Source organism: Cupressus sempervirens, chromosome 11, assembly GCF_028749045.1.
Source record: "Cupressus sempervirens isolate cs-2001-9-10 chromosome 11, ASM2874904v1, whole genome shotgun sequence".
Lineage (NCBI taxonomy): Eukaryota > Viridiplantae > Streptophyta > Pinopsida > Cupressales > Cupressaceae > Cupressus > Cupressus sempervirens.
The window spans coordinates 351113286-351185374 of NC_143128.1; the positions used below are offsets into that span (position 1 = coordinate 351113286).

The 72089-nt window shown below is 33.4% G+C and overlaps 1 pseudogene; it reads right to left on the minus strand.

The window, feature by feature from the left end:
• Window positions 1-4731: 4731 nt before the first annotated feature.
• Window positions 4732-37634, minus strand: LOC149529525 (T-complex protein 1 subunit delta pseudogene; annotated as a pseudogene).
• Window positions 37635-72089: the final 34455 nt, after the last annotated feature.

Below are 72089 nucleotides of genomic sequence, written 5' to 3' on the forward strand. Positions count from 1 at the left end.
ATTTCTAATCAAATATCTTCCAATACCTTCTAAGGTGATAAAATTACATATGCAGATATTTGTATGTTTGTATGTATGCATGTGTGTGTGTGTGTGTGTGTGTGTGTGTGTGTGTGTGTGTGTGTGTGTATGTATATATAGAGAGAGATCTTGTAGATTGTGGAGATCAATGGAGATCTAGTATTTTGTTGTCATGCCCTTGTGATTCTTGTATATGTATGTATGTATGTATGTATGTATATAAAAAGAGAGGTCAAGCCATTGGAGAGCATTTGCATTGTGAGCATAAAATTTGGAATGATTTATGTCATGTTTTTTTTTTAATATCTAAAATCAAATTCACATTGTGTTGTAACTCTGGCATAGATGTGTGAACTGGTTCCAAATAATAAAACAATGGCATTACCTCTAAACTATGCAAAGCATGTTGAAATGGTTCCAAATGATAAAACAATGACATTACCTCTAATCCAAATAATAAACCAATAAAAATCACTCAACCCGTGCTAAGTGACAAGTCATGTACATCTTTTTCAAGTTTGATATTTCTCTTTTTCCTAACTCGCAATCCAAGAATAATTTTTCAAAACACATACTGACTAAATGAAGATTAAGCCAAAAAATTGTAAGAATGATTGTGCCAAAAGAACTAAAAAATAATAATTTTGCAGGATAATCATTTTTTTATGATAATCATCTTTTTACGTTCTTTTTGGTACAGTTGTTCTTACATTTTATGATTTTTGGTGAGAACAAAATTCCAAACTAATCATGTAGGTGATCCAAAATTAAATCATAATTGGTTGAGGCATGTTTAAATACCTTATTTCATATGTTATTGAATGTTTCTTGAATGTTCAGGGTAGTAACTCCTTACACTCAACTCTTCACTGAAGTTATTTTTATTGCCACAATGGCATTAACTCTAAACCATGCAAAGGATGTTGAAGTGGTTCCCAACCTTGAAACACTTTTATAACTTAAGAAATGGAAAATAAAATTAAGATGCAATACATGAAAAAATGCACAACTTGCAATCTTTATATATATAAAGAGATCTTCTTTAAGTTGCTTATTACATATTAGCACAACAAAAAAATTATTCTAGCTACATAGATATTCCAAAATCCAAAGAATAAAACAACAAAACTCATTCAACCCATGCTAAGTGACAAGAGATAACCTAGTTCAATTGGTGTTGATGTTGATTAGCTCGATTGATTACAAATTCCTATAGAATTGTCATCAAATCAGGTATAATAAAATGAACAATTAGTTGTTCTCAACTAGCATTAACTTGATTGGTCTATTTAGACCCATTGATTATTGTCACAAGATTTTAAACATAACTATATAAGGAGTGAGTTAGCACATATATATGTTAACCTTACATTAATTGTAAACTACAACACAAAGGTTGCACTAGGGTATTATACGATTGTAATTATAGAAAACTCCCTGATTCGCCCAAGTGGATGTATGATGGAAAAGAGTTTTATTAGGTGAGTAGAGCTCACCAGTTGTTATAGGGATACAACTACATCAAAATAATTAGAAACCAGAACTACATATTGGTTAGAGTGAGTAGTTCAAGGGTCTTGATCCCGTGTATATAGGTATGTAGGCAACTTGGTAGGTGGAGTATGCATCTAGTATGAAAATGCCTTGGACATAGTTAGGTAGCACTTAACCATGTATGTATGTAACTATTCTCTACTTAACAGTGCCATCCACATTGAGGTGGGGTGGGGGGGGTAGTTGATCTTGCACCTTCGACAATACTTCTTTTCCATTTTTTGCACTCTCTGAATCAAAGGTATAGAACTTTATGACTTGTAACTATAATTTTCAAATAGTATAAACCACACTAGTTTCTTATAATTCTATGGTCCTCTTTGTAAGTTTATAACTTTGAAGTTTAAAAATTAATTGCATTTATGTACATCTTTTTCAAGTTTGATATTCTCTTTTTCCTAACTCAGTCCAAGAATAATTTTTCAAAATACACAGTGACTAGTTGGAGATTGAGCCAAAAAATTGTAAGAACGATTGCGCCAAAAGAGCTAAAAAAATTATTATGCATGACAATCATCTTTTTATGTTCTTTTTGGCATAGTTCTTACATTTTATGATTTTTGGTGAGAAAAAAATTCCAAACTAATTAGGTAGGTGATCCAAAGTTAAATCATAATTGGTTGAGGCATGTTTAAATACCTTATTTCACATGTTATGAAATGTTTCTTGAATGTTTAGGGTAGTAACTCCTTACACTCAACTCTTCATTGAATTTATTCTCACTACCACAATGACATTGCCTTTAAATCATGCAAAGGATGTTGAAGTGGTTCCCAACCTTGAAACATTCTTATAACTTAAGAAATGGCAAAGAAAATGTAGATGCAATACATGACAAAATGCACAACTTGTAGTCTTCATATAGAGAGAGAGAGAGATTTTTTTTAAGTTGCTTATTACATATTAACACAATAGAAAAATTATTCCAGCTGCATACATATTCCATAATCCAAATAATAAAATAATAAAACTCACTCAACACATGCTAAGTGACAAGCCATAACCTAATTCAATTGGTGTAGTTGTTGAATAGTTGGGTTGATTACAAATTCTTGTAGAACTATCATCATATTATGTACAAGAAAATAAATAATCAGTTGTTCCCGTTAGACCCATTGATTATTGCCACAAGATTTTAAAAATAACTATATAAGGAGTGAGTTAGGACATATATAGGCTAACCTTACATTAATTGTAAACTACAACACAAAGGTTGCACTAGGGTATTATAGGATTGTAATTATAGAAAACCATCTGATTCACCCCAGTCAGTATATGATGGCAAAGAGATGTATTAGGTGAGTAAAGCTCACCAATGGTTATAGGAATATAGCTACATCAAAATAATTAGAAACTAGAACTACATATTTGTTAGAGTGAGTAGTTCAAGGGTCTTGATCTTGTGTATAAGGGTATGTAGGCATCCTGGTAGGCAAAGTATGCCTCTAGTGTGCAGATGCCTTGGACATAGTTAGGTAGCCTTAGACATAGTTAGGCAGCACTTAACCATGTATGTATTAGTTAGGTGATCCAAAATTAAATCATAATTGGTTGATGCATGTTTAAAAACCTTATTTCACATGTTATTGAATGTTATGTGTTTATGTTCTATTGTTAAAGAATGGTAAAGGATGAATGTTCTGGGATATTGTACCAAGTCTTAAGCCTAAAATAGATAAATCATGGTTTGAAATGCAAACTTGGGTGCTCAACTTAAAGAATTAGCACACCAAGTGAAAGATCTTGTGTGATGAAGGATTGTATGATTTTCTACTTATTTCACTACATAGCAATGCATTGCAGGTTCACATTCATTCTTAAGTAGATATTTGTGAGCATTAGGTGTGTGGAGGCTCCATGCAAAAACATGTTTTCCAACCCCACTGCTCTTCCTCCATATCCTGCACAAATAAAAAATGATGCCTCCAAAATTATAACCATATGATAAATGGGAATAACACATGTCTGAACCATAACCTAGTTAAATTGGTCTAGTTGATGATTAGTTGGGTTGATTAAAAATTCATGTAGAACTATCATCAGATTAGGTAAAATAAAATGAACAATCAACTGTTCCCAACTAGCAGCATCAAATATAATTTTCCAAGGCAATAAAATTGCATATGCAGATGCATCACTTGATGGACTGATTATATAAAGGATGCATCATTGGAATATTGGAATAAGATAGAATGCAATAAAAGGAATGAAGTTGCAAAGCTAACCCCCATGCAAGAAGAGGTTCAAGATGACAAGAAGATGGTAATGGGTCAATACAAGACCACAAACTGTATAGAATTGGAGTCTCTTAATGCAGAGGCAATGACTTATTCATGGACAATAAACACAATTGAAGTGTAGAAAAATGAAGTGAAAACAATATGGTTAAAGTTGTTGAATTGGATGAAGCCATCATTTTTGGCAATTGGTATGTTGAATGGTCAAAGTATTGTATGTATGTTTTGAGTCATGATAGGTTGGTGAAATAGTTATTTCAATTCATGTAACTAGCACTTGCACCAAGGTAGGGTGCAAGGGTATAGCTGATAGATTTGGTTAGGTTTGAAAATTTGACTCTACCATGAAGTCCTATTTGATTGATGACTTGAATCATTGAATGTTCACAAGATGAAAGTATGTTACAAGTAGGGAAATCTAAAATTTTTTAACCCAGCCACATTTAAAAGATAATACATAAATGAACAGTACAGATTATACACATGATAAGAATAAGTTTAGCAAATCAAGACCAACAATGTTGTCAAAATAATAAATTTAAATTATTAAAGACATCCATTTTTAGCCTTATGGCTCAAAATACACTATCTAAGTAACAGTTGTGAAATAAGTTTAATAAAATAAAAACCAATAGTATTGTATACATCTCTTGTGCTCACAACCAATGTCAAATAATTTCAAACTTGGTAGTAGCTTCTCCAAAACAACATCTTCTAAAATAAAGTTTTACTTGTACCAATAAAAGTAAAAGTGGAACCTCAATTAAAGGTCCAATAGTTGTAGCTAGGGCTTCCTCAAAATCTATACCAAAACTTGCAACAACAACAATTGTTTCTGGTTCAAAGTTGTTACTTCATGCAATGAAAGATTGTGTGATAGACTGGGGATATGGGATTTTCTGAAAAATGCATATAAGTTTCAGATAGCCCAGTCCATGTTAATGTCACTAGTCAAAACCTCTTCAACCAAATCAACATGCCCTAGCTTCTCCTTCCTAAAGTGTTCAATATTAGCAATGGGTAAACTATTTAGCATCTTGGTAATGAACTCGATTTCATCCCTTTCCACATCCTTGACCACCAGAGTCTTTTCCTTTGACAATTAATGTGGTGAAAGATCAGTGATGAATATTCTTCTGGATCAATAGCTCATTTCATCTAGTGGCTTTGATCTTCTTTATCATACACATAATATAATTCCTCTCCTCCTTCAAAATCCTATCCATCATTGCATAATCAGAGACCACAACATTTTTCTCAATGTCCATCTTGGAAGGAAAAATCAAGAATTGTATTATACCAATCTTTTTATTCACAATCTTGGTGGAGCCTCCATTCATATGGCTTTCCTTCTTATCAAACACCAAACCCTTAACCATCTCTATATCATTAATAGTCCTGCCCAATTTTTGTAAAACTTTGATGTCCCTTAAATCCACAATGTTAGGCTTCACAAGGTCGACAACATTCAGGATGACGTCAGCAAAAAGCGAGGCAAATAAGGTAGAATATTGGCTAACAATTTTATTGTTCAAAGAAGTGCTCACACTTTTCACCAAAGAGTCATGGTCCATCAATTCGACCTCAACAACCTTCTTAGAGGCCTTGTGAAAGGCCTTTGACATAATGGTAGGATGAACACCCTTAGACAAAAAATTCATGCATTGTTTAAGAATATCATTGGTGATGACAACAACTATTTTCATGCCTTCACCAACAATAATATCCTGAGATTTCAAAAGCTCTACAAGCATTTTACCAGCTAGATGAGTTACCTCCATTTTGTTAAGAATGGTGGCATTGTTGTTGGTGATGATCACATCACCCGACGAGGTGTAGAGCATCTTGTCCATGCCCTTGGGACCTAGTGAGGTTTGAACTACATCTACAATAGCCTTCACTATGATGATGTTGGCATGGCAGATGACATCCCTGTGCTTGGAGTCAACATATTTTCTATCTTGGTAGTCAGTGCTATGTGCGAGTGTTGCACTGGGGTTTCCATTTTCAATTTCTTCCAAAACTTCTTTGTGTTGTCTGCTTCACCTCTCAAAATCCTAACAGTAAATCAACAGATTGAATACCCTCTAATTAAACAATGAGATTTTTTTTTTTTTGAAAACTCTAATTTTTGTCAAAATTTTGATGTAGTTTTTCATTGATGGTATAACTAACTCATCGAATCATCTCTGGTTGGCATTGATAGTTCAACAGGGTTTGTCATCAATGGTATAACATACTAATTGAATCATCTCTGGCTGGCATCAATAATTCAACATTTTAAATTAGTTGTCTAGTGCCGACAAGTGACATAGATGGGGATGATTTTTGATGGATTTTCTTCTCAATACATTGTCAACTGTGGAATGCATCAAACATTTGACACAATTCTAGTGAAGTTGACTTTTGATGTTGAACAATCAAAATTTTGACCAAAACTTCAAAAATTAACCCCAAATTTACTAGTGTATGCCCAATTTAACATACACATTGAAGAAATGCAAATGAAGCTAAATAAAAATGTGTTTTTTTCCTTTAACCTACCAAATGAAGCTTGTCTCCATTTTCCTATTAGTTTTGAGTATGTTGATTAGTGAGATCTCATATTTGAACGAACTCCTTCAGAATGTTTCAAAATATTGGAGATTATGAAATCAAATGGAAGACTCAGATGGAAAAACCAAGAATGTTCAATATATAATATGGATGACATGGAAAAATATAATTATTTATATGCTAATTCCAATGACACACTAATGGGTTCTAAACTGATATCTATATTACTTATTTTCAATATTAAATACTAAAGATTTCTATATTGCTTAAAAGTGCTAAAATTCTCAAGATTGCTCTGAATTCTAACTACCCAAAATTAGAGGAATGAGGCTCCTTTTATAGGTTTTTGGGGACCTTTATCCTAGGTGGCACAATCCAACAATGGACAAAAGAAGGAGAGATGAAGAGTTGAAAATGACTTAATTGAAGGAGTTGAGAGTAATGGAGAAATGTTTGGAATATGATAGTCCATTAATAGGGTTGATGTTCCTCTCACATTGACAATGAGGAGTTTGATTTGGAAGGGAGAGATGTGTATCACGTGTCTTACAAAGACCCTTGAGAATAAGGTGTTGAGACACAATCCTCATGGATAATCTTTGTATAGTACCCCAAGAGTCACCCTTGGCCATGTAAGGTGGCTCAACCAACCACTAGATCATAGGATAGGTGACAAAAAATTGGTCACATGAATGTAAGTATGTATAGGATAAAGTCACTTGAGAACAAGTATCCCTAGTACTAATTCATGCAAGGAAACATACTCATTTTTTACCCCTTAAGAATAAGACTTGTGGGTGATGATAAATAGGACTATTTAATATTTAAATTAGATTAATTATTAGAGAAAACATGATGTGTCACATGAATTGGAGAAGTAATGTGGACTAGGAGACTCAGTCACAATATGATTGTGTAATTAAGTAATTAATAAATCACTTAATAAAGCTAATTGAGAAACTTAGGATAAGATGAATGGACAAGGTGAATTAACTAAATAGAAAAAATAATTTATGTAGCCAATAGAGAAAATGACCATTAATTAAATAATAAATATTTAATTAATTTACTAAACCAATTTTAAGTGTATACAATAAGGCTAATTGTATGGAAGATTATTCTTGATTAGACTCTTAACAAGGAAAAATAAAATTATATCTATTAGAATAATGTTATTGGTTAAGAGGAAATGAGTGGGTTAGTGAAAGATACAGTGAATGTCTTAAATTGTTAATGTAGAATTACTAAATAAGGGTGTATCTTAGGGTCATCTATATCAAAGTTTTAAAATAAAATTAATGGAACTTATTACATATTAATGAATACTTAGTTATACGTTGAGTTGTTGCTTCCAGTATTGATTTTAGGAAATCATGAGAAGATATTTGTTGAGAAATTTCATTATTGCATCCATTATATATAATGCTACTTATGCATTCAACTATATTACTTTGTGAATCAATAAGATAATGTCAAGTTAATAGTGCATTTCTATTTGGAGATTTTGCATTCTATTAAAATAAATGTTGCATCTTGCTTTGAGTAGAATAATTTTTCCTCTTAGCTTCCCTATTGGGATGTTACATAAATGTTATCAATATGAGTGCCAATGTGAGTAGACAATAGTGTTGAGAGTATTTAATGCTTGATCAAGAAATGATAGAAGCTTTAAGCTCCTAATATTGTGGATCTGGACAATGCACGATATCAATAAGAAGGGACCTTATACTCACACAAGGGAAAATTTAATGTTGAATTGGTCAAGAGTGAGCCTGAAGATCTCAAAAATTTGATTCAGAATCTTGATCTTCTAGAGGAAGAGGTAGTCAATGCCCTAAAAAATCTCTAGTAGTTCCCCTTGTTTGTTCTATATGCTTCATTTATGTCTACTAGTATTTTTGGTGTTTTGTCTATATTGTGTGTTAGGTTGTTGTTTGTTGATAGTTGGTCAACTTTTATCTACAGTTATGATGTTTACAAGATTTTATAAGTTGAAACAAAAACCTCTTATATACTATGTAGGTTTTTAAATTCATACTAAAATATATTCAACCTTATTTACAATTCTAGCATATTTTGAGAATATTTTAAATTAACTTTTTAGATAAAAATAATATAGCATCTTATAGCATCATACATTACATATTAATATTAAAGGGAAAAAATTTATGGTTATTAATAATATTTATCAATAACTGAAATTTTATAAATTTTGAAAATTCTCTTAACTCGTATAAAAATATAAACTATTCTAAAAATTTCTATTAAATTTGTAAAAAAAATTAAAACTATTATATCTCATTTTAAAAAATATTTAATATATCTATAAGAATTTGATAAAATTATCCCCATGCATACTTTAATAATTATAGAATTTAGTCAAACAAAAAAGAAAAGAAAGAAGATAGACATATAGGTAATAAGATTCAAGAAAACCCACCCTTTACAAGGAGGACCTCTAAAGCACATAATAACAACAGAAGGAAAATTAGCACATGCATAGTTGATATGTAGAACATTGTATGAACTATTTTATTTGTTTGTTTAAAAAAAACAAATTAATAGAATGAACATTCCTATATCCTTTACTCTTCACTAAAGAAAACTAATATTCCTCCAAAAAAAAAAAAAACTACAAATTCAATAATATTTATCTTTAAAATAAATCTATTAATTTAATATTTGAGTTAAGATCCATCACCATTTAGAATTCATATTAAAAACTCTCTTACAGGAGTTTAAATATCTAAAGCCGCATTGCTTTAGCGGGAAACACATTCTCAAAGAAAAATTTAAAATTTGCCGCACTTTTCAATGTTTTATTTTTACAACAGAATTAGAGATATGAAGCCGAGAAAAATGAACGATAAAAATAGGAAAGGGGAAAGAAAATTTGCAAACTCCACCGTTAATTAGAAACCTTGACTGCGTAAAATCTGTAGTCAATAAATCTAAATAGAAAAATCACAGAGCAGTGAACAAAACTACATTCTGTCGAAAAAAAGCTGATTGTTAATTAGAAATCTAGACTCCGTGAAAATCTGCATTGAACAGAATCTACGCAACACGCAATTTCTTTAAAAAATTGAGAAGTTGATTGCTAAGTAGAAATCTTGACTGTGAAAAAATCTATATCGAACAAATCTTTTGTCTTACTCTGATTCAAAGTGCCTTTTTGGACCATTCTAACTTTTGTCATTTCTAATTCCAGAATCAGTCCTCGAACCTCTTGTAAATGTTTTCTCGCCTATGTAGAGGCATTACAATAGTTTAATTTTTTGATGATTTTCAAGCCCGTGTAGACGTACTATTAAAATAATCTTAACTTTAAAAATAGAGACTTCAATGAATCATAAGAACATAATTCATCAAGCAAAAATCCTCAATTTACAAAAACTTTCCCGTAATTCAATTGCTTGGTCGGCATGAATTTAGCATTTATTCTAATGGTAAAAGAAAAGTTGACAAATTTTCAGACTCTAATCTCTTATAAATGTTTTCCAAGCCTGCGTAGAGAGGTAATTCAATTGTTTGAGCTTTGAAGTGATGATTTGATGGAATCAAAACCTATGAGAAGGCTTTCAAGCAAAGTTGAAAAAAAGAATCCCGTTGTTGAAATGAGTGGAATGACAATGGTGCCCCATTACTAGTGGTCGACAGCCAATTCATCCATCTGAGCTCAGGAAAAATTCAAACCCTCAACTCAGGTTACTCCTCCTCATCATATAAAGGGTAGATGCTCTTCCTTAGGGTTTGTATCTATAGATGCTAGTAAGAAGAGTCCTTTGTTGGGGTCTAGTTTCAAGTCCTCTCTTGACAAAATTGCCCTGAAAATTGATGTTTTGAAGCCCTCAAGAGCCCCTAGTTTTTCCAAACCCCAAACCCCAAACAGTTCTTTGTTGGGGTCTAGAACAAGCAAGAGAAATCTAGTGCTAATTAATGGCTTGGAGCGCTCTAGGTTTATTGAGAAAATTGCCCTGAAGATTGATGGTTTGAAGCCCTCTAGGGTTTTCGGGTTGTTGAAACCCAAAACTCCAAAGAGTGATTTGTGTAGTAAGGTGTTGAATGTGGCTCATCATGTGGATGCCCCTTCTACGAGAGCTCAGAACAACATGTTCCACCAGTGCTTCAAAGAGGGCATTGTGTTGAAACAGGGCATGGTGTTTGCGAAGCGAAGTCATCCCTTAAAGCTGATGCCAAACAAAAAGATGGGTGCATCTCAGCAGCCTCTATTTCTGATGTCAATGCTCATGATCTCATAGAGCAATCTGTTAGCTACCAAGACATGCATAATCAAAAAAGCCAGGATACCAAACAACACTATGTTTCAGCAAGTGCAGGGGCTGAAATGGCTTCCAAAGTCTATATTGGTGGCAATACAAGACAATTTTTTGGCCATGGAGATTATCAAGTTTCTAATGGAAAATGAGGAAATAAAATTACTGAGCTTGATAGCAACAAGTCTGATGAGTCTTATTCTTCTTGCTCTGGATATGGTAGCAGCAATATAGAGATCGACAGTCAATAAAAATCCAACCAGGGATCTGTCTATCTTTTTGATAATCCAAATTCAAAAATTGAGAAGGTTGATTTGAGGCATTGGATAAATGAGGAAAGAAGAGCAGCACATGAGTGGATGCTAGATTATGCTCTCACAAACATAGTCCAAAAACTGTCTCCTTTCAGGCAAAGGAAGGTAAAACTACTTGTAGAGGCTTTTGAGAGTGTCACACTGCCCTCCAAGCATGAAAGTAGTGAACTGCCACAAGCTTCAAGAGCTTTTCCTCTCTCAACACATATTCAAACATGTAACTAAGAGGTTTTCTATCATGTAAACTATTTTTAACAAGTTGATAGTATTGAACATTCAGTACCCACAAGGCTGATACATCTATGATGTACTTTATGATGTTAATAAACTTATTTCAATTCATTGATATGTTTATTGTTTTGAGTTGATATTTCCAAGTGGAGCAAATAATCATTTTTCTAAATTAAGTTGAATTGGTCTAGTTTTCAACAGTACAATTTTTTGGTTTAAAAAAAAACCCCTTAGAAGAGACAAATTCCTATAAACTTTGTAATGCATAGTGAATTGATTATAAATTTATCAATATTAAGTAATTGTTTGTGTCCAGTATGTAATTAGTGTAAATTGAGGATGTTATCTGTAACTCCTCAATTGTCTAGTGTTACTCTATTTTGAAAAACTAATAAAGACAAACATGTATCATGAAATTGGAGTCAAAGCCTCCCTATATAGAAACTATTATACTTTAATAGGTTTTTGTTCTATTTATTGTATAATATTTTCATAGTTTATTGATATTATTTAAAAAATCAAATGACGTTGTATAGTCTCAGAAGTTGACACTAAAAATTATGTTTAATGATATATTTTTACTCCATTATTTTTTATATTTTTACTTCATTAATTTTCATGTACATTTCTCCGAGGAGAAGATCTATGCATCTCGATAAGTAGAAGCATTTTAGAACTGGTAAATGTGTGTGACAAATTTAGGTGAAAGGCAGTTGAAACATCTCTGATTCTTCTGAACTGTGAACATAAACAAAAGTTCCTTTTAACCTTTAGATGGAAAACAAGATTGATAAGTTTTTCAGAATTTGAAAATAAAGATGGTAAGACTCTCTTACGTGTCAACCATTTAAAGAACAAGTTTAGAGCCACTCAAGGCATGCATACGATGGAATATTTTCGTGAAAGACCTATCAGTAGAGAAATAGATTAACAATTAGGACGGTCACAAAAATAAATAATTTAATTTTAATAAAATGTTTATAAGAGTAATAAATATAAGTCAAAGAGGAATGCCATAAAATGACATTTGTGAAGATAGTTGGAAAATTAGTCAGTCGTATAAAAACAATCATTCATTTAATTTAAATCAGATTACTTTATTGATGTTCACTTATATAATATTTGACATTGTTGGAATACAAATAATATTTAAGCTCTTTTAGTGACTTCATTAGGGAGAATCTTTGGGTATTGTCATGGAAGTCAAATTTTAAGAGTTGAAATGAGCTGTGGGATGACTAACCAATACATTTGTAAGCTTCCAATTTAAAATGGGGAAAATGGAACTAGATATAACCCCACCTTAAAGACAAGCATATAAGACCATCATTTTAAAGACAAATAGATAAGACCATCAATTTGAGTATTATCATTGTCAACAATTGTATTTACTAATTTCAAAAGGTTTTTAGACAACTTGATAGGATGATAGGGTTGATCTCATTGATATTGAGTGAGAGAATAAAAAATTGTTACAATGTTAAAGATATGGAGCCTTTGAATATGGAATGGTCATGTTTAATAGATGGAAGAATGAGAAGTCATGATAGCACTATGGTAAACCATAAGGTTTTATCCTTCCTATGTCTTCCATTTTATGCTTTCTTGTTTCATTGACAATTGCACATTTTTGTTTGCTCTTAGTCCTAGTGTTATTTTTCACATTAAGAGGTAGAGATCTTTTAACTACTCTATGTTTTATAATGTAAACCTTAGAGGCTCCATTTTTAAAAAAATTTAAAAATTACCTATTATAAAAAATCTTGGACCTATCAATATTTGATAGTCTAAAATGCTATGTTTAGAATAGTGAAGCAAAATTATTTTTTTATCATTACTCTTTATATTCTTCGAGAAAGGTCTAAAAGTCTCACAACCTCAATCTATATTTAAGTTTTTTTTTCATGATTGTCTTGTTTTGTTGACTCTAGTTCCCTTAGCCAAATTATGTCTATTTTCTTTCATCTTCGCTATTCATATAATATTCTTCAAATAAGTTATTGATTCATGTGTAAGTTTCTTTTAAGTTCATTAGTTCTTAAAAAAGAGTTTGGGAAATGAAAATTAACTACTATAAAATATTGTAATATAGCCATAACTGATAATAACTTATAACAATGCAATTAAATACTTCTTGTTTGTCAAATTTTTACAAGATTTAGAAATATATTATAAGAAAATATTGCAATAATAATACACACAACTTTAAATCTATTATTTCGTAGGGTGAACTAATCTTTAGGATTTTTAACATCAATTAATTGAGTAAAGTGCATAATTTTCTTAGATAAAATAGTTAAATTGTACATGATGGTAGTATTTTGAATGAATTTACCAAGATACAATCATTTAAACACACAAGTTTACAAGGCATGCTAAATCATATACTCTTGTATGTGTAAAGGCCAATATATAATGACATTGATCTAAAAAGGAAAATTTATTGTATATAGGAAATTCAATTGGATAATTTATGATGACCCTTTACCTCTACCTACATGCCACTTTGAACATATAGCTTAAGGGAAGACTAATACAATTTTTAAAAAATAAAATAAAAATAAATTAAATATGGAGACTCATTAGTACCTAAGGTCATTAACATACATAGGCTGCATTACAAGTAGAGGCCTAAGTAACATACATAAAAATTTAAAGAAATATTGTAAACATAAACAATTCAAAGCAACTCAATAAAAGAGGTTTTAAATTAAAAAATAACCCTAAAAAAAAAAAAAAACACTAGAAGATTGGAAAATATTCTTAAAGAAATAAATAAAACTTTTATAATGCTTATCCCCAAAAGATCTAAAATTGAAAAGTTCAATGCCTTTAGACTCATAGCACTATGCAACACCATATGCAAAATTATGACTAAAGCTATGGCTAATAGAATGAAAATTTTGCTAACAAAAATAATTTTAGAAGAACAAATAAGGTTTGTTGCTAAGAAATCAATTTTTTATGGTATTATAATTATTCTTGAACTAATTCATTCCATACTTAAAACTAAGGATCCAACAATGCTAATTAAACTAGATATACAAAAATCATATGATAAGGTGGATTGGTGATTTCTATGTAAATCTTAGAAGCTTTTGGCTTCTCAAGAAGATGGATAAACTTTATATTCAATTTCATATCCACACCTAAAATACTTATCCTAGTCAACAACTTACCATAAGGGTTCTTTGACATATCTAGGGGATTAAGATAGGAAGATCCCATCTCACCCTTCCTTTTTCTCATCATGATGGAGACCTATGAGAGAAACATTAATCATTTTCAAGGAGAAAACACGATTTTAGGTGTTAAAGTCACAGACAGGGTTCAAAATATCACTCACCAACAATTTGCAAATGATACAATTTTGTATGCCAAAGCCTCTAAAGAGGAAGCACTCAACCACAAAGATATCCTAAATTTATATATGAAATCATCTAGACAATAGGTAAATGTCAAAAAATCTGAAATATTTTTCATTAATACAAAACCAAATTACAAAATAGATATTTGCATGCAATATGTTGGGTTTCAAAAAAGGTGCATTCCCTTTCAAATATCTTGGTATTCATATTGATAAAGATAATAGATCATCTAAATGTTGGAAATATAAGAGGAGTAACTAAGAGGGGAGGGGTGAATCAGTCACCACTAAAATAAATCCAAAATCCCTTAGATTTCAACATAGAATACAAACTTCATTGGAAATATTGATGCTCGATAAACACATGGGCACTCGGTCTACACTAATAAATATTGTAACTTGGCAAATGCTTAACATGCAAATCTTTAAGATATTATTTGTGACTAACCTTACTTAACTTGGTTGCATACACATAAAATAAATAGCATGAACACAAGTGACACCAAGATTTAATGTGGAAACCCAATTTGGGAAAATCCACCAATTGCAACTAGTTACTGATTTTAATTTTTCTGAAGTGAGCCCTATTAGGAGCCAACCTTGTTAAAGGTTAAAACACAATATTAGGTGTTAACCTATTAGAGGATTTAATCACCCTATTAGGAGTGGCCTTGTTAGAGGTTTTTAGACACTTCAATATAGAAATGCCACCTTGTTAGAGGTTTTTAGACACTTCAATCTAGAAATGCCACCTTGTTAGAGGATTTAAAAATAGTTGTTAAGCCAACTCTATTAAGAGATTTAGATCACTGTTGGAATGGTTAAATAGTAACAATGAGATGACCTTATTTCTGATGCAATTAAATTGCTGATCATAGATCTCAATTATGGCTTGTATGCTTGATCCGTTCTTATCAAATGTATCTTTGCAACTCCACAAGGATATTCTACTTATCCTTCTAATTCACTTCCTTGAAGCATCTTTTTATATTTTCATTCACTTGCACACATTCAATCCTCAGCTTAACCTTATATTTATATCATACACATTGTCAATTCAACTTGAATACAACTTAGAATAATTAATATTCATCTCCTCAGTTAGCTAGAACCAACAAAAAAATCTATTGAACTCAATATGCCAAAAGAAGAAAATCCTTCATTAGTCAACCCTACTTGATAGAAACTAACTTAGAAACAATTTTCTTGTTTTAACCAAGTGAACTTGGTTAACACTACATCTTCATAAAGTTCCTTTGGTAGTCAAGTGAGCTTGGTTAACACTAGTTCCATCCAACTTTTCCTTCATTAACTGAGTGAGCTCAGTTAATAGTCAACTTCTAGGAATTCTCTTTGTCGCTCGAGTGAACTCGGTAGATACTATCTTCTAAACTTGGCAAACTCTAGAATGGTCAGTAGATACAGGAGTCTTCATCACTCGAGTGAGCTTGGCATACATTGATTGGCAAAGATATGACATTTTGTGTAACATCAAAGACAATACACAATCAACCAATCATTTTCAAAACTAAATGTTGGGAATCCCTTGAAAATAAATTTGATAAAAATATAGACAACTAGAAAGGTAAATGACTAACTAATTTTGGTCACTGCACCATGATAAAATTGGTCCTTTCTATGTTACCATCTTATCAAATGTCATGTCTCCACCTCACATCCAAAGCCAAACCAGTGATTGAGGAAAAGATGAGGAATATTTCTTGGCAAGGTGTCTCAAACAACAACAAAAATTGTATTGATTAGTTGAGACAAAATTTTAAAACCAATGAACAAAGGAGGGTTAGGATTAAAAACCTAGAGTAGAAAAATAAATCCATGGGAACTAAGCTTATTTGGAGAACATACCATAACCCTAACAATAAAAGGGCTAAAATTATTTATCACAAGTAATTAGACCCAATAGATATAATTAACTTATTCAAAACTATTAACCCCCTAAAGGCTCTAAATCATGAAACTTCATGATGGATTATAGAGATATAATAATTGAAAAACTATCTTGGGATATCAGAGTAGGTAATGAATATCTTTTTTAGGACAACTTGTGGGGTTGTTACCCTGCAATCACTAACTCTTTTTCTCCCAATATATGAAATATGTTGATAAACCTATGGGGGGACAAACTTGAAAATTATATTGAATTTCCAAAAAATGATCTTATCCTATCTTGGAAATAGAAATCCTTTGAGGGCACTCCTCTCTCTCTAGATTTGAAATACCGGAATTGACTATTGTTCTCTCCTCTAGGAAAATTAACCTAAAATCTTTTGATGATACCCTTAAATGGTTGGGATCAAAGTCAAGATGATATAAGGTCAAGGAAGGTTATCAATTATTAACTAACAAACAACATTGGGAAAAAATAGACCTTCAATTACACTTATATTGGATCAAATTTTGTCTTCCCAAAATTGCATAGGCAACACTTCAAAAATGCATCCTAACAACATATTGGTTTAAGGGAATTGGCTTTGAAGGACCTTCTCGGTGTACTCTTTGTAAAGCATAGGAAGAATTAGTAGATCACATCCTTCTAGAATGTCCTTTCACCCAAAAATGTTGGCAATGGTTAATTAGAAACTACAATCCAAATTTCCTCTTCGTAACAATACTTTAGACATCTTTAAAAGATGGTTTTCCTTGTTTACAAATAACACATTTTATTTCATTTATGAGATTGCTCCCTCAATCCTAATTTGGAAAATTTGGAAAGGTATAAATTGACAAATATTCGAAGAGAATAAAATGAACTCTACCAGTCTCTACAATAAGATATAAGCTAGTATTGTAGAAGTTAATAAAAATAAGCTAAAAATAGATTCCATTCTTTCACAATGGGATTCATATATTAGTAAAGAAATGGTATAATCTTAAGGTCCCACAACACTATGGATAGGAACATATCAAAACTATAATTGATAGACAAAAATGTGAATGGGCTCTTCCCCAATAGAACTACTTCAAATCAAACTTTGATGGTGCCTCCCATGGTAACCTAGGAAAAGTGGGTATTGGTGATGTAGGAGCATCCTGGGTGTAAGAGAAATCTTGCATCACCCAAAAATGTTTTTATTTTCAGTCTTTTCTATTTTAATAAGGACTAGTAGATAGGGTGGTTACTATTTATGAGAACTTTCTATTTTTAGTTTCTCATACAAATTGGAATGTTCTCATTTTCTACACGAAGGTTCATTTTAGAGTTATAAGCCTACCATAAAAATCTCATTGCTCAAGCTTAAGTATCAGAGAAGTTATTATAGATTTTTTGTGGAAACATTTGTAGAAAAATCTTCAGGCTAATCGTGGAGGCCTTAGAGTACCAAGATGAGGTCCTAAAACTTGACGGAAGGGCACTAGCATAGTTTTGAACCTGTAGATCAGGAGCTGGCATTTCCAAAAAGTGGTTATAATAGCCAATCAGAGCAACAGTTTGAGAGTTATGACCTTCCAAAGTTGGGTTACCCAAAATATCTAAAATAACTGTCAAAGATGTATTTGGCTGACTCTATATGTATTGTTAGGGTTTTTTGGCCCCAGGTATTAAGTTTCAATGTCTAGAACCTTCCTAGGTAGCATAAAATTGCCCAATTCTGAAAGACTCAAACATTGTCTAGAGCAGCTCTAGGTGTAGTTCGCAACTTAGTCTTGTAGATTATTGTAATGAAGCCACCTAGGTGGGTTATCATATTGTACTTGTGAATTTTGTAATTCTGCATTTGTGGCACAAATAAGAAGTCCATATTTTGTTCTCACATTTACTGGTGTTCCTTTGTTTTTTTTATGAGTTTACGGTTTTAAGGGGAGCACCCTTCATCAAGTGGTATCAAAGCCAGGTTCTTGAGTGTGTGGACAGATCACCAACTATGAGGTATTTTGCACTAGAACTATGGTTTGGGTTTAGCATGTAAACAGATCACCGATTGTGAGGTAGTTTGCAATAGGGTTTCATTGGAAGCACGAAAATGCCTCCACAAAGAGAGTGGCAAAATATTTGTAGGTGTTACACCTGAGGGTTCCATAGCCCTCCAAAGACAAATGCAAGCATTGGAAGAACAAATGTGCAGAGGAATAAATCTTCCCATAATAGATGGAAGTGAGGATGAGGGTGAAGTAGAAGAAAATTCCAAAGCAAAGGCTATTCTAAACCAGAGGAAGAGAGGCTCTTTAGGGCCATCTCCAAGATTGGAAAAAGACCTAAGTTTGAAGTTTCCACATTTTTGGGAAATCTTAATCCAGAGTAGATGATTGATTGGATCAATGAACTAGAGGAGAACTTTGAGTATGAAGATATTGAAGATCCTAATAGGGTCAAGTTTGCGAAGGCAAAACTGAAGGGACATGCAAGGATCTGGTGGCACGAGGTTCAGTTGGAGCGAAATAGAAAAGGAAAGGAAAAAATCACCAGATGGGAATGAATGGTAGCTAAAATGAAGTGGAAATTCATTATTGTGGATTATGAGCTTGATCTATTGAATAAAATTGAAGGGTTGAATCAAGTGAGAAAATATGTTTGAGAGTATACCGAAGAGTTCTACCAAGTTCTCATTAGAACTAGCCATGCAAAAGCTAATAAGGAGAAATTTGTCTGTTATCTTTATGGATTAAGGTCAAGCATTAAGGATGAGCTAATTCTAGTTCAAATGAATAGTATTGAGCAAGTATACCAATTTTCCCTAAAAGTTGAGGAAAAATTGAGCAAGAAATTTGACAACAAGAATAGTGGAAGAGGTCACAGTGGAAGATCTGGTGGATGATCTTATGGAGGTCATAATGATGGTAAAAAAAAGAATGAGGCTGGAAGTAGCAATCAGAACCAAAGGGGAAACAATTCCAATCATTTCCTTGATCAAAATAATAGAGGTTAGAGAGGAAGAGGTATAGGACAAGGATCTTGTAGCTTAGTCTTGTAGATTACTATAATGAAGGGGCCCATGTGGGTTAGCATATTGTACTTGTGAATTTTGTAATTCTACATTTGCAGCACAAATAAGAAGTCCATATTTTGTTCTCACATTTTTTTGTTGTTCCTTTATTTTTTTTATGAGTTTATGGTTTTAAGGGGAGCACCCTTCATCAAGTGGTATTAGAGATAGAGTTCTTCAATGTGTCGACAAATCACTGACAATGGGGCAGTTCACACTAGGACCATGGTTCAGGCTAAGTATGTAGATAGGTCATCGATTGTGAGGTAGTTTGCACTAGGGTTTTAGTAGAAGTGTGAAAATGCCTCCATGAAGAGAGCATGGCAGAAGAGCTATAGGTGTTACACCTGAGGGTTTCCTAACCTCCAAAGAAAAATGAAAGAATTGGAAGAAAAAATGCATGGAGGAATAAATCTTCCTGTAAGAGATGAAAGTGAGGATGAGAACAAAGTAGAAGAAAATGTGAAAGCAGAGGCAGTTCTAAACCTAGAGGAAGAGAGACTCTTTAGGGCCATCTCCAAGATTCAAAAAAGATATAAGTTTGAAGTTCCCACATTTTCAGAAAATCTTAATCTAGAGGAGCTAATCGATTGGTTCAATGAACTAGAGGAGTACTTAAAGTATGAAGATATTGAAGATCTTGATAGGGTCAAGTTTGTGAAGGAAAAACAAAAGAGACATGTGAAGATCTGGTGGCAGGAGGTTTAGTTGGAGCAAAATAGAAAGGGAAAGGACAAAATCACTAGATGGGAATGAATGGTAGCTAAACTAAAGTAGATCTGGAAGAGGAGGCTTCTGTTGGAAATGTTTTCATTGTGAAGAAGAAGGGCATAGAGCCTTTGAATGTACCCAATGCCAAGGAAGGAAAGATTGAAGAATCGAAGGCCAAGCCAAAGTTTCACATGTTGATGAAGATATCAGATCCTCACATTTTGAAGATGCTGAAAGAAGAGAAGTCTTAGTTAATAGAAGAATCCTACTGAGTGGTGAGAATGAACCTAATCAACGAAGGAGCTTGTTTCATACAAGGTGCAAATGTGAATATAAGTGTTGTCATATGATCATTGATGGTGGAAGTATTGACAATCTGGTGTCAGAAATGAATCACCAAGTTGAAACTGAAGAGATGAAAACACCCACATCCATGTCATATTAATTGGAGTGCAAGATGACCATAAGGTAATGGTCAATGAGTAGTGTTCAGTGAAGTTCAAGATTGGAATCTACCAAGATGAGGTACTTTGTGATATCATACCTATGAACATATTTCATATGTTGTTGGGTAGGCTGTGGCAGTTTGAAAAACATGTTGTACACAATGGGCAAGCAAATACCTACACTTTGACCAAGGATGGAGTGAAACATAAGTTGAAGTCATTGAAGGATAAAGAAGAAAAGGTATGTAGCATTGTTAGAATATGTTATGTTGATGGAAAATAGTTTCTCAAAGGTATGAAGCATGAGCATATGTGTTTTTCTATAATTCCAAAAGATAGTAAAGAAGAAGTAGAGGAAGTACCCATAGAAGTTGCAGACATGTTGGGAGAGTTTTTTGATATTGTATTAGATAATGTAGCTAATGGATTGCCCAAAATGAAGAAGATTAGTCACCAGAAGGATTTGGTTCTAGGAGCTAGTTTTCCAAACAAGGTAGCATACAAAATTATACCAACAAAAAGTGAAGAGTTGAATGGACAAGTTCATAAGTTGTTGCAGAAGGGGTTGATTCAAGAGAGTCTGAGTCCATGTGTTGTACCAATAGTATTAGTGCTAAAGAAGAATGGTGAATGGAGGATGTGTATAGATTCTCACACTAGCAATAAGATCACAATCAAGTACAAATTTCTATTGCCAAGGATGGATGATAGTATGGACTAATTGAGTGGATCTGAGTATTTCACAAACATAGATCTAAAGAGTAGGTACCATCAAATTCATATCAGAGAAGGTGATGAGTCAAAGACTACTTGCAAGGCAAAAGAAGAATCGTATGAGTGGCTAGTCATGCCTTTTGGGCTAACCACTGCACCCAACACTTTCATGAGGCTCATGAATGAGGTACTGGAGGAATTTCTAGGTAAGTTTGTCATTGTTTACCTAGATGATATTTGGATCTGTATTAGGACATTGGAGGAGAGTTTGATCCATATTTGCAAGGTGTTTAATAAGTTGAGGGAAGAAAAGTTGTTGATAAACCTGAAGAAGTGCAGTTTTGTAAAGGAGTTGGTGTACTTGGGATTTGTAGTTTTAGTAGAAGGTTTGAAAATGCACCTAGAGAAAGTGAAGGCTATCCTTGAATGGAATACTCCAAGGAGTGTGAAAAAGGTAAGATATTTTCATGGATTGACTAGTTTTTATAAAAAGTCCATAAGAGGTTTTAGCAGTATTTGTGGACCCCTAACTGAAACAATGAGAGGGGATAGGAAATAATTTAAGTGGACTATAGGGGTAGATAAGAGTTTTAATCTATTGAAACAAAAATTTATTGAGCAACCTATTTTAGCACTTCCTGAGTTCAACAAGGTGTTTCAAGTAGATTGTGATGTTAGTGGTACTGTAATACGAGTTGCTATGAGCCAAGAAGGTAGACCTGTTGCTTACTATAGTGAGAAATTGAATGATGCCAAAAGAAAATATTTTTTTTATGATTATGAATTTTATGCTATAGTTCAAGCATTGAAGAAGTGGAGACACTATCTTCTTCATAAGGAGTTTGTTTTGTATGCTGATCATCAAGCTTTGCAATACTTAAATAGTCAAGGAAAATTGAACCAAAGGCATTTAAAGTGGGTTATTTTTTGTAGAGTTATACATTTTTTTTGAAACACTGGAGTGGTAAGTCTAAAAAAGTTGCATATGCTCTTAGTAGAAGACAACTTTTGCTGATAGAAATGCAGATAGAGTTAGTTAGGTTCAAGGAACTTAGTACTTTGTATCTAGATGATTCTAATTTTGGTAAGTGTAGAAGGCTTGTATAGAACTTGTTACACTTGATAGGACAAAGTGGTTGGATTTCATGATCCAAGATAGTATGTTGTTCAAAGGAAGCCAGTTGTGCATTCCCAAAAGTTCAATGAGAGAGAATCTCATCAAGGAGAAGCATAGTGGAGGATTGGCTAGACATTTTGGTAGAGATAAAACCATAGCTTTGGTTGTTGAGAATTATTACTAGCCACAATTGTAGCAAGATGTGAAGAAGTTTGCACAAAGTTGTAGAGTATGTCAGATGGCAAAAGGAGGAAAGTAGAATACAAGGTTGTATCAGCCATTACCTATACTAAAGAAGTCATGGGAGGATCTTAGCATGGATTTTATTCTTGGATTGTTGAGGACACAACGAGGGCATGATTCTATTTTTGTGGCGATTGAAAGGTTTTCAAAGATGGCACATTTTGTTCCTTAGAAGAAGACTAGTGATGTTGTTCATATAGTAGAATTATTTTTTAGAGAAGTGTTGAGACTACATGGTTTACCAAAGAGTATAGTTTTAGATCAAGATACCAAATTTGTTGGGTATTTCTAGCATACATTGTGGAAGAAGTTAAAGATGGATTTGAAGTTTAGTTCATCACATCATCCACATACTGATGGACAGACAGAAGTTGTGAATCACAGTTTAGGAAACTTACTGAGATGTTTGGTTGGAGACAAGCCAAAAGGATAGGATATGATTTTACCATAGGCAGAATTTTTATATAATAATTCTATCAACAAGAGTGCTAGTTAATCACTACTCCATATTTTATATGGGAGTAGTCCCAAAAATGCTTTTGAATTGAGGTAGTTGAATAAAGGAGAGATAAGTAGTGCTAAAGAAGAAGAATTTGTTGAACATTTGAAGAACATCCATGAGAAGGTGAGGAAGCACATTATAAAGATGAATACATAGTATGAGGCTAAGGAAGATGTGAAAAGGAGGTACAAGGAACTTCAAATTGGAGATGAAGTCATGGTTCATTTGAGAAAGTAGCATTTTCCAATGGGTACATATAATAAGTTGAAGATGAAGAAGTTTGGACCATGCAAGATAGTGAAAAGGCATGATTCTGGAAATGCTTATGAAGTGGAGTTTCCTATTGAATTGAATATTTCACTAGTATTTGAGAATTCATATTTGATAGAGTATTATGAAGGAGGTGGTGGAGATGAAGTTACAAAAGCACAATGGAGTATTTCAGCAACTAGTTTAGCTACAAAGGAGATTGAGGAGATATTGGATAGTCATATTGGTAAAAGTACAAGAAATACAACTTATGAGGAATACCTAGTACAATGGAAAGGGAGGCCAATGGAGGATTCATCATGGCTAGCAAGGGAGGAGGTTAACCATCTTGGTTTTCCGCTAAACACTTGAGGCGTGATAGAGTCACTTCTCAAATTACCCTAGGTATTTGATGCAGGAGCATCTTGGGTGTAACAACAATCTTCCATTACCCAAAAATATTTTTATTTTTAGTATTTTTCTATTTTAATAAGGACTAGTAGACAAGGTGGTTACTATTTCTAAGAACTTGCTATTTTTAGCAAGTTTCTCATACAAGCTCAGAGTGTTCTCATTTTCTACATGAAGGCTCATTTTAGAGTTATGAGCCTACCATAAGAAACTCATTGCCCAAACTTAAGTATCAGAGAAGTTATTATACATTTTCGGTGGAAAAATTTGTAGAAAAATATTTAGGCTAACCATTGTAGGCCTTAGATTTCCTAGATGAGGTCTAAAAGCTTGATAAAGGGTACTAACGTAGTTTCAAGCCTGTAGATCAGGAGCTAGTGTTTTTGAAAAGTGGCTATAATAGCCAATTAGAGCAATAGTTTGAGAATTATGACCTTCCAAAATTGGGCTACCTGGAATATCTAAAATAATTGTCAAAGATGTATTTGGCCAACTCTATATGTATTGTTAGGGTTTGTCAGCCCTAGGTATTAAGTTTCAATGTCCAGAACCTTCTCAGGTGGGATAAAATTGCATATTTAAGAAAGGCTCAAACATTGTCTAGAATAACTCTAGGTGTAGTTCGCAGCTTAGTCTTATAGATTATTGTAATGAAGGTGCCCATGTGGGTTAGCATATTGTACTTGTGAATTTTGTAATTCCACATTTGTAGAGTAAATAAGAAGTCTATATTTTGTTCTCACATTTTTTGGTGTTCCTTTTTTTCTATTATGAGTTTATGGTTTTAAGGGGAGCACCCTTCATCAATTGGTTGTATCATCCATTACTAGGATAAAGAAGTTTATGGAAGGTTAACCAAATTTATCGAGTCAACCACAAACAAATTTAAGAATAAGTTTAAATTTCTCAATTTAAACACTAATAATCAATCATTAAAAAGGGGGAAGTCTCGTGATAATAATTTTTTTCAAAAGGAGTTATAGGGAGAAAAAAAAAAGGATCTCCTTCATCAGATGATCACTAGGAATCAAGCTCGGATGCAAAGTTAGTAGTCATTAGAAGGAAGTAAAGAGATATAAACACTAAAACTATTATATAGGGCTATCAATAGTTTTTAATTTCATATAAATAGTAGTATGTAAGAAGTAGTATTAGATCATATGTGTAGCTTTCATTACTTAGCTTTTAAATTTTCAAGTTTCAAATAGCATAAAAATTTACACATATGGACTTACACCATATGTCAATTATGTTTAGTAATATGGTATATCTTGTTTACAAAGTATGAAACACTAATAAATTTATAAGGTAATGGAAATTTGAACATACTTCTTTTGTTGGCAAGCATTATATCCAGTTTAGAGATTAATTGGTTCCACAAATCTACATTAGAATAATATATCTAGGACTAATAAAATTAACTTATAAACATATATTTAACAAAAGATTTAAGTTGTAATTTCTTAGTTGTTGATATTATATAATTTTTATAATGAATAATCATGGAAGACATGCTATTATAGCCCTAATAATCTCCTTTCTAACTAAATAGGGGGATATAGCTATAATAAAGGTTATCCAGCTAAAATAATCAGTTATCTACTATATATATTTAATAGTTTTAATAGATTTTGTATCCTAAATAATATGTTATTTAGCTATAAAAAAGTTTTTTATTTAAATAATAGATTATTAGGATGCAATATTTGTAATAGTTGTAATAAGACAAAGAATAATTTATCATAATTTCAGGTAAAAGTCATCTCATTAAATTAATTTATTTTGATTAAAGTATGTCATTAGTGATTTAAGGAGAGTTTTACATATTTTATAATTTGCTAACAACTTGATCTTGCCATGTTCAGAAGTAAGTATGTGCAAGGGTACGTCACTACAAAAGGAGGTCAAAAAAAGGCTCACAGTGAAAAAAAAATCATGAAAAGAGAAAAAATGTAATATTATTTTAATGCAACTTCATATGGTAACTCTGTATTTCATGTAACTGTATTTTATTAAAAAAAGACTCACTATGGAAGGAAAAAAACATGAAAAGAGAAAATCTGTCAAAAATATTTTAATGTAACTTTACATGGTAACTCCATATTTCATGTACTTTATTTTTTAAAAAGGGGGATGTACCTTTAAAATAATGTAAAATGAGGTATGCCTCATTAAATTTGATATTAGTAATATGATGAAAGTCCATGCAATTCTATATAAGCACACTTGATGTTATATTCATGCTTTTGGGTAAGATTGTGCATGAGTTTATCAGCATCACTGTTTACAATTAACACTTAATGTTTAAAATTAATATCAATTAACACTGATTGTGGAAATCTATTACAATTAACACTTAATTTTATCAATTACCATTATATGCATGAGGTATACAATTTTTTTAATAAATAATCATTCCTATTAATTTTTAATTAAAGGTACACTGATCATAAAAAAAAAGGAGGAGAAAGAATCACTCCATTAGAGTCACATTAGAGTCACACAAGAAACTCTTGAAAAGCCAAATAGAAAGATAAATGTGAGTAGAGTCCAAAAATAGCAAAAAGAACAATAAATTTCTAAGCAACTCAAGTAGTTCCCATGAAAGGCAAAGGATTATGTTTATCCTTCTTTCCTCGTACAATAATGAGGTTAGGATTGGGGTTTAGAAGGGAACATCCTTCCTTTGTGTTTTCTTCTTCTTTATTGTCCAAAGTCAACTGAGGGAGCCACTTGAGAGAATTGGACCACCTAGGAGTAAAGGGAATCACATTTTATATAGGTTAACTAGGAGTTGAAGCATAATGAGGTGACAAAGTTGAGTAATAACGTTTAAAATATCTTTCCCCACAAGAATGTCGATGAAGGATCTAGCAATGCTTGTGAGTGGTGCGTGGAAGAACTACAACCATGTTAGTGACCACCTGGTAGAGAATGCTCAGTGGAAGAAGAAATAAATGATAGGACTCTAGCAACAACTCAAGGAGCATTGCCCCAATAGTAAAGTAACACTTTCTTTAAGTAGTAGAAATAATTGTATAGGTTAATTGAGATGTTTAGAATCTCCAAATTTTGGTAGAGGTATTTGAGTTCTTCATATTTTATCAAGTATGTAATTTTAACTATTAATTGTCTCTAAAGCTAAGGTAAGAGTAGAGTTTGCAGTCCCATATATCTTATAAGTTAATTTTATTAGTCCCATATATATTATTTTGATGTAACTCCATTTTTGTAGAGTTTAAACATGAGTAAGAGTAGAGCTAGCTTCCTAAATTTTAACTCCATTTTAAATGAGCTTATTTAAATTAGGAGGGCATTAGAGTTGTACTTTGTAACTCATTTTTGGTCTAAGATTATGTGCAAAGATATCCATCTTTTCTTTTTCATGTTTTCATAGATATTTTGAAAACAGTTCGTGTCATCTTTGCAAGAAGGTGAGAAATAGTTCCTCACTATTTTGATGTGTGTTGTAAAGAGAAAGCATAGTAACCTAATGTCTCATGTTTTAGGAATAACATGTCATAAATTTATCAACTAGATCATTGAAATACTTGATACTAGATAGTAACTTACAGAATCATTCCATAGCTTTGCCTCCCAAATTTCATAGACACGGTCTCATATGACAAGTCTCATTATGAGCTAACTAAATGTAAGTGGCAAAAAAATATCTTACATGATCTTGGGGGTTTGTATTTCCTTTGTATTTATCAAATCTTGGCACCTCAAAATGAGGAGGAAAGGGAACCATTTCTAAATTTTGGTCAAAAGGATATGGGCATATATTATCTAAGGTATATCTATTGGTTGAAGATCAAATTTAAATATCTTGAATTTATTGTTGAAGCATTTGAATTTGGTGTAAAAGAGGGTCCAAAGATAGATGAGATCCACATTTATTAGAACCTTGGGTATTTTTCCTTGTGTGTTTTATCCTTGGGTATTGGAACCATATGTGTTTGATATGTATAGTTAGAAACCTTATTGATTTTGACCTTGTTGGTGTATTCTTGAAAGGTGGGCACACTTCTATAAACTATTACTCTTGAGTGAACTCATGAAGAGAGATTCTCAAGAAGCATCTTATAGCTTCATACTTGTAACGTGCAATGGAAATGAAAGAGATATTGTTCTTGTAACTCTCAAATGAACTAAGATAAATGACCCTTACAAAGTGTGCTACAAATTGGAAGATTCAATGGAGAAGGAGCAACAAGATGCTAGTTTCCAGGGATCTCCAAGTGAGAATGCAAATGAAACTAAGATGATGATGCAAGAACTAAAATATGATGCAATGCAAGTACAAAGAAAGTATCTAAAAATGATCAAGATTACTATTCCGTAATTAAGATTTGTGATTTAAGCTAAAATGTAGTAAAAGAAATACTAAGATAATATGCAAGTAAGCTAAATGAAAATGTAAATAAGAGTGCTCAAGTGCTCAAATAAAAGTGCAACAACATAACAATAGCATGAAATCAAAAGATGAAGAAGGAGAGGATAGAGCCTCCTTTTAAAGAGAAATTGATGGTTGGAGATAAAAAGGAAAAATAAATGGTGGAGAATGATTCTCATTTTGACTTTGTGCACAACATTATCAAGAGGCAAAATCAATGGTTATGTTTAAGAGCGAAAAGAATTAGTAGACTAGATTAAGAGGCAAAAGAGATTCCATTCACCTTGGAAAGTGCACATTTAATTTGTAGACAAAAGTTTTTTTCTCTTATTTTTAAATTAGGAAATTCCTTTTTCATGTGCACACAAAGGATAAATGGGATTTTATTTAACCAAATGGGAGCATGTCGCTTTAATTAAATAAAGACTTAACATAGCATGATAAAACCATAGGATATATTTAAATAAATGATTAAATGATGATTTGATCAATGATAAATGATTAATAAGTTATGCAAACTTGACAAAGCATAAGATGTAATCTAGCATACAAATTAAAAAAGCTGAAAAGAGAGCTTATAGCTTACTAGAGCATTTTTGGGTGATTACATTTTGCCCTCTTTGACTAATTTGTAAGAAATCTAGAAACACATTAGGTCAAATAATGATGATGTCAAAGTAATTGAGAGATTTGACTTCAAACTAGTAGTGAACAAAGTGTAGGGAGATAATTAACCCTAAACTAGTAGTGAGCAAAGGTCAGGAAGTTAGCAATATAATTATAATGCATATTTTGAAGCAAACACTAAACACTGAAATAAGGATTTATAGATAAATCAATATCCAAATTGATATGATGCGGTGAGAACTAATATGCCCAAGAGTGAATAGATTAGATCAAGTATCTTCCCTAAGCCATGAAGAAAGAAAATAGATATAGCATAATTAACTTACATCATTGAAAGATATGATATTCATGTTCCCTCATGATCAAAATCAAAATGATGTAGGGGATGTGCAAAAATAAAGAAAATTTGATCAAATTGAGCAAGGAGAAGGTCCATGATGATGGATAAGAGGTACATAAATCATTGAACCAAGTTTGACCACCAAGTGTTGAGAATGTGCCCTAGTTTTACCAAGATGATAAAATATTAGAATTAGGTCAAATGAAAGAATAAAAGTGATAAAATGGTGAAGAGCTAGAGATTACGAAGAATTGATGAAAGGATCTTTGCCTAAAAATATGTGAAGATTTTCCTTGAAAGGGTCAACTAATTAAGTAGAGAAGAAAGAAAATTTAAATCATGATAAAGATGATAAAGATGAATCTGGATTTCTATTTTGATCTTGAAAATGGATCCAAGACATTAAAATTAGGTTAGGGTTCAATTCGTGCAAAAAGTGAGACTTTGAAAAAATACCTCAAAATGTTATATAAGGAGTCCAAAAGGGTCATTTTAAAATAATTTGTTATTCGTCATTTTGTGAGTTTAGAGCCTTTAAAGAGAATATATTTAGGTCCCAATGTATGAGCATCATTCTAAGATTATTTGATTGCATAAATGGCCACAAGACTACCCTACAACCTAAGTGGTCAAAAATTAAACATGTTTCAACTTCCTTTTTAAGACTTTTCATGCTTTTGAGTCCTATTATGTGAAATTTTGTATGAGATTTTAGAAATCTGTATGCCCCTTATGTGAAACTTCATACAATGGATCTTATGTTTGTAGAGTGTCACTCAGTAGTCTATCAAAAGATCACATGATTGGAACCCATGTTAGGGAAGTTAAATCATTTCATGGCTTGGCAAGTTTCTATTGAAGTTCATCAAAAAATTTAGTTCAATATGTAATGCCATGAAAAAGACTATAAAAGGGGACAAAAAGGATTTCAAATGGATGTATGGGGAACATAGGAGTTTTGAAACATTAAAACAAAAGGTGGAAAAATTATGTACACTTTATTTGCCTTATTTCACTAAGGGTTTTCATGTTGATTGTGATGTTAGTGGAAGTTTCATTGCATATTTTTTTAGTCAATAAGGGAGACCTATAGCTTTCTTTAATGAGAAGTTGAGTGATGCTAAGAAAAGGTTTTTGGTTTATAATCAAGAATTCTATGTTATTGTTCAAACTTTGAAGAAATGGAGACATTATTTGATGCCTAAGGATTTTGTGTTTACACTAATCATAAAGCTTTATAGTATTTGGGAGGTCAAAATAAGTTGAATTAGAGATACGTGAATTGGGTAGAGTATTTTCAAAACTTTTGTTTTTTTTTAAAACATAGAAGTAGAAAGTTAAAAATATTAGTTAACGGTTTGAGTAGAAGAAGAATTTTGTTGATAGAAATGAGAGTTGAGGCACTTGGCTTTGATAATTTGAAACACTTGTATGAAATTGATCTTGATTTTGTAGAACCTTAGAAGCATTGTAAGAAACAAATGATACTAAACAAGATAAGTGGACTAATTATTTCATTTAGGAAGACATGGTGTTTAAGGAGATTCAATTGTGCATACCTAGAGGATCTATGAGGGATAGCATCATGAAGAAGAAACATAGTTATGGACTTGATGGACATTTTAGAATAGAAAAAATAAAGAAGATGATCTCTGATATATACTACTGACCTCATACACACAAAGATGTTTAAAATATGGTTAAGACTTGTAGAACTTGTCAAACAAAAAAGAGAACTAATTAGAATTTGGGTTTGTATTCATTATTCTGTGTTCCAAATAAGCCTTGGGAAGAAATAAGTATGGACTTTGTTCTTGGCTTACCTAGAACTCAGAGAGATAGTGATTCTATTATGGTAGTGGTTGACAAATTTTCCAAAATGCCTCATTTCATACCTTGTAAGAAGACATATAAAGCAATTCATGTGGCTGAGTTTTTCTTTAATGAAGTGGTAAGATTGTATGGGTTACCAAATACTATTATTTTAGATAGGGATACTAAGTTTATTGTTTACTTTTGGAGATCACTTGATATTGAGCTTAAGTTTAGTTCTACATTTCATACATGAAAAGATGGACAAACTAAAGTTGTGAATAGGAGTTTGAGTAACTTGCTGAGATGTTTGGGTTGAAATAAGCATACTAATTGGGACTTGATTTCAGCAAAAAAAAAAAAATTCTTATAAATAATTCTATAAATAGGAGTACTAAGAAGACACATTTTGAGATGGTAAATGGAATGCATCCTAAAGAAACTACTGAGTTGAGGGATTTGAGTACTAAAATGAAGAGGAGTGTTGAAGCAGAGGAATTTGTGAATGTCATGAAGACTTTGCATGAATAAGCAAAGAAGAATCTAAAAGTAGTAATCAAGACTATAAACAAAAAGTAGGTAAAGGAAGAAGACACAAATATTTTGTTTTTGGAGATGAAGTTATGATTCACTTGAAGAAGAATATATTTCCAATTGTTACCTATAGTAAGATGAAGATAAAGAAGTTTGGTCCTTATAAGATCTTGAAGAAATTTGACAATGGAAATTCTTTTAAAGTTGAATTATCATAGGACATGAATATTTTACCAATATTCAATATTGCAGATATCTTTGAGTATTTCGAATTAGATGTACAATTAAAAGATAGCCTAGATTATCCCAAGAGGAAGACTAAAAGTATTGAAACGGTTTTGGATACCAAAGTAAGTAAGAGCACTAGAGGAAAAGATTATATGGAGTACCTTGTTTAGTGGAAGGATAAACCAGTTGAAGACAATTCATGGATAACACAAGCTAAGTTGGATCTTTATGATTCAGGTTAGAGCATTAGGGTTTCTTGATGTGGTCATTAGTCTTTATTTACCTCAAGTGTTTGATGTAGGAGAATCTTGGGTCAATGGGAAATCTTGCATTAACAAAAAATATTTCTTTATTTTATGTACTAGTTGTTGTTCATGGTGTAGCCATTGCTTCTTATGGTCTCAAATTGTGTGTGGTTGGCATCTTAATGTAGACCCATTGTTGATCCTTACTCTAAATGCATGGAAGTTAATGTTCTTTGTATGTGGAAATTTGTCCCTCTTTCTACACTCACTTTTCTCTACTTGGTTCATTAAACATAGCATGGATTTTCTTTTAGTGCAATTTCCTATGATGATGTGACATCTTGTAGGGTTGGGGAACATCTTTTCCATAAGAGTACAATTTCTCTTTTGATCATTTGTAAGTTCTTTTTTTTTTTTCTCTTCCAAGGTAGGACCTATTTTGTAATTATTTTCCTAACAAGCCAACTTGTGGTCTTTCTTTGTACTAGCCATAACCAGGAAGGCCTTACAACTTGTAATATATATTTTATCATGCGACTTGTCAAATCAATCAATATCTATTCATGTATAAATTTAGTTCCTTGCTGCTAGATCTATGATTGCTTTCGTGCGTATTCTTGGCAAGGTGTTAGGAGACTAGAATTAGTTCCTTCTTCCTACATATCCTGCATCAGATTCATAACATCAATGTAAAAAATCTAGAAACAATCAAATCTAAAAGTTCTTGCTGATAAGATGAACAAATATTATGGACAAATGTGAATCTCTACAACACAAATGCATAGAAATGACTCGGGAGAATACTACACACATGACAACTTAATTTCTCTTTTAGATTTTGGAGATTGTATTCCATGATGGGTGTAAAAAATGTATGAAAGATGTTATGTTTAACTCAATTAAATCTAAACAACTAGATTATGCCCAATCTAACATACACAATGAAGAAATGTAAATGAAACCAAATAAAAATGTGTTTCTTTCCTTTAACCTACCAAATGAAGCTTGCCTCTATTATCCTGTTAGTTTTGAGTATGTTGATTAGTGAGATCTCATATTTGAACCAACTTCTTCTTCAATATGCTTCAAAATATTAGAGATTATGAAATCAGATGCAAGACTAAGACGGAAAAACAAAGAATGCTCAATATATAAAATGGATGACATAAAAAAAAATATAATATGGATGACAAGGTGAATTAACTAAATAGACAAAATAATTTATGTAGCCAATAGAGGAAATGACCACTAATTAAATAATAAATATTTAATTAATTTACTAAGCCAATTTTAAGTATATACAATAAGGCTAATTGTATGGAATATTATTCTTGATTATGTTGATCTTATGGCCAAACTATTTGTCAATCAGTGCCAATACACTTAGTCATTTGGTTGGTTACATTGTAACCAAGCATCATTGAGTCAACTTTGAAGACAGTGTCAACTGAGCATGGAGTGTTAACCGAGCGTAGTAGCTAGCCATGTTAACTAAGTAGAGTAGATAGTAGTTTTGACCGAGCTGCAATAGTAACTAAGTTTTTGAAGTGTCAACGGAGCTCTTCAATGTTTTCCAAGTCTTCAGTGTTAACCGAGTTCACAACTACTCTTAAGTGATCAATGTGGATCTAGCATCAATGTAAACTAAGTGCCATAGATTGTAGAGTTCAATGTGTTGCCGAGTATCAGTATATCACCTGAGTGGACTTCTAAAAATAAGTGTCAGTAATAAACTAACTAGGTGAAAATATTTAATGCAATATTGTAGCCAAATTTCGAATGTAATTATTTGGATTGGTATAAGCATGAGATATCTTGTCATATCCAAGTATGAATGAAATGTATGGACTATGAAGAACATGCGAGTTTGAAGATTGACTAAAGGCTACAAGCATTATACGAAAATGTAGAGTCTCATCCATCACATTGAGGTGATCATTTTACATCAAAGGAATCTCATTCAGCAAACCTAGTTGCATAGCAGAGATCAACTACTGGTTCATCCTAATAGGTGCATTAGTCAAATCTTCTAACAATGTGGACTTAACAGTCTTATGCATAATCTCCTAACAGAGTACATACTTCATGTATTGTATAAATCCTTTTAAAAGGTGGACTTAAAAATCCTTATTGCTCCTAATAGGGAATATCACTAGAAGTGATTAATTATAAGCCTTAACATGCCAACTTTATACTGTAGTACTAAAGCTTGTGGGTATCATCCCCACCCCAGTTTTACTTTCTATTATGAAGTTTTTTGGGTCACCAAATATTATGTCAAGTTTTATAAATTTTTTATTGCTTTAAGTCTTTCATACATGCAATTAAATCAAATTAGTTTATGAAGGATTAATTGGTGAATTGAAGTAAAAACTTTATTGGTTCCCGATTCACCCCCTTGTCTTAGTCACCTAGCCTTCTCTACATTTCTAATAGATTACACTCCTAACAAGGAAAAATAAAGTTATATCTATTAGAATAAGGTTATTGGTTAAGAGGAAATGGGTGTGTTAGTGAAAGATACAGTGAATGTCTTAAATGCTTATTGTTATAATTGTTGAATAAGGGTGTATCTTAGTATCATCTATATCAAAGTTTTAAAATGAAACTAATGGATCTTATCACATATGAATGAATACTAGTAGTTATACGTTCAGTTGTTGCTTCTAGTATTGATGCCAAGAAATCCTGAGAGGATATTTCTTGAGAAATTTCATTATTGCATCCATTAAATATAATGCTACTTGTGCATTCAATTATATTACTTTGTGAATCAATAAGATAATGTCAAGTTAATAGTGCATTTCTATTAGAAGATTTCTCATTCTATTAAAATAAATATTACATCTTTCTTCGAGTAGAATAATGTTTCCTCTTAGCTTCCCTATTGAGACATTACATAAATGTTATCAATATGAGTGCAAATGTGAGCACACAATAGTAGTAAGAGTATCTAATGCTTGATCAAGAAATGATAGAAGCTTTAAGCTCCTAATATTGTGGATTTGGACAATTTCTATCAATAAGAAGGGACCTTATACTCATAGAAGGGAAAATTTAAAGATGAATGTTGAATATGGTCAAGAGTGAGCCTCAAGATGTCAAAAATTTTATTCAAAATCTTGATCTTCTAGAGGAAGAGGTAGTCAATGCACTAAAAAATCTCTTGTAGTTCCCCTTGTTTGTTCTATATGCTTCATTTATGTCTACTAGTATTTTTGGTGTTTTGTCTATATTGTGCATTAAGTTGTCATTTGTTGATGGTTGGTCAATTTTAAGCTACATTTATCCTATTAACAAGATTTTATAAGTTGAAACAAAAACCTCTCATATACTATGTAGGTTTTTAAATTCACAGTAAAATATATTCAACATTATTTATAATTCTAGTCTATTTTGAAAATATTCTAAATTAACTTTTTATATATAAATAATATAGCATCATACATTACATATTAATAGTAAAGAAATTCAATTGATAATTATAAATAATATTTATCAATAACTGTAATTTTATAAATTTTGCAAATTCTCTTAACTTGTATAAAAATATAAACTATTCTAAAAATTTCTATTAAATTTGTAAAAAAAATTAAAACAATTATATCTCATTTGTAAAAATATTTAATATATCTATAAGAATTTGATAATATTATCTCCCATGCATAATTTAATAATTATAAAATTTAGTCAAAAAGAAAGAAAAGAAAGAAGATAGATATCCATATAGGTACTCACATTTCAATAATAATATTCAAGAAAACCCACCCTTTACAAGCAGGACCTTTGAAGCACATAATAACAACATAAGGAAAATTAGCACATGCATAATTGATATTTAGAGCATTGTCTATACTTATACCTCAACAAAAAATACTCAAACTCATATTTTAACTTCAACTAATTTATTTGCTTGTTTTAAAAAAACAAATTAATAGAATGAACATTCTTATATCCTTTACTCTTCACTAAAGAAAACTAATATTCCTCCATTTAAAAAATAAACTACAAATTCAATAATATTTATATTCAATATAAAATTTATTAATTTAAGATTTAAGAACCATCACCATTCAGAATTCATATTAAAAACTCTCTTAGAGGAGTTTAAATATCTAAAGCCACTTTGCCGCACTTTTCAATGTTTTATTTTTACAGCGAAATTAGAGATATGAAGCCCAAAAAAATGAATGATAAAAATAGGAAAGGGGAAAGAAATTTTGCGAACTTCATCGTTAATTAGAAACCTTGACTACGTAAAATTTGCAGTCAATAAATCTAAATAGAAAAATCACAGAGCAGTGAACAAATCTACATTCCCTCGAAAAAAGTTGATTGTTAACTAGAAATCTGGACTCTGTGAAAATTTGCATTGAACAAAATTATGAAGTTTACTATGAAAAAATTTGTATTGAACAAATCTTTCATCTTACTCTGATTCAAAGTGCCTTTTTGGACCATTCTAACTTCTGCCATTTCTAATTCCAGAGTCAGTCCTCGAACATCTTGTAAAGGTTTTCTTGCTTGTGTAGAGGCATTACAATATTTTTATTTTTTTGATGATTTTCAAGCCCGTGTAGACGTATTATTACTATGTTCCCTCGAGTTTCTGGTACGGGGATGGCAGGACGGGTTTCCAGGACAACAATTTTTTTTTGCAATTTTGGGGATATGGGGGGACGGCAAATGGGGACATATATATATATATATATATATATATATATATATATATATATATATATGTATATATATATATATGTATATATATATATATATATGTATATATATATATATGTATATATATATATATGTATATATATATATATGTATATATATATATATGTATATATATATATATATATGTATATATATATATATAGGGAAATTTTAAAATATACATTAAAATTTGCAAATATACATGTCATTCATATGAAACTAAGCACAATGCATGTTATTTAAACAATATAAAACCATAACACACAACATTTGAATGCCATCTAGGAAATAATATCCAATTTCAATACTCAATTGTCAAAATGCATATCAATATTAGTGAACAATATCATAATGATAAATATGATAAATCTGAAAATCTAAATCTGAATATGCTTAAAGCTATACGCCCAAAGGCTAGAGGGCTGCCATAAAGTATTAAGCATCAATGTATCATAATCATGTTGATGGTCAACATAAAATACATAACATAGAAAAATGAAGCAGAATGCTGCTCCTATTCTGCCTCTACCAGATTTGGAGGGGTGGGGCCCACCTCGGTGACCTAGTAAGGAGCCTTAAAATTATTTTTTAATATTCACTTTTTAATTTTTTTGAATTAAATTTAAAAAAAAAAAAAAATTCAAAAAAAAATTGGCGATGACTGGTCGTACCCGGTATGGTTGGGGGACGTTTAGGCGTGTCCCCTTTTCGTACCAAGGATAGCCAGCCATCCCCCTTTTTTATCCCAACCATCCCCAAGTTTCAGGGACATCCCTTGGTAATTTTCCCTTTTTGGGGATAGTTGGGGAATGTCCCATACCTATCTGCCCATCCCCGGGACATTCTTATCCCCGAAATGCCGAGTTTTAGGCCGACTACGCATCCTCGGGGAACATAGTATTATTACAATAATCTAAACTTTGAAAATAGAGACTTTGATGAATCATAAGAACATAATCTATCAAGCAAAAATCCTCAATTTACAAAAACTTTCCTGCAATTCAATTGCTTGGTCGGCATGAATTTAGAATTTATTCTAATGGTAAAAGAAAAGCTGCTAGATTTTCAGACTCTAATTTCTTATAAATGTCTTCCAAGCCTGCGAAGAGAGGTAATTCAATGGTCTAAAATTTGAAGTGAGGATTTGATGGAATCAAAACCTCTGAGAAGGCTTTCAAACAGAGTTGAAAAAAAGAATACCATTGTTGAAATGAAGGGAATGACAATGGTGCCCCATTACCAGTGGCCAACATCCAATTAATCCATCTGGGCTCAAGAAAAATTCAAACCCTCAACTCAAATTACTCCTTCTCATCTTATAAAGGGTAGATGTTCTTCCCTAGGGCTTGTATTTATAGATGCTAGTAAGAACAGTCCTTTGTTGGGGTCTAGTTTCAAGTCCTGTAAGTTTCTTGACAAAACTGCCCTGACAATTGATGTTTTGAACCTCCAAAGCCCCTAGCTTGTCTAAACCCCAAACCCCAGATGGTTCTTTGTTGGGGTCTAAAACAAGTGAGAGAAATACAGTGCCAATTAATGGCTTGAAGCCCTCTAGGTTTCTTGAGAAAATTGCCCTGAAGATTGATGTTTTGAAGCCCTCTAGGGTTTCTTGGTTGTTGAGACCCAAAACCCATAAGAGTGATTTGTGCGGTAAGGTGTTGAATGTGGCTTATCGTGTGGATGCCCCTTCTAGGAGAGCTCAAAACAACATGATTACACCAGTGCTTCAAAGAGGGCATTGTGTTGAAACAGGGCATGGTGTTTGCAAAGCAAAGTCATCCCTTAAAGCTGATGCCAAAGAACAAGATGGGTGCATCTCAATAGCCTCTATTTCTGATGTTAATGCTTATCATCTCATAGAGTAGTCTGTTAGCTACCAAGACATGCATGATAAAAAAAGATAGGATACCGAACAACACTATGTTTCAGCAAGCATAGGGGCTAAAATGGTTTCTGGAGTCTATACTGATGGCCATGCAAGACTGTTTGTTTGTCGCAGAGACTATCAAGTTGCTAATGGCAAATGAGAAAATGAAATTACTAAGATTGATAGCAACAAGTTTGATGAGTCTTATTCTTCTTGCTCTAGATATGGTAGCAAAAATATAGAGATTGACAGTCAACAAAAATCTAGGCAGGGATCTATCTATGTTTTTGATAATCCAAATTCGGAAGCTGAGAAGGTTGATTTGAGCCATCAGAAGAGTGAGGAAAGAAGAGCAGCACATGAGTGGATGTTGGATTATGCTCTCACAAACATAGTCCAAAAATTGTCTCTTTTCAGGGAAAGAAAGGTAAAACTACTTGTAGAGGCTTTTGAGGCTATCACACTGCCCTCCAAGCATGAAAGTAGTGAGCTACCACAAGCTTTAAGAGCTTTTCCTTTCTCAACACATATTCAAACATGTAACTAAGAGGTTTTCTATCATGTAAACTTTTTTAAACAAGCTGATAGTATTGAACATTCAGTAGCCACAAGGTTGATACATCTATGATGTACTTTATGATGTTAATAAAGTTATTTCAATTTATTAATATGTTTATTATTTTGGGTTGATATTTTCATGTGAAGCAAATAATCATTTTTCTGAATTAAGTTGAACTGGTCTAGTTTAAATAAGTAAATTTTGTTGATTTAAAAAAAAAAAAAAAAAAAAAACCTTAGAAGAGACAAATTCCTATAAACTTTGGAATACATAGTGAGTTGATTATAAATTTATCAATATTAAGTAGTTGTTTGTGTTCAGTATGTAACAAGGGTTGTGTGCAACACTAGTCCCTGCGAGATGGTTGCTAGTTGGGTTGGATGAGTCGATGCAAGACACTATTTAAATGCACATGGGAGAGGTGGTGGTAGTTGAGCTAGATGAGTTGTTTAAATGCATACAGGAGAGGTGGCTGGTAGTTGGGCTAGATGAGCTTATGCAAGACATTTTTTAAGTGCACAGGTTAGTATGCCCATATAGAGAGACCTAGTAGGGAGTGTAGAAAAGAGAGTAGTTGTGATTTTCATGTAGTGCAGCAGTAGAAGAATACATAAACATAGAAGCATCAAAGTTTAATGCTATTTCTATTTGATGGTGGTCACAACATCAAATGTTTTTGCCTTAGATATAGGCAGGGCTAGAATGAGCATCTCTATTAGTCAAGTGACACTATAAACTAGAAAAATATATTTTTACATGGACTATACAATGCATTTTGAGCTATATTTGATTCCCATTACTAAAGAACCCAACTAAAATTATAATCAAAGTATTTACCAATTTTGTAAATTTTAATTTGAGGGCAATGATTTGAACTATTGAAAAAGGAGTTCTAATAAAACAAATTATGGTCTCAAATTCCTCTATTAAAAACAAAATGGATACAATGTGCAAAGATAGAACAAGGGAAATACAAAATCTCAGACCCATACAACATTACATGGATAAATATGTGATGAAGGGGATATGCAATGAAGGGGAGCAGGCAGGGAAGAGAGTAGGGAAGAGGGTAGGGAAGCAAACGGGAAGTGCATGTTCAAATTTCAAACCTGGCACCGAGTAGGAAACTTCAAGGAGATGGATCTCAGATCCCAGGCATGCAGGATGGAATCCAAGCTGACTGTGGAGAGGCAGAGTCTGGGGATGGGGACCCACGTGAAGATAGTGGAAAGGGGAGCAGATTGGGGAGCAGGAAGGGGAGAGATTGATAACTTGTTCAAATTTCAAACCTAGCACTGGGCGGGAAATCTTAGAGAGGTGGATCTCAGAGTCCTAGCATGTAGGATGGTACCCAGGCTGACTATGGAGAGGTGGTTTTTGGGGATGGGGCCCCACATGAGGCTGGTGGTAACCATCATGTGCCAAAATCGCTATCCAAGGAGGACAGATTAGGGAATCTCCCAGTGAAATGGGCCTCACTCTTTGGTGTTAAGCCTTCAGGTAAGTCCTCTTTCCCTTTGCTTAAGGTTGTGTTTGGTTTGGAAAAGGGATCATGCACAATTGCCATTCGAGATGAAATTGTTGATCACAGCATAGCTTCAATGGTTTCCACTCTTGTGGGGAAGTTCATGGGTCAAAGACCAAACATCAATGTTGTCCAGTCCTTTACAATGAAGAAATGGAGCCTGAAAGGGCAGGTCCATGTTACTACAATGGCAAAGGGATTTTTTTCTTTTGAATTCACCTATAAAGAGGATATGGTTGACATCCTATGTAAAGGAACTTGGACCATTGGAAGGGCTACCTTGGTGCTGCAAAAATGGTCCTCAAAACTGGATTTAAATGAATCTTTCTTTTAGTAAGCTCCAGTAGGGGTTAGACTCCCAGAGCTGCCCTAGGAATTCTGGAGTGAGGAAGTGTTTAAGGGTGTGGCCAGTTCTTTTGGAGAGCTTCTCTCCATAGACCCAACTACTGCTTCTAAGAGAAGGCTGACCTATGCAAGGATTTTTATAGTTGTTAGGGAAGGGAATGATATGCCTAAAGTGGTGTGCTTTCAGTCCAAACTTGGCACTCATATTCAACAGTTGGATTTTGGATGTGTCCCATTTGGATGTTATCCAAGTAGTGAACAAAGTGTAGGGAGATAATTAACCCTAAACTAGTAGTGAGCAAAGGTCAGGAAGTTAGCAAGATAATTCTAATGCATATTTTGAAGCAAACACTAAACACTAAAATAAGGATTTATAGATAAATCAATATCAAAATTGATATGATGCAGTGAGAACTAATATGCCAAAGAGCGAATAGATTAGATCAAGTATCTTCCCTAAGCCATGAGGAAAGAAAATAGATATAGCATAATTAACTTACATCATTGAAAGATATGATATTCATGTTTCATCAGGATCAAAATAAAAATGATGTAGGGGATGTGCAAAAATAAAGAAAATTTGATCAAATTGAGCAAGGAGAAGGTCCGTGATGATGGATAAGAGGTACATAAATCATTGAACCAAGTTTGACCACCAAGTGTTGAGAATGTGCCCTAGTTTTACCAAGACGATTAAATATTAGAATTAGGTCAAATGAAAGAATAAAAGTGATGAAATGGTGAAGATCTAGAGATTACAAAGAAATGATGAAAGGATCTTTGCCTAAAAATATGTGAAGATTTTCATTGAAAGGGTCAACTAATTAAGTAGAGAAGAAAGAAAATTTAAATCATGATAAAGATGATAAATATGAATCTAGATTTCTATTTTGATCTTGAAAATGGATCCATGACAATAAAATTAGGTTAGGGTTCAATTCATGCAAAAAGTGAGACTTTGAAAAAATACCTCAAAATGTTATATTAGGGGTCCAAAAGGGTCATTTTAAAATCATTTGTTATTCGTCATTTTGTGAAGTTTAGAGCGTTTAAAGAGAATATATTTAGGTCCCAATGTATGAGCATCATTCTAAGCTGATTTGATTGCATAAATGGCCACAAGACTACCCTACAACCTAAGTGGTCAAAAATTAAACATGTTTCAACTTCCTTTTTAAGACTTTACATGCTTTTGAGTCCTATTATGTGAAATTTTGTATGAGATTTTAGAAATCCGTATGCCCCTTATGTGAAACCTCATACAATGGATCTTATGTTTGTAGAGTTTCACTCAGTAGTCTATCAAAAGATCACATGATTGGAACCCATGTTAGGGAAGTTAAATACTTTCATGAATTGGCAAGTTTCTATTGAAGTTCATAAAAAATTTCAGTTCAATATGTAATTCCATGAAAAAGACTCTAAGAGGGGACAAAAAGGATTTTAAATGGATGAATGGGGAACATAGGAGTTTTGAAACATTAAAACAAAAGGTGGAAAAATTATGCACACTTTATTTGCCTTATTTCACTAAGGGTTTTCATGTTGATTATGATGTTAGTGGAAGTTTCATTGCATATTTTTTGAGTCAAGAAGGGAGACCTATAGCTTTCTTTAATGAGAAGTTGAGTGATGCTAAGAAAAGGTTTTTGGTTTATAATCAAGAATTCTATGTTATTGTTCAAACTTTGAAGAAATGGAGACATTATTTAATGCCTAAGGATTTTGTGTTTACACTAATCATAAAGCTTTATAGTATTTGGGAGGCCAAAATAAGTTGAATTAGAGATACGCAAATTAGGTAGAGTATTTTCAAAAAAATTCTTTTTTTTTTAAACATAGAAGTAGAAAGTTAAACATATTAGTTGATGGTTTGAGTAGAAGAAGAATTTTGCTGATAGAAATGAGAGTTGAGGCACTTGGCTTTGACAATTTGAAACACTTGTATGAAATTGAACTTGATTTTGTAGAAACTTAGAAGGATTGTAAGAAACAAATGATACTGGACAAGATAAGTGGACTAATTATTTCATTTCGGAAGACATGGTGTTTAAGGAGATTCAATTGTGCATACCTGGAGGATCTATGAGGGATAGCATCATGAAGAAGAAACATAGTTATGGACTTGATGGACATTTTAGAATAGAAAGAATAATGAAGATGATCTCTAATATATACTACTGACCTCATACACACAAAGATGTTTAAAAGATGGTTAAGACTTGTAGAACTTTTCAAACAAAAAAGAGAACTAATTAGAATTTGAGTTTGTATTCATCATTGTGTGTTCCAAATAAGCCTTGGGAAGAAATAAGTATGGACTTTGTTCTTGGCTTACCTAGAACTCAGAGAGATAGTGATTCTATTATGGTAGTGGTTGACAAATTTTCCAAAATTCCTCATTTCACACCTTGTAAGAAGACATCTAAAGCAATTCATGTGGCTAAGTTTTTCTTTAATGAAGTGGTAAGATTGTATGGGTTACCAAAGACTATTATTTTAGATAGGGATACTAAGTTTATTGTTTACTTTTGGAGATCACTTGATATTGAGCTTAAGTTTAGTTCTACATTTCATACATGAAAAGATGGACAAGCTAAAGTTGTGAATAGGAGTTTGAGTAACTTGATGAGATGTTTGGGTTGAAATAAGCATACTAATTGGGACTTGATTTCAGCAAAAAAGAAAATTCTTATAATAATTCTATAAGTAGGAGTACTAAGAAGACACATTTTGAGATGGTAAATGGAATGCATCCTAAAGGAACTACTGAGTTGAGGGATTTGAGTACTAAAATGAAGAGGAGTGTTGAAGTAGAGGAATTTGTGAATGTCGTGAAGACTTTGCATGAATAAGCAAAGAAGAATCTAGAAGTTAGTAATCAAGACTATAAACAAAAAGTAGGTAAAGGAAGAAGACACAAATATTTTGTTTTTGGAGATGAAGTTATGATTCACTTGAAGAAGAATATATTTCCAATTGTTACCTATAGTAAGATGAAGATAAAGAAGTTTGGTCCTTGTAAGATCTATAAGAAATTTGACAATGGAAATTCTTTTAAAGTTGAATTATCAGAGGACATGAATAGTTTACCAATATTCAATATTGCAGATATCTTTGAGTATTTTGAATTAGATGTGCAATTAAAAGATAGCCTAGATTATCTCAAGACGAAGACTAAAAGTATTGAAATGGTTTTGGATACCACAGTAAGTAAGAGCACTAGAGGAAGAGATTATATGGAGTACCTTGTTTAGTGGAAGGATAAACCAGTTGAAGACAATTCATGGATAACACAAGCTAAGTTGGATCTTTATTATTCAGGTTAGAGCATTAGGGTTTCTTGATGTGGGCATTAGTCTTTATTTACCTCAAGTGTTTGATGTAGGAGCATCTTGGGTCAATGGGCAATCTTGCATTAACAAAAAATATTGCTTTATTTTATGTACTAGTTGTTGTTCATGGTGTATATATTGCTTCTTGTGGTCTCAAATTGTGTGTGGTTGGCATCTTAATGTAGACCCATTTTTGATCCTTACTCTAAATGCATGGAAGTTAATGTTCTTTTTATGTGGAGTTTTGTGCCTCTTTCTACACTCACTTTTCTCTACTTGGTTCATTCAACATAGCATGGATTTTCTTTTAGTGCAATTTCCTATGATGATGTGACATCTTGTAGCGTTGGGGAACATCTCTTCCATAAGAGTGAAAATTCTCTTTTGATCATTTGTTAGTTCTTTTTTTTTCTCTTCCAAGGTAGGACCTATTTTGTAATTATTTTCCTAACAAGCCAACTTGTGGTCTTTCTAGTTTTATAAGGACCTAGACTAGGTTTAGGAAAGTAGGTTTTTAGATAGAGGAAGTAATAAGGTTTCTAGATAGCAAGATTTTAAGCTCTGATGTTGCAATTCTTTGTACTAGCCATAACTAGGAAGGCCTTACAACTTGTAATATATATTTTATCATGTGACTTGTCAAATCAATCAATATCTATTCATGTTTAAATTTAGTTCCTTTCTGCTAGATCTATGATTGCTTTTGTGTGTATTCTTGGCGAGGTGTTAGGAGAATAGAATTAGTTCCTTCTTCCTACATATCCTGCATCAGATTCATAACATCAATGTAAAAAATCTAGAAACAATCAAATCTAAAAGTTCTTGCTGATAAGATGAACAAATATTATGGACAAATGTGAATCTCTACAACACAAATGCATAGAAATGACTTGGGAGAATACTACACACATGACAACTTAATTATTCTTTTAGATTTTGGAGATTGTATCCCATGATCGGTATAAAAAATGTATGAAAGATCTTATGTTTAACTCAGTTAAATCTAAACAACTAGATTATGCCCAATCTAACATACACAATGAAGAAATGTAAATGAAACCAAATAAAAATGTGTTTTTTTTCTTTAACCTACCAAATGAAGCTTGCCTCTAGTGTCCTATTAGTTTTGAGTATGTTGATTAGTGAGATCTCATATTTGAACCAACTCCTTCTTCAATATGCTTCAAAATATTAGAGATTATGAAATTAGATGCAAGACTAAGATGGAAAAACCAAGAATGCTCAATATATAATATGGATGACATAAAAAAATAATAATATGGATGACAAGGTGAATTAAGTAAATAGATAAAATAATTTATGTATCCAATAGAGGAAATGACCACTAATTAAATAATAAATATTTAATTAATTTTCTAAGCCAATTTTAAGTGTATACAATAAGGCTAATTGTATGGAATATTATTCTTGATTATGTTGATCTTATTTCCAAACTATTTTTCAATTAGTGCCAATACACTTAGTCATTTGGTTGGTTACACTGTAACCAAGCATCATTGAGTCAACTTTAAAGACAGTGTCAACCAAGCATGGAGTGTTAACCGAGCATAGTAGCTAGCCATGTTAACTAAGTAGAGCAAATAGTAGTGTTGACTGAGCTGCAATAGTAACTAAGTTGTTGAAGAGTCAATGGAGCTCTTCAATGTTTTCCAAGTCTTTAGTGTTAACCGAGTTCACACCTACTCTTAAGTGATCAATGTGGATCAAGCATTAGTGTAAACTAAGTGCCATAGATTGTAGAGTTCACTGTGTTGTCGAGTATCAGTATATCACCCAAGTGGACTTCTAAAAGTAAGTGTCAGTAATAAACTAACTAGGTGAAAATATTTAATGCAATATTGTAGCCAAATTTTGAAGGTAATTATTTTGATTGGTATAAGCATGAGATATCTTGTCATATCCAAGTATGAATGAAATGTATGGACTGTGAAGAACATGCGACTTTGAAGATTGACTAAAGGCTACAAGCATTGTAAGAAAATGTAGAGTCTCATCCATCACATTGAGGTGATCATTTTACATCAAAGGAATCTCATTTAGCAAACTGAGTTGCATAGCAAAGATCAACTATTGGTTCATCCTAATAGGTGCATTAGTCAAATCTGCTAACAATGTGGACTTAACAGTCTTATGCATAATCTCCTAACAGAGTACATACTTCATGTATTGTATAAATCCTTTTAAAAGGTGGACTTAACAATCCTTATTGCTCCTAATAGGGAAAATCACTAGAAGTGATCAATTATAAGCCTTAATAGGCCAACTTTATACTGTAGTACTAAAGCTTGTGGGTATCATCCCCACCCCAGTTTTACTTTCTATTATGAAGGTTTTTGGGTCACCAAATATTATGTCAAGTGTTATAATTTTTTTATTGCTTTAAGTCTTTCATACATGCAATTAGATCAAATTAGTTTATGAAGGATTAATTGGTGAATTGAAGTAAAAAATTTATTGGTTCCCAATTCACCCCCTTGTCTTAGTCACCTAGCCTTCTCTACATTTCCAACAGATTACACTCCTAACAAGGAAAAATAAAGTTATATCTATTAGAATAAGCTTATTGGTTAAGAGGAAATGGGTGGGTTAGTGAAAGATACAATGAATGTCTTAAATGCTTATTGTTATAATTGTTGAATAAGGGTGTATCTTAGGATCATCTATATCAAAGTTTTAAAATGAAACTAATGGATCTTATCACATATGAATGAATACTAGTAGTTATACTTTGGGTTTTTGCTTCTAGCATTGATGCCAAGAAATCCTGAGAGGATATTTGTTGACAAATTTCATTATTGCATCCATTAAATATAATGCTACTTATGCATTCAATTATATTACTTTGTGAATCAATAAGATAATGTCAAGTTAATAGTGCATTTCTATTTGGAGATTTCCCATTCTATTAAAATAAATATTGCATCTTTCTTCGAGTAGAATAATGTTTCCTCTTAGCTTCCCTATTGAGACGTTACATAAATGTTATCAATATGAGTGCAAATGTGAGCACACAATAGTAGTGAGAGTATCCAATGTTTGATCAAGAAATGATAGAAGCTTTAAGCTCATAATATTATGGATTTGGATAATCGCTATCAATAAGAAGGGACCTTATACTCATAGAAGGGAAAATTTAAAGATGAATGTTGAATATGGTCAAGAGTGAGCCTCAAGATGTCAAAAATTTGATTCAAAATCTTGATCTTCTAGAGGAAGAGGTAGTCAATGCGCTCAAAAATCTCTTGTAGTTCCCCTTATTTGTTCTATATGCTTCATTTATGTCTACTAGTATTTTTGGTGTTTTGTCTATATTGTGCATTAAGGTTTCATTTGTTGATGGTTGGTCAATTTTAAGCTACATTTATCCTATTAACAAGATTTTATAAGTTGAAACAAAAACCTCTCATATACTATGTAGGTTTTTAAATTCATAGTAAAATATATTCAACCTTATTTATAATTCTAGTCTATTTTGAAAATATTCTAAATTAACTTTTTATATATAAATAATATAGCGTCATACATTACATATTAATATTAAAGAAATTCAAGTGATAATTATTAATAATATTTATTAATAACTGTAATTTTATAAATTTTGAAAATTCTCTTAACTTGTATAAAAATATAAACTATTCTAAAAATTTCTATTAAATTTGTAAAAAAAATTAAAACAATTATATCTCATTTGTAAAAATATTTAATATATCTATAAGAATTTGATAATATTATCTCCCATGCATACTTTAATAATTATAGAATTTAGTCAAACAAAAAAGAAAAGAAAGAAGATAGATATCCATATAGGTACTCACATTTCAATAATAATATTCAAGAAAACCCACCCTTTACAAGCAGGACCTCTGAGGCACATAATAACAACATAAGGAAAATTAGCACATGCATAATTGACATGTAGAGCATTGTCTATACTTATAGCTCAACAAAAAATACTCAAACTCATATTTTTACTTCAACTAATTTATTTGCTTGTTTTAAAAAAACAAATTAATAGAATCAACATTCCTATATCCTTTACTCTTCACTAAAGAAAACTAATATTCCTCCATTTAAAAAATAAACTACAAATTCAATAATATTTATCTTTAATATAAAATCTATTAATTTAAGATTTAAGATCCATCACCATTTAGAATTCATATTAAAAACTCTCTTAGAGGAGTTTAAATATCTAAAGCCACTTTGCCGCACTTTTCAATGTTTTATTTTTACAACGGAATTAGAGATATGAAGCCTAGAAAAATGAACGATAAAAATAGGAAAGGGGAAAGAAAATTTGCGAACTTCACCATTAATTAGAAACCTTGACTACGTAAAATCTACAGTCAATAAATCTAAATAGAAAAATCACAGAGCAGTGAACAAATCTACATTCTCTCGAAAAAAGCTGATTGTTAACTAGAAATCTGGACTCTGTGAAAATCTGCATTGAATAAAATTATGAATTTGACTACGAAAAAATCTATATTGAACAAATCTTTCATCTTACTCTGATTCAAAGTGCCTTTTTGGACCGTTATAACTTCTGCAATTTCTAATTCCAGAGTCAGTCCTCGAACGTCTTGTAAAGGTTTTCTTGCTTGTGTAGAGGCATTACAATAGTTTAATTTTTTTGATGATTTTCAAGCCCGTGTAGACATATTATTACTATGTTCCCTCGAGTTTTTGGTACGGGGATGACGGGGGATGGTGGGACTAGTTTCCAGGACGGCAATTTTTTTTGCAATTTTGGGGACGGGGGGACGGCAAACGAGGACGGCTATATATATATATATATATATATATATATAGGGAAATTTTAAAATATACATTGAAATTTGCAAATATACATGTCTTTCATATGAAACTAAGCACAATGCATGTCATTTAAACACTATAAAACCACAACACACAACATTTGAATGCCATCTAGAAAATAATATCCAATTTCAATACTCAATTGTCAAAATACATATCAATATTAGTGAACAATGTCATAATGATAAATATTATAAATCTTAAAATCTAAATCTTAATATGCTTAAAGCTATACACCCAAAGGCTAGAGGGCTACCATAAAGTATTAAGTATCAATGTATCATAATCATGTTGATGGTCAACATAAAAAACATAACATAGAAAAATGAAGCAGACTGCTGCTCCTATTCTGCCTCTACTAGATTTGGAGGGGTGGGGCCCACCTCGGTGACCTATTAAGGAGCCTTAAAATTATTTTTTAATATTCACTTTTTAATTGTTTTGCATTAAAAAAAAAAATTTAAAAAAAATTGGCGATGACTGGTCGTACCTGGTATAGTTGGGGGACATTTAGACGTGTCCCCTTTTCGTACCAAGGATGGCCAGCCATCCCCCTTTTTTATCCCAACCATCCCCAAGTTTTGGGGACATCCCCTTGTAATTTTCCCTTTTTGGGGATGGCTGGGGAACATCCCATACCTATCCCCCCATCCCTGGGATGTTCTTGTCCCTGAAATGCCAAGTTTTAGGCCAAGTACACGTCCCCAAGGAACATAGTATTATTAGAATAATCTGAACTTTGAAAATAGAGACTTTGATGAATCATAAGAACATAATCTATCAAGCAAAAATCCTCAATTTATAAAAAATTTCCTGCAACTCAATTGCTTGGTCGGCATGAATTTAGCATTTCTTCTAATGGTAAAAGAAAAGCTGCCAGATTTTCAGACTCTAATCGCTTATAAATGTCATCCAAGCCTACGAAGAGAGGTAATTCAATGGTCTGAACTTTGAAGTGAGTATTTGATGGAATCAAAACCTTTGAGAAGGCTTTCAAACAGAGTTAAAAAAAAGAATACCGTTGTTGAAATGAAGGGAATGACAATGGTGCCCCATTACCAGTGGCCGATAGCCAATTCATCCATCTGGCCTCAAGAAAAATTCAAACCCTCAACTCAAGTTACTCCTCCTCATCTTATAAAGGGTAGATGTTCTTCCCTAGGGTTTGTATCTATAGATGCTAGTAAGAACAGTCCTTTGTTGGGGTCTAGTTTCAAGCCCTCTAAGTTTCTTGACAAAACTACCCTGACAATTGATGTTTTGAACCTCCAGAGCCCCTAGCTTGTCCAAATAGATGGTTCTTTATTGGGGTCTCGAACAAGCGAGAGAAATCTAGTGCCAATTAATGGCTTGAAGCCCTCTAGGTTTCTTGAGAAAATTGCCCTAAAGATTGATGGTTTGAAGCCCTCTAGGGTTTTTGGGTTGTTGAAACCCAAAACCCATAAGAGTGATTTGTGTGGTAAGGTGTTGAATGTGGCTTATCATGTGGATGCCCCTTCTAGGAGAGCTCAGAATAGCATGATTACACCAGTGCTTCAAAGAAGACATTGTGTTGAAACAGGGCATGGTGTTTGAAAAGCAAAGTCATCCCTTAAAGCTGATGCTAAAGAAGAAGATGGATACATCTCAACAGCCTCTATTTTTGATGTAAATGCTCATGATCTCATAGAGCAATCTGTTAGCTGCCAAGACATGCATGATCAAAAAAGATAGGATACCGAACAACACTATGTTTCAACAAACGCAAGGGCTGAAATGGCTTCTGGAGTCTATACTAATGGCCATACAAGACTATTTTTTGGTTGAAAAGACTATCAAGTTGCTAATGGAAAATGAGAAAATGAAATCATTGAGCTTGATAGAAACAAGTTTGATGAGTCTTATTCTTCTTGCTCTAGATATGGTAGCAACAATATAGAGATTGACAGTCAACAAAAATCTAGGCAGGGATCTGTCTATGTTTTTGATAATCCAAATTTGGAAGCTGAGAAGGTTGATTTGAGCCATCAGAAGAGCGAGGGAAGAAGAGCAGCACATGAGTGGATGTTGGATTATGCTCTCATAAACATAGTCCAAAAATTGTCTCTTTTTAGGCAAAGAAAGGTAAAACTACTTGTAGAGGCTTTTGAGACTGTCACACCGCCCTCCAAGAATGAAAGTAGTGAGCTACCACAAGCTTTAAGAGCTTTTCCTTTCTCAACACATATTCAAACATGTAAGTAAGAGGTTTTCTATCATGTAAAATTTTTAAAACAAGCTGATAGTATTGAACATTCAGTACCCACAAGGTTGATACATCTATAATGTACTTTATGATGTTAATAAAGTTATTTCAATTTATTGATATGTTTATTTTTTTAGGTTGATATTTCCATGTGGAGCAAATAATCATTTTTCTAAATTAAGTTGAACTGGTCTAGTTTTCAGAAGTAAATTTTGTTGATTTTAAAATTAAAAATTAAAAAAAAAAACCTTAGAAGAGACAAATTCCCATAAACTTTGGAATGCATAGTGATTTGATTATAAATTTATCAATATTAAGTAGTTGTTTGTGTTCAATATGTAACAAGGGTTGCATGTAGCACTAGTCCCTGTGAGATGGTTGCTAGTTTGGTTGGATGAGTCAATGCAAGACACTATTTAAATGCACATGGGAGAGGTGGCGGTAGTTGGGTTGGATGAGTTGTTTAAATGCATACGGGAGAGATGGCTGGTAGTTGGCCTAGATGAACTTATGCAAGACATTGTTTAAGTGCACATGATAGTATGCCCATATAGAGAGACCTAGTAGGGAGTGTAGACAAGAGAGTAGTTGTGATTTTCATGTAGTGTAGCAGCAGAAGAATACGTAAACATAGAAGCATCAAAGTTTAATGCTATTTCTATTTGATGGTGGTCACAACATCAAACATTTTTGCCTTAGATATAGGCAGGGCTAGAATGAGCATCTCTATTAGTCAAGTGACACTATAAACCAGAAAAATATACTTTTACATGGACTACACAATGCATTTTGAGCTATATTTGATTCCCATTACTAAAGAACCCAACTAAAATTATAATCAAAGTATTTAATAGTTTTGCAAATTCTAATTTGAGGGCAATGATTTGAACTATTGAAAAGGGAGTTCTAACAAAACAAATTTTGGTCTCAAATTCCTCTATTAAAAAAAAAATGGATACAATGTGCAGAGATAGAACAAGGGAAATACCAAATCTCAGACCCATACAACATTACATGGATAAATATGTGATGAAGGGGATATGCAATGAAGGGGAGCAAGCAGGGAAGAGGGTAGGGAAGCAAATAGGAAGTGCATGTTCAAATTTTAAACCTAGCACCAGGTGGGAAACTTCAAGGAGATGGATCTCATATCCTAGGCATACAGGATGGAATCCAAGCTGACTACAAAGAGGAAAAGTCTGGGGATGGGGACCCACGTGAAGATGGTGGTAAGGGGAGCGGATTGGGGAGTAGGAAGGGGAGAGATCGGGAAGTTGTTCAAATTTCAAACCTAGCACTGGGTGAGAAATCTTAGGGAGGTGGATCTCAAAATCCTGGCATGCAGGATGGTACCTAGGCTGACTGTGGAGAGGAGGTTTTTGGGGATGGGCCCCACATGAGGTTCGTAGTACCCATGTGCCAAAATCGCTATCCAAGGAGGATAGATTACGGAATCTCCTAGTGAAATGGGCCTCACTCTTTGGTGTTAAGCCTTCAGGTAAGTCCTCTTTCCCTCTGGTTAAGGTTGTGTGTGGTCTAGAAAAGGGATCATGCATGATTGCCATTCAAGATGAAATTGTTGATCATAGCATAGCTTTCATGGTTTCCACTCTTGTGGGGAAGTTCATGGCTTAGAGACCAAACATCGATGTTGTCCAGTCCTTTACAATGAAGAAATGGAGCCTGAAAGGGCAGGTTAGTGTTACTACAATGGCAAAGGGATTTCTTTCTTTTGAATTCACCTATAAAGAGGATATGGTTGGCATCCTATGTAAAGTACCTTGGACCATTGTAAGGGCTACCCTGGTGCTAAAAAAATGGTCCTCAAAACTGGATTTAAATGAATCTTTCTTTCAGCAAGCTCCAATATGGGTTAGACTCCCAGAGCTGCCCTAGGAATTTTGGAGTGAGGAAGTGTTTAAGGGTGTGACCAGTTATTTTGGAGAGCTTCTCTCCATAGACCCATCTACTACTTCTAAGAGTAGGCTGACGTATGCAAGGATTTGTATAGTTGTTAGGGAAGGGGATGATATGCCTAAAGTGGTGTGCTTTCAGTCCAAACTTGGCACTCATATTCAACAATTAGATTTTGAGAGTGTCACATTTGGATGTTCTCTTTGTTTTAAGATAGGCCATAAGGCTTTTTAATGCCCGAAAGAAAATTTAGTTAAGAAGAAGAATTCCTCTATGGCTTCTCATGGTAGGGTCAAGAAAGTCCACAGAAAAAAGACCTCCATCCAGGGACAGTAGGGGCCGCTATCAGAAAATTTAAAGGTGGCAGATGACTCAAAGAAGGTAAATCAATCACATCCTTCTAAAACAACTTTGCCTGAGGGCACGACTAATACGACGGGTCCTCAAACTGAGCTATTGAAGATTTCCCCGACCTCCTCTCTTGTCATTAGGGAGAAGCAATCTTTTTTTCGTCCCCAACTGACTAAGGGTGCTTTGGCTAAGGGAAGGTCAGTTTTTGGAGTTGAGGAAGGCAAGGAAGCCCCTCTGCAGGATGCTCAGGTGGTGGTGCTATTAAGGTCTCCACTTTCTATGAGTAGGTTGGTCTAGGCTCCCTTAGAGGTGGAGAATAATAGAGATAATAAGGATATTATCATCTATCAAGACCCTGAGGAAAATCTTGTTTCTTGTTTAGCTGGAGGGACCAGCACAAGAAAGTTGGATGTTTTGGTCAAGGAACTGGACCAGTGGGAGTTTCCACTATCCAACCCATTGTCTGCCCTCAAGGCTTCCAGGTCGTTGAATTTTTGCATGAAGACTAAAGTTCTTCATTCCCCAAAGCCCAAGAAGAAAAATGTTAGAGGACCTTCTCAGACCTCTTCGGTGGAGACTAGAAGCAGCTACAAACTAGATGTGGGCTCAACAGCCAAAAGAGGTAGAAAATATGGGAAGGAAGCTAGAGAAGAGGAGACCAAAAGAAGCTTGGCGAATGGGTGCCAAAGAACTCTTCAAGAGTGTTCCAAGAATTAATCATGAAGATCATATCATGGAATATAAGGGGCCTTAATGGAGCCCATAAACAAGAAAATATTAGGAACCTGATCAGAGATCAAAGACCAGACATCTTGATGATCCAGGAAACTAAGATGAAAAAGGATTATTTGGGGAAGATTAAGTTTAGCAACTTGATGAGTGAGGAGGCTTCGAACTTTGATGGTGCGTCAAGGGATCTACTAACCCTTTTTAATACCAAAAATTTTAGAATGGAAGTGACCTACAATGACGGTAATATTATTTTGTGTATGTCTTTCATATCCCCTCCAATGTTAGCTGGTTCCTAATGAACTTATATGCTCCTAACAATAAGATAGAAAGAAAGAATTACTGGACTAGAGCTTTTAGTCTAGTGCAAAGTAATAATTTAAAGAAAGGAATTATTATGGGTTACTTTAATACTTCACTGATGGATGAGGAGAAGAATGGAGGTCTGCCTCTGAATTGGGAAAGCAAAACTGACCTTGCAAACTTCATAAATGGTCTGGCTTTTTTGGATCTAGACCTCATGGGAGGTGCCTTTACTTGGTCAAATAAATGCATTGGTCAAGAATGTATTCAGGTAAGACTGGAGAGAGCTCTTATCTATCCTAATTGGCTAAAGACCTCCTCTTGTAAATTAACAATTTTTCCTAGAGTGGGTTCTGACCACTCGCCTATTTCCCTTTCGATTGTTCCTATAGATCCCAAAAGGCCTACCCCTTTTCATTTTGAAAAATGTGGACCTCCCACCCTGCCCTTTTAGACAAGATTAAGCTCTGGTGGAGTATTGATGTGGAAGGCACAACTATGTTCAGGGTAGCAATAAAACTAAGCAATGTTAAAAGGATGGTTAAAGCTTGGAACAAGTTTGATTTTGGCCACATTTTCTTTGAGAAGGAAGTCCTAACTGACAATCTTTCTGCTATTCAAACCTCTATTTAGGAGGATGGATATGACAAGTTAAATAGGGAGGTTGAGTTGTCTATCCTTTCAGAATTACACAACATTATTAGTAAAGAGGAGAAGTTCTAGAGACAAAGATCAAGGGTAAACTGGCTCAAAGAGGGAGATCATAATATGAAGTTTTTTCATCTCACTACTCTTAAGCATCGTGCAAACAAAAAAATCACAAGTTTAAAAAAGGGACAGGGATTGCTAACCAAGGATAAGGAAATATCAATTGAGGTTGTTTCTTTCTTCTCTTCCCTGTTGTCTTGGGATCCTTTGCTTTCCAAAGTGGATCAGGATGACATTGTCTCTTGTATCCCTAAGGTCATCCTTCCTCACCATAATATTCTGCTTTGAGCCATTCCTTTCGAGTTGAAAGTTAAAGAAGCTCTCTTCTCTCTATCGGCTAATAAACCCCCTGGCCCTGATGGCTTCCTGTCTTTCTTTTTCCAAATGTTTTGGCCTATTTTGATGAAGGTTTTAGTGTAGGCTATTCAAGAATTCTTTGGGGCAAGAAGCATTCTTAAGGAGATAAAACTCTACTTTTTTAGTTCTCATTCCTAAACTTCCTGGAGCTAGTTCCTTGGACAAGTTTAGACCTATTAGTCTTTGCAATTCTTTCTACAAGATCATTTTGAAGGTTCTTACTTCCAGGTTGCTCAAACTCCTCCCTCTGATTATTTCTCATCAGTAAACTGGTTTTGTGCTGAGCAGACAAATTTTAGACTCCATAATGATGGTGCATGAAGTGATTCACTCTATAAAAGCTGAAAAAAGGGAAGGGATGTTACTTAAACTGGACCTTTATAAATCCTATGATAGGGTTGACTGGTCTTTCTTGGATAGGGTGTTGAAGGCTTTTGGGTTCGATGACAAATCTTGTAAGCTAATTTCTCAGTTGGTGTCTACTTCCTCTCTTGCAGTTTTAGTTAATGGATCCCCCTCCAATTTTTTCAAACCCTCTCATGGCCTTCGTTAGGGGGATCCTCTTTTGCCAATTCTCTTCATTATCTTGGTAGAATGCTTAGATAGGCTTATAAAGAAGAATAAGAAGGTAGGGAGAATCAAAGGTTTTAAACCTTCTTCTAAAAGTTCCCCATTTTCACATCAAAAATTTGTTGATGATACCATAATGGGAGGGGAGGCTTCTATTAAAGAGGCTAAGGCTATGAAGGACATCTTGGATATCTACTCTAGATGGTTAGGGCAGCTCATCAACTAGGATAAGAGCTCTATTTTCTTTATCAACACCCCTGAGGACAGACAGAAGAAAATCTCAAAAATTCTAGGATGCAATGTGGGGAAGCTTCCCTCTACCTATCTTGGGCTTCCTTTGGGCATGAACCCTCTTGATTCTTTCTGTAACAAAATTATGGATAGATTTAATAAGAAGTTGGTTGGTTGGAAAGGGGCCTCTCTTAGCCAAGTTGGAAAATGCCAACTGGTGAAATCCACCCTTTAGAACTTGCCTGTCTATGCTTTGAGCCTCTTTGTGATCCGTATGAAATTTACTAAGAGAATGGAAAAAATTCAAAGAGACTTCTTATGGATGGGGGCTGAAAAGAATAAAAGGTATCCTCTTGTTGCTTGGGAGAAAGTTTGCCTCCCTAAGAAATATGGGGGTCTAGGCATCAAGAAGCTAACTCACCTCAACAAGGCTCTACTGGCAAAGAAAATATGGTGTATCTTCAGCAGCACAGGGGAATGGAGAGACATTATGGAAAACAAGTATATTAAGAGACCCTCTAAATAGTTTACCCTCTTCAGCAAAGATATCCCAAGAGGTTCCATTGTTTGGAATGGTTTTTTAAAAGCCAGGGATCTGGCTAATTCTAGAGTATCTTGGAAACTAGGAAATGGGGAGGACATCCATTTCTAGTCTGATAGCTGGCTCATTCAAGGCCCCCTTATGAACAACCCCAGCTATGAGGTCTAGATGAATGACTGCATCAACCTTTTTGCGAAGAAATTTAGTAACTACAAGAATGACCAGGGATGGATAGACCTTTCCATCATTGCTGAAGATCTTATCCCTATTATGATTATGCCTAATTCTATGGCCCTAAATAACAACAAGGATGAGTTGGTATGGGGAGATAATGCCAATGGGCAATATACTACTTCCTTTGGGTAATCGACCCTTTGGAGATTAAAAGAGATTCCTCCTTGGTTGAGGGCTTGGATTCCTAGCCTCATTCCAAAAATTAATATGTTCTACTTGCTGGCTCTTTAGGACAAAATCCTTACCTAGGATAACCTCATTAAAAGAGGTCATATTTTGCCTAGCAGATGTGTGTTATGTAAAGATCAGACAGAGACTAGTAATCATTTATTCATTCATTGCTCCTTCTCCAGGGAGGTTTGGGTCTTCCTCACCCAAGACCTGGGCTTCAGCTAGTGTGTGCCTTCCAACCTCCTGGACCTCTTCTGTCAATGGAAATATATGTTCAACAGGTCTCATCTTCAGGAATTAAGCAATTGGATTCTGCCTCATTTCTGTTGGAGCATCTGGAAGGAGAGAAATAACAAAATGTTCAGAGATAAAGAGGAGCTAGCTAAAGTGATAGGAAAGAAAACATTTGCTAACATTAAGGAAAACTATTTAGTAAAGAAAGCTGGAGATATTGAATTAGGTGGCAGAAATAAGGAGAAGGCAAAAGATAGAAAGATGAAAAGACAGGAAGCCAAATGGCTTCTCCCACCGAAAGGTTGGCATAAAGCAAACTTTGATGGAGCGTCCAAAGGTAATCCTAGCTCCTTGGGAAGTGGAGGCATAATAAGGAATGAAAATGGAGATGGTATTACGGCTTTTTCCCTCTTGCTAGGTTACCAAACCAACTATTTTCCAGAAGTGAATGTTGTGTGTAATGTTGTCAAACTGGCTTTTGAAACTAGAGTTACTAATCTCTGGCTTGAAGGGGATTCGAACAACATTATTAAATGCATTAATGGAAACTCTCAGCCATCATGGTCAATTACGAATCTAATTGATGAGACTCATGAGACACTTGCCAAATTTAGTAGAGTCCATGTCACTCATATTTTCTAGGATGCTAATCTAGTTGCTAACAAGTTTGCAAATATAGGGGTCCGCGCAAGCCAAATTATGACATGGCATCCTGAAAATACTTTATCAGCAGATGTTAAAAGCTTGATTGATCTAGACAAGATCCAAGGATGTACGGAGAGGATCAATACACAATTATGAGTATGAATAGATCAAAGGGAAAGGGTACTTCCCAAAAAGTTAGCATGGGAAATTGTAATTGCTGCATTTTATTACAAACTAGTCGACATGCTTTGTGCGTCATTTATTACTTTTTCAATAGAAGTGACAGAAGGGCTAATTCTTTCTGCATTCTACTTACTCACAGAGGTTCCAATCTATTGCAATGCAAGGTGCATAAGAGAATTAAGGGTGTGAAAAGTGCATACATGGTTGGTGAAAGGTGTAGAAAAGAGCTAGTGGGTGAAACTGAGAAATGGAAGAGCAAGGATAAAGTATGGGAGCAGTTAGATCTGGGTGGGATTACCAGATACATAACGAAATTGCATGGCTTTGATTAGGAGGTGACTAATAGTATGATTATTTCATGGAAGGATGGAAGAGTGAAGGGGAATGGGGTTTCTTTCATGATCACTGAGGAGGTTATTTTGACCGTTACTGAAATCCCAATTGAGGGTTTTAAGTTTTTCAAGGACAAGAAGCTCTCGGCTAATGCTGTGTAGGATTTTGTAAAGGACGAGAAGGAACTAAAAGCCCTGAAGAAGATTGACACATATTATGTTCCTAATACCATGAAGAAACTATGGAGGGATGTTCTGAGAGCTATTATAGAGTATATTACTTTGGATCCTAGGTTTGATAGGGCTCGTACCCACCACTTTGTTCTTTTGAATCATTTTCGGTGCAGCCGTAAAATTTCTTTTCCTTTTTACTTGTTAACTTCTTTGAGAAAGGCAGTGGTTAGCTTCAAAAAGAAGCCTACTGATAACCTCATGTTGCACAAGGGGCTCTTGTTGCTTATTTATGAGCATTTTAAGGCCCAGTCTATTAGCAAGGCTCCCCCTCAGACTGAGAATGTGACCTTTGGAAGCTCCTGCTTCTCTTCAGACTTGGATGACATTCAGAGCTTTAGCTTTGAGGATGACATGATTTCTTCCACTGATAAGAAAGCCACCCAACAAGTCAAAAACTCACCTTCCTCCATCACCCCTAGCAGAAAAAGTCCTAGGGATCATGGGTAGAAGCATCCTATGAAGGATGTGAAGGACAATAGTAATGAGGAGGAGGATGTGGAGACAAAAGAGGAGGGAATGGAGACACATGAGAAAAATAAGGATGATCATGGAGAGAAGAAATGCAAGAGGGAGGGTCTGGAGGATGAGATAAAGCAGCAAGAATGGGATATGTCTTCACTGCCTCTTTCACCTATCCATATTCATGCACAACCTGAGGAACAAAATTTGGATTCTGAGATAGAAGGTGGGGAGGTGCAGGTAAATAATAGGAGGAAAGCTTGGAAAAACTTTAGAGTTAGGACCTCAAAAATGGGCATTTTTAGAGAGGCCATGATCCTGTAGGTCCTCATGGATAACCAAGAAGAGACAAGGCTTGAAGAACTCATTGACCCAATGATTGTGGCAATTTTGAACAAAGCAAGGGAAACTGGGTTGAATCTCCTAAACAATGCCTACAATAGCATGATTGATAACTTCAGATCAATCAAGTGGCTTTTCCATGAGTTGGAGGAGGTCAAAGAGCAGGTGGGTCATATGGAGTATAATAGGAATGGAGCGGGCTCTAATAATAAAGAAGGCAATGGTGAGAGGCTTAGTCTAGTAGAGAGAAGGATTAACAACCTCAAAATCTACAATCATAAGCTCTCGAATCAGATGATTTTGATGCTTAGCTCCATTAATAGCAACATCATATCCTTAACAGACTGGATCAAAGATAGAGCTATGAAGGATGATGAGGATGGAAAAGATAGAGATGAAGCCAGAATGGGGGTCAACACTACTATGGACAACATCAACAATGATCAAGACCAAGGGGATCAAAGGGAGCACCAACATGAGGCTGAGGAGAACAAGATGGCCTATGAGGTAGCTTAGGTCATGCATGACCTGGAGAGAAAGAATGAGGACTGATCCTCTTCCTATTCTTTTGTTTCTTCCTATGCCTTTTTTTTTTGGCTTTTTGTAAGGGCTTTTTGCCTAGTTGTTTCTTGTGGTTTCTGTTCTTGGTATTTTCTATGGTTTTAGTCTGTTGGTTGGGCCTTGTGCCTATTATCAGCCTTTGAACTGGTACTTTTTTGGCTGGGCTTTTCATGTTTTTTATCAGCATTGTTTATGTTTTAACTTTTGGGTTTCAGGGTCCCTATAAAACTTGTTTATCTAATCAAAAACATTACATGGATAAATAGAGCTCATAGATACTAGTAGTAGAGCATTAAATGGTATCACCAAAATTGTAGGGTTCTTTGGAAAATAGAAAACATAGTGGCTAGGACATGAAAATAACAACATAAATTCTCATAAGAATATGGCGGCTAGTCACATGAAGAAAACAATATTGAATGACATTCAAAGGCCCAAACAAAGCCAACCCATATGCAGAGTTGGAGAAATCAGCTTCATAACTTATGTAATAGAAGAAGCTTCAAGATAAAGAGTAGCATCACAAAGAAGTACAGTGTATTATCATTTTTGAAATAGACTAAGTGAATAAATCATTGGTAAATATGAAAACATTATTTCCAGAGTTCTTCTATTCCTCTCAATCAGCGAAAGGATTTTATGGTAATGATATTTCATAAAATAAGCTTGAGTATCCTACAAATTAGAGAAAAGCAAGTTAAAATTGTTGCAAGAGATGCAAAAGATGAGAACGGATATGATTTTAAATGCATGATACATAAAATGTATATGCTCATGGTAAAAAAGGAATTTGAAATCTCACTATTTATAAAATACTCTACATAGTTCTATAGCCTCATCTTTTACATCATTGTGCTTGTTTGCCTATCATCTTCAACAAAGGGTTTTGGTCTTTCACAATCTACCATTTTTAAATTTCTGGCAGACAAGCCAAATTAGAACCCTTGAATATATATTCTCTTTCAATGCATGAATGAAAATGTGATGAGAAACATGATTTGGAAGCCATATAGTAGAAGAAATGAAGAGGTGTGAGGGGAAAACAAGATTTCAAAATTATTATGACTTAATGAGGAAATGACCAACACAACCGCAAAATGCAAATGTAAATGTACTTATAGAGTCAAATTTTTTGAGAATTTCATTCATTGTACGCTACAAGAAGAATTCAAAGTACTCAAAATGGTAAATGTTTTACTTTTTTGAAAGAAAAATTACATCTAAATGGGTATTATATCATTTTCTAGAGCAAGCAACGACTAGATTTAGAAAGTAATAGAAGGAAGCCCCAGTCAAAGCAAATCCCATTTTCTAATTCAATTTATTCCCAATGAAATAAGAAGGGCACAATGCACAACATTTTGTGTCTAGGAATCAAAAAATGAAACCTCACAAAAAGATGAACATGTGAATGGTTTCATGTATTTTGCAAAGCTAAGAGGGAAATGAATAGTACTCTTTCCCCTACTATTGGGCTTGTTCCCCATCATGGAATAAGTGCAAAAAAGAGCTGTTCGTTATGAAATCTAGCACATTGATGTACATTAAGAACAAAGGAAGGAAAAAATAAAATGAACAGCTAACCAAAGATGCCAAAAAGACATACCTGATAGTTAGCAGATGAAAGTGAAGGAATTTTTTCCAGTGGTAAAGTAAACTTTTGATAATGAAAAGAACTCAAGCAACAACAACTATTTTGAGGGAACAAGCATGAGCCATGGAAGTAAGGAGATGTAGGTCTATGTAGTCATGTCAGCGGAGCATGCAAGAGGCATGTGTTAGACGCTGCCAAAAATAGGTGGAATACAATAAAACTTATTTTTATGCAAACAAATTCTATTGACGAGCTAGGAAGCCATACCTATTAACCTGAAGCTAAAAACCTGAGTGAATTAAAGAGAAGGGCCCCATCCCCACTGTCTTTGGGCAACAACTAACTCTTGAGCTTGATCAAATCTAGAAGGGAAGGCTATGTAACAACTATATATAGTTGATGGAATTATGTAGTTAAACCATTGAACTAACACAACTATCTCCATGCAGACTAGCGTTTGCCTCCAATAATAGAAAAGAGGGGCATCTCCGTAGCTTTTTCTAGATTCAAATAAGAGATCAAGAAGTGAGATGAGTAGTTTTCCAGTTCATTTAATCCGCTTCCTACACGTAGAGGGTGACTGGTGCAGAAGAGCGAGAACACAAAAATAGCCTCGCCTTATAGACCTTATAGAAATAATGATACCATACCCTATGATTTGCAGCTGATAGGAGGAGGAATTCAATCCAATGGTAAAGTGAAGTCGGTTGTGGTATAAAAAGAACCCATCAATAACACGCATTTGAAAAAGAAAATTTAATCAAGCATGCAAGCAAAACGTACTGAATAGTTGGAATGCTAATTTCAAAGAATAGGTGGAATGCTAATATTTTTAAGATTGAATTTTATGGCAACAAAAAAGAAAATACTACTGGGAAAAAGAGCCCCCTCTAATGGAAATGGTAGAAAATTCAGGAGAAAAATTATGGTAAATAGAAATGAAGGAAGAGCGACGAATTTTGTGGGATTGTTTTTAGGTTTTCCAAATTTTTGAGGCATATATTAATGTAGGAAGTAATGTGAAAACATTAGTCCCTCCCTATGGGCGGCAGGGACTAATAATTAGTGTACACTAAGGATGTTATTTCGAACTCCTCAATTTTCTAGTGTTACTCTATCCTGAAAAACAAATAAAGACAAACATGTATTATGAAATTGGAGTCAAAGCCTCCCTATATAGAAACTGTTATACTTTGATAGACATATTATTATGTAATGTACTTTCCTATATTTTTGTTATATTTTTTGTCTAATAATTTCATGGTTTATTGATATTATTTAAAAAATCAAATGACATTTTATAATCTTAGAAGTTGAGACTTTATATTCAGTTTAATGATTGCATGCTTTTAAACACCGTTATATTTTACTCCATTGTTTTATTATATTTTTACTCCATTAATTTTCATATACATTTCTTCGAGGAGAATATTTATGCATCTCCATAAGCAAAAGCATTTTAGAACTGGTAAATGTGTGTGACAAATTTAGGTGAAAGGCAATTGAAACATCTCTAATTCTTCTGAACTGTGAACATAAACAAAAGTCCCTTTTAACCTTTAGATGCAAAACAAAACTAATAAGTTTTTCAAAATTTGAAAATAAAGATGGTAAGACTCTCTTAAGGGTCAACCATTTAAAGAACAAGTTTAGAGCCAGCATGCATATGATGGAGTGTTTTCGTGAAAGACCTATCAGTGGAGGAATAGATTAACAATTAGGACGGTCACAGAAATAAATAATTTAATTTTAATACAATGTTTATAAGAGTAATGAATATAATTCAAAGAGGAATGCCACAAAATGACATTTGTGAAAATAGTTGGAAAATTAGTCAGTCATATAAAAACCTTCATTCATTTAATTTAAATCTGATTAATTTTTTGATATTCACTTAAATAATATTTAAGGGTCCGTTTGGCTACGGGAATATAAAATGGGAATAGGAATACTTATTCTTGAATAGAAAATGAGTTTACGTATTCCTATTCTTGTTTGGTTCACCCAGAATTTGATGCGAAATTTAGGGACTAAAAATATTATGTTTTCTAAAATTAAAAAAATTGGAATAGGAATACATATTCCTATTTTTGGGCCAAAATTGGAATATGTATTCCAATTTTATTTCTATTCCAATTTCGATTTGGTGCATCTATTCTTAAAAACGAGTTTGGGAAATAAAAATTAATTGCTATAAAAGATTGTAATATAGCCATAAATGATAATAATTTATAACACAATTAAATACTTTTTTTTGTCAATTTTTTACAAGATTTAGACATATGTTATAAGAAAATATTGCAATAATAATAGACACAACTTTAAATCTTTAAATCTAATATTTCTTAGGGTAAACTAATCTTTAAGATTTTTAACATCAATTAATTGTGTAAAGTGCATAATTTTCTTAGATAAAATAGTTAAATTGTACATGATGGTAGCCTTTTGAATGAATTTACCAAGATATAATCATTTAAACACACAATTTTACAAGGCATGTTAAATCATATTCTCTCATGTGAAAAACATAAATATACAATTTGCAAGAAAATATAAAGGCCAATATATAATGACATTGATATAAAAAGGAAAATGTGTTGTATATAGGAAATTCAATTGGATAATTTATGATGACCCTTTACCTCTACCCGTTGGATACAATTGTTAATTGTGTATTGTCTTTGATGTTACACAAATGTCATATCAGTCATCAGACATAAGTCTATCGAGCTCAGATGGTTAGCAATGCAATTTATAGTGACTACCAAGCATTCCTGAACATTACAAAGGCAAGTTAACTTTTACCGAGCTCACTCAATAAGCAAAGGCAAGTTAACTTTTACCAAGCTCACTCGGTAAGCAAAGGCAAGTTAACTTTTACCGAGCTCACTCGGTAAGCAAAGGCAAGTTAACTTTTACCAAGCTCACTCGGTAAGCAAAGGCAAGTTAACTTTTATCGAGCTCACTTGGTAAGCAAAGGCAAGTTAGCTTTTACCGAGCTCACTCAGTAAGCGAAGAAAAATTAGCTTTTACCAAGCTCACTCGGTAATCAAAGGAAGGTTAGTATTTACCGAGTTAACTCAGTCTCTGAAGGAAGTTGCAAGGTTTGCAGTGTTTACCAAACTTCACTTGGTTAACACGGGGAAACCATTTTGAAGCAGTGGTCACCAAGCTAGGTTGAGCAACAAAGAATTTTATGATTCCAAAGAATTAAGTTTAATTGTTTTGTGAAGCTGACTGTTTTATGTTTTTTCAGTTGTTGTAAACTTGTAATTGAGCCGACTTGAAAATCTGTAAGGTATATATGAAAATTCAAGTTGTGAATTCAAAAATAAGGAAGTGAATGGATGCAAAAAGTGTGAGAAAATACATGAGTAAATGTTGAGGAAGAATTTGTCATCACTATGAAGCTACAGAGTTGCATTCGATCAGTAAGGATTTAATGAAGCAGAACAGAGATCTATATTGAGAAAAGATAAGTTGCATATATCTCAGATCATTTCATTGTTGCTTTCTAATAATTGTAACAATGATTCAAAATCTATTAACAAAGTTGGTTTGATAGCCATTTTGTAAATCCTCTAACAAGGTGACAATTCAGTTGAATTGATTTAAAGACCTCTCACAAGGCCACTTCTAACAAGGTGATCAAATCCTCTAATAGGGTCACACCTAACAGTGTGTTTTGTAACCTTTAATAGGGTTGGCTCCTAACAGGGCTCACTTCAGAAGAGTGAAAATTGGTAACTAGTTACTTGGTGGTTTTTCCCAAATTGGGTTTCCACGTTAAATCTGGTGTCTCTTGTGTTCATGTTATTTCTCTATGCATGCATGTTAATCACTTTAAATGCCTAATAAAGTTAACAGGACATCTATCTAGTTTCAGCATTTATTTGTGTCAACAGCAGCTATATTTTAAGACATCTAAGGATCTGTAAGGAAATTTTTGTGGTAACTGATTCACCCCTCCCCTCTTAGTTACTTCATCTCTATTTCCAACACTACCTACATGCCACTTTGAACATATAGCTTAAGGGGAGACTAATATAATAAAAAAATTCAAATAAAAGTAAATTAAATATGGAGACTCATTAGTACCTAAGGTCATTAACATACATAGGCTACATTACAAGTAGAGGCGTAAGTAACATACATAAAAATTTAAAGAAATATTGTAAACATAAACAATTCAAAACAAATCAACAAAATAGGTTTTAAATTCAAAAATAACCCTAAAAAATAAATGGAGAGGTGAATTTATCTAGGGTGGAAGCAGAAAGTTGAGTCTCAAATCTCAAGGTAAAAAAACATAAAACATAAACATTACATAAAAGAATAAAAACAAAAAATGTCAATCCTAGATTTAAAAAAAAGAAAAGAATGGTAAAACCTAAGTAGAAAACCCAAAAACATAAAAATTATTGCACGGTTGTAGAAAACAAACTCTAGACATAGAAAATTGAAAACCTACAACCCTCTCCTCACTCACTATCATTCTTTTTGAAAAAATCTTCAACCTAAATTTAATAGTATTTCCTCATTTTCACAATGTGATTGTTGAGATATTCAAGTAATGTGGATAGGACAAAGGTAACATTTCCAAATTTATTACCAAAATTCTATAGTCATAGAAGGGTAGGTATTGAGTGTCATACCAAAGGAGTAAACAAAGCTCATGGATGATGTCTAAGGAAAGTTTTCACCACAATACATAAGGACTTAAGAATTTTAGATAGGGTATCTCAAATCTAATACATATAGACATTAGCTAATCTCCAGACAAAATGCACCAAAGACAAAAAAAAGTCAAACATGATTCTTTTTCAAATTCAGAAAAACACAGCGAAATTTTCTCAAAAATTTTGTTGTTTTCGATCACAAAATATACAGATCATCAAGATCAAGTGCAGAAAATTTCAAAAAATTCATTGTGTTTTTGTTTTTTTGAATTTAGTCAATGGTACAATTTGTAGGGAGGATAGCTACGTCCAACAAACCCACTATTAGACCCCTGACTCTATCCATTCCCTAGTAAAGGTAACCAATTCACAAATGAATGTAGTCAAGATGTTAATATCGATACAATATTGATTTGACACGTTAAACACTACACGTATACAAGTTTTGTGTTTGGGAGTAACATTGTTTTCAAGAAAATGACTTTTTCTTCCCCAACTCAAGAAAGTAAATAAGGTTGAGAAAGGGGTAAGTTGCTAATGGTTCTATCAAGAACTAGAACAAGCACCAATTAAAAGAAATTGAATTCCAAACCCATACAAAAAAAACAAAAAATGCATGGTATTGGTGTGGTATTGATTTAGTGTTCAACTCAACAATCTTGAAACACTAAGAAATATCAAAATGCATTTAAGGAAGGAACTTGAATTTTTTGATATTCGATCTGGTTGAACTCCTCTACTCAACCCTTCTCCTTTCTTGCCGCTAGGTATATCCACTTTTTCCCAAAAACCTACTTATATCTCCTCTCTCCAGTGTAACTAACCTAATTTGACATTTTTATTTTTAGTGAATGATTTTTCATTTACTCAATTTGGTCTTAGCATAATAAAAGTTTATAGTATTAAATGTTGTCTATTTGACAAATCATGCTATGATCTTCAAGTTATCTTATCACATCATGATGATAATCAAAACTTAAGATGTACAATTCAAACTCTAATTAAACTTTTAATTATCCATAAAATAGATATAGTTCCAATCCTACATGTTATCATGAGAAAAAGATAAAACACAACAAAAGAAATAAGATCATATTTTAAAGCTAAGTGGTGTGTGGGATGCAAGGGCTACTATCCATCCCCTTCCGAGAGGCCAACCCTCTCTACCTCAACCACACCCTCATCTCAACAAACCTGTAACCACTCAAACACTCACAATAAAAATGAGCCAATATCCAAAATAATATGATTAGATACAAAACTTAAATATAATCATGAGTGGGGTAACATGACATCACATAATATAATCATTTAAGATATGAAATGAAAGATCCCATAACATATATATACACATCAGATTAATCATCGATTCATCTTAATTAATGCATTTAAGTAAAAAAACTAGGAAATATTAAATATTTCTTAATTATTATTCCAACAAGAAGGTTGCCCAGTCAAAATCGACTCAATCTCAACATAAGAAAACAACTAAGCATGTCGAGGTGCGAGACATGACATCAAGTGAGGAAACATAGGACAATAGATGAATTTGAGTGAATCACTTCACAAGTTGAATCAAATCTATGCAACAATGATGTATATAAATACAAGAAATAATCATTTCTTTATTTCCATGGAGGATGTGAGTAGAGAGGCACTAATCAAAGCTAATTATAGATGAATCCTATTGCAAATTTGTTAATGTTAGAAATGAATCAGACTATATGATTCTCACGTTATGGTGAGGAAAATTTGGGTGCATCGTATGATGAAGGAAGATTCCCAAGGTGAAGAGAGTGTCTTGAGGTGAAGGGAATGTCTCGAGCTAAAGAAAGATTCCCAAGGCGAAGAAAGATTCCCAAGGTGAAGAAAGATTCATGAGGCCAAGGGAGTGTCCCAAGATGAAGGGAATGTCCCCAAGTAAAGAAAGATTCTTGATCTGAAGGAAGATTCCCAAGATGAAGGGAGTGTCTCGAGACAAAGGGAATGTCACTAAAGGTGTCCGCATGACTAGAGGCATCCAAGTGACTAGAGACATCTAATACATGAAGGAGTGACCGTTAGATGGATGGTTGACCATTAGATGGATGAGTTCCAAGGTTTTCAGTAACCAATTTATTCTATCACAATTAATGCACTAGATTTCATAACAAATTGCAAAGTGTATAAGTGTCTATGGGATTTGTTAGCAATGGAATGGGTTGAAAGTGTGAAATTTAGGTTGATTATAAAGGAAATCTAAGCATGTGAGCCTATCCAAAAACTAGAATGTAAATTGTTTATTTTAGTACAAAGTTGCTCGAGGGTTTTTAGGTGGTGGGTTTTTCCCAAAAGGGTTTCCCATGTTAAATCTAGTCTCCTTTGTTTATCTTGTGTGCATTATATTTTCCATGTTCTTGTTTTTCACTATGTAGATCTCAATGTTGACAAAGTAGTTGTGAAATATTTCTTATTTCCTCTATAAATTGATATTAGGAAGGCATAATCTGGTGTATTATCTATGTTGTATTTCTATTTCATTTACTTGTATATCTTTGGGATTAATTGTTTCTTATTTCCCTGTCATGGGGCATTCAAAAAGTCTTTCCGCACAATTGTTTTCCTAACAAGTGGTATCAAAGTCTTGGTTACCATTGTCAAGTAGGGTTGTTTTTTGTTTCAATTTGGTTCTACTGGGAGTTTGCAAAGTGTTTATCTAGAATTGAGATGGTGGGTATAGGGAGAATAGGCATTGAAAAGTTTAATGGCACAAACTTTGAAGTGTGGAAACTTAAAGTTAAAGATATATTGGTTGACTGAGATCTATGGATTGTTGTGTCTAGAAACAAGCCTTCAAGATTGGAGCAAGAAGAATGGGATCTAGTAGATCAAAAGGCTAGAGGATTGATAAGGTTGTGTCTTGTGGATTCTATTCTATTGAACATTCGTGAGGATAAAACTGCACATTCTTTGTGGAAGAAGTTGGGAGATATTTATCAGGGAAAATCCTTGGTAAACAAGCTCTTCTTGAGAAAGAATTTGTACTCTTTAAAGATGGATGGAGGAACAACTGTGGCAAATCATTTAATGTGTTCAATATGGTGATTGCACAACTAACATTTATTGGTGTATCTATGATTGAAGAAGAATGTTTCATTTTATTGTTGTGCTCAATGGTTAATTCATGGGATCATCTTGTGATGGCCATTGAAAGTACTACCAACTAATTTAAAATGGATGAAGTGGTTGTTGCACTTTTATCTAAAGATATGTAGAGGAAATCTTTTGAGGTGTCTAAGGAGGCTCTCATCTTTTGAGATCAAGTGAAGGACAAAAGAAAGAAGGACATGAAACCTGAATGTTCTTGAAAGAAGTCTAAAGCAAAGTTCTTGAATTGTAGGTAAACTAGTCTTGTCCAAAAGGATTATAAATAGAAGAAGAAGAAGAAGAAAATGAAGGGTTCTTCTAATTTTGAGTCTTCTCAGAGTGATGATGAAGTTGCCAGCAGTGCTTATTTCGCTAATCGATCATCTGATGATGATTGGTTAGAGTAATTCAATCTTTATGTGGAAGATGTTTGTCACTTTTCCATGTGTGACTCAGCACCACCATATGGTGGGAATTTTTGGTAGTGATGTAGATGCCACGTGTAACTTGACAATATAGTTATATGGGAGTTATTGGTAGTGACATAGAAAATAATTTGCATTGGTATTGTAGACATTGAAGGCATGAGATATGATGTTGTAGAAGGATCTTTTCACATTTGATGAAGTATTGTTTGGAGATGTTAATCTTCATGTGACTAAAGATGTTGACATCTTGAGGGCTCTACAGAGTCTTTGATAAAGGTGTGGATTATGTTTTCATTTAACATGTTATGATATGTTTAAATGGAGCATGTAATCTCTCTGGTTGAGATTGTTTCGATCATGTTGTCATGATTGTGTTCTTGAGGCCATGGTTGGAATTTTGACAAGTTGATCTTGGTTTAAGTTTCTTTGTACTAAGTATATTGATCATTTGATTGATACTTTATGATATTGCAATGTTGTATTTGTAGTTGGCATGGACTGATTAGTTACATGTGCTCATGAATACCTAGATATTATGCTGATGTTGTTTAATGGATTCATATAAGACTAACTTTATCTATGTATTAGGAGTTCTTAGTCTATATGTGGCAGATTGGCTTTGAGGCTTGAGACTATAGTTATAGGCTATATATGTTGTTTCTTTTGAATTCATGTTGTATACCTTAGAGGTACCAAAGTGAGAACAATTAAATTTGAATGGCACATGTTGTCATGTTAAGTACCTCTCTAGATATGAGTATGTCCTCATTAAGTGGGATTGTTAGGAATGACTCAAATTGTGCAATGCTCACAGTATGATGAGGAAACTTTGGGTGCACCATATAGTGAAGGAATATTCTTGAGGTGGAGGTGGTGTCTCAAGGAAAAGGGAGTGTCCTGAGGTAAAGAAAGATTCTTGAGGTGAAGGAATATTCCTAAGCTGAAGAGAGATTTTTGAGGCAAAGAAAGATTTTCAAGGCAAAGGGAGTGTCCCAAGGAGAAGGGAATGTCTCAAGGTAAAGAAAGATTCCTAAGGTGAAGGAAGATTCCTAAGGTGAAGGGAGTGTCATCAGATGAAGGGAATATCACTAAAGGCATCTTCATCGTTGAAGGCATTTGTATCACCAAAGGTGTTTGCATCATTGAAGGCATTTGTATGACTGGAGGCATCCATGTAACTGGAGACATTTCATACTAGGTATATGCACCGAGTTGTGGTGCCAAAAAGGTGATAAGTCTTTCTTTTTTCTACTTTGAATAGCGCATACGTGCTTTTTAAAAAGTGAATTTTTATAGATGGGCTGCATACCCGCAACCCATCATTTTCATCTCAATTTTTTCAAATTCCTACACTAGCAGCACATACGTGGGTTGAAGAAACAAAGGTTTTCACCATCCCCCTTGCCAATATGCCTCCTCGCCAGCAAAATCTGAGATCACAAGCACACTGACGCTGATGTCATATGTGATCTAAACTTCATTTTGCATTTTTTGATATGTTTTTCATATTGTTTTGTAGGTTTTTTATATTATTTTATAGGGTTTTTACAATTTTTATTTAGATTTTTTTATTTATTTGAATTTCAATTGATTTTTTATTAGGAAATGTCCATAATCAACTGGTAAATCCACAAGAACCTCAAAACCCTCAAGAAACTCAAAACCAAAACCCTCCCCA